The sequence below is a fragment of the Triturus cristatus genome, chromosome 1_1 (assembly GCF_964204655.1).
Source record: "Triturus cristatus chromosome 1_1, aTriCri1.1, whole genome shotgun sequence".
Classification (NCBI taxonomy): domain Eukaryota; kingdom Metazoa; phylum Chordata; class Amphibia; order Caudata; family Salamandridae; genus Triturus; species Triturus cristatus.
The window spans coordinates 1,242,132,220-1,242,204,308 of record NC_140579.1 but is presented as its reverse complement, the minus strand read 5'-3'; the positions used below and the strand labels follow the sequence as shown (position 1 = coordinate 1,242,204,308).

The window sequence follows — 72,089 nt, the reverse complement described above, 5'->3', positions numbered from 1 at the left end:
TGTCCTCCTCCTCACTTGCCTCGTTACCAAGCCCTTCATCTTCCAACAGGTGGATGTTCCTGCTCATCCGGATCCAGGATGAGTGGCACAGCTTTCTACACTGCCATGTTGTGCAGCAAGCAGCACACGATGAAGATTTTGCAGACCTTGACCGGTGCATATGGGAGGGATCCGCCTGTCTTATGAATGCACCGGAATCGGCTCTTCAGGAGGCCAAACGTCCTCTCAATCACTCACCTGGTCTGCCCATGGGTGTTGTTGTAACGGTGATCTGCAGCTGTTCTGGGGTTGCGGAGAGGCGTCATCTGCCATGGCATGTTGGGATAGCCAGAGTCCCCTACATGGAAACATCATGTACAGAAGTGGGTCAGGAGATGCTGTAAGATACAAAGATACCTCTAAATACAGGACAAACAGAGTATACCCACCAACAAGACATGCTCGTTCGTTGTGCAGCCGCAGCATCATTTCTGGCACCCTGCTACGCCTCACGATGTAGGCATCGTGTGCTGACCCTGGAAAACGTGCACAGACATGGGAAATCAGCATGTTAGCAAGACACACCACAAGGGCATTAATGGAGTGTTGAGGTTTTCGGTTTAGGCTACCTCCTGTGCCTGTGGTGGCACCAAAGCCACATGTGTCCCATCAATGGACCCAATTACATGGGGCATCCCTCCCAGGGCATAGAACTCACCCTTGACACCCGTCAACTGCTCACGAGTCGGAAAATGGATGAATTCATCCAGGTGCTCCAACATGGCTTCTAAAACATCATGCAGGACACGGCTGAACATGGTCTGGGACATGCCACCCACATCAGCTATGGTGAATTGAAAAGTACCGGTGGCAAAAAAATGTAGGGCTGCCATCACCTTCATCTTGGGGGTCAGCGCAGTAGGATAACTGTGTCGCGGTTGGAGGTGTGGTGCCAGCCTGATTGTCAGGTCCTCAATTAACTGTTGGGTGAATCTGTAACGGCGTATGCAGTCACGTTCCCTCATGGTACCCAAGTCTGGCATTGGTCGGGGGAGAGGCGGTGCCCTGCAGAAATTTGGAAGGAATAACGAAGAGTGAGTACATCACAACACCAATATCAATAAACTGAGCACATGTTCAACTGCTAATACACATCTGCGAAATACAGAGTCTGGTCTGTGCAATACATCCAGGACACGTATGCCAGCCAGATGAGACTCCTACGAAGAGCCAGCTACAACCGTTGATTGTCAAGTTCTATATTACATGCCCTGAAACAAGCTGTGGGCCAGTGTAAGTGAACAGCCAGAGACATCACAGGAGTGACATACATCCACATATCTGCATTTGAAGGATGTCATCTCATACAGACAGCTGGCGGCAAGCTAGACGCACAGGGCACATGTCATTAAAAATTAGCAGCTCACACACATAGCGATGAAGGGGTACACGTGAAAAGAGAAAACACAGACATGGAGACGACGCAGATATGTCCTCATGTCAAAAGAACATGTTCGAAGCATCCAGACACACGCAACGTGTGAATCCACATGTGGCATGTTGTGCATATATGTGTGCCATGGCCATCTACGCACAGACACATGTTGGATGCAGCAACAGCAGATGCAGTTGACGGAACACCAACAGCAAGCTCATGGGAACACATGACACACATGACATAGTCACATCGGGCCACGCTGGTAGTGAGATGTCAGGTGTCAGTTTCCCTGTCCCTGGCATCAGGGGACAGTTGCGGGTGTTGGTGACTGTGCCATACCAGTGATACAGTGCTTGACACGTTTGTACTACATGCACACATGTGCAAAATGTGAAGGGGAAGTGTGCCACATAGTGCCCCATCACACATGCCATCTGTCCAGAAGTCATCACACATCTATTGTGCAAAAACATGAGGAGAAAAGTGCCATATCACTGCCTGACACACATAGGCCCTGCACAAGAAGGACTGCACTGACAATGACTTGATGTTCAGCCTTGTGCGAGTGTGAGACCTCCATTCCTGTCCTGTGCACCTCCTATCACCAGTGGAAGATGTGAAACGCACCGTACACACGCTCTGAGGGCGCGTGTATGGTACGTATCACTATATTGGTGTTGGCGTAGGAGTACGCGTGTGTGTAAGGACCGTACATACGTACGTGTACGACCAGTGTGTACACGGACGTGTACTACGGTAGTACACGTCCGTGTACACACTGGTCGTACACAGACGTGTATGACCAGTGTGTACACGCATGTGTACTACCATAGTACACGTACGTGTACACACTGGTCGTACACGTATGTGTACGACCAGTGTGTACACATACGTGTACGACCAGTGTGTACACGGACAAGTACTACAGAAGTACACGTACGTGTACACACTGGTCATACACATACGTGTACGAATACACGGACGTGTACTATGGTAGTACACGTACGTGTACACACTGGTCGTACACATATGTGTACGACCAGTGTGTACATGTACGTGTACTACCGTAGTACTTGTCCGTGTACACACTGGTCGTACCCGTACGTGTACACAATCGTCGTACACGTATGTGTACACACTGGTCGTACACGTACGTCTACGACCAGTGTGTACACGTACGTGTACTATGGTAGTACACATGCGTGTACACACTGGTCATACACGTCTGTGTACGACCAGTGTGTACACGGACGTGTCAAACGCACTGTGCAACTGGTGCCGTAGGGGTACGTGTCAAACGCACCGTACCTCTGTGTGGATTGTCAAATTACATAGGGGACACATGAGGGACAAGTATAATTGCCTAAATGCATGCTGGTTGTCATGGAGAGCGAGTTTCCAGTTCAAATTTTTTCATCAGGTGGCCAGCAAAAGTCGGTTGGAGACAATATACAAAGTGGTTGTTGACTTGACATGATGCTCAAATTTTTAACCATGCAAAGGCACTCACTGGTGTATGTTTAAAAGGATTGGAGGAAACGTAGGATGCTAATGAGTCTGACCAATCACTCTGTACTCCTGTAAATGAAACAGCCCAGCAAGGCAGATATAAAGCAGCCAGAACCCATGAGAGGGCACTTGCCTGCACAACACGTCATTGGACACCACTGCTGCTGTCATTGCTTCCTCTGTCACCATGTCCAGGTCTGTGGAGAGGGCCCAGCCATTCACCCAGGAGGAGAATGAGGCGTTGCTGGACGTCATCCTCCCACAGTACCCCAGCCTGTATGGGGGAGCAGGTGAGTGCTGACTCCACTAGCTTTGACTGTGCCCCTTTTTTGTGACTGTCACTTCTGGCATTGTGTCCAGGTGTGACAGACATGCAATGTTGTTTAGAGTGGGTCCCGGGGGGGGAATGCCTTATGTCTCCCATGCAGAGCATGATGTAGTTCATGTCTGCACCCCTCACTTGCATTGTGCTTACTGTGACAATCACTGCATGGTGCATGGCACATTCAGCCTGGCTAATCCTCTTGGGCACTTTAGTTCTATAGTCCTGATGTGATTCTGTGGTCCCCCCGGTGTGACAGGTGACTGTACCCACAGATGTGTGTGAGTTGAGTGTAGCTGTGGTGAGAGTGTCCAAATGATGTGTACGCCCCCTGGACATTGATGTGCGTGAATGTTCCCTGTCATGTGGGTGAGTGTCTATGTGGAGTGTTGCACCACAGCTGCATGGAGGAGGCATATGCTCTACCCATCTGATGTGAGAAGGAAGCCGTGCTGTGTGTCTGACGTGCTGAGCTAGCCCCACACTTGTGACACCCCCCAGTCAAGTGGCACATGTGCAGAGTTAGGTTTGTATCCGCTGTTGCCAATGGCCGGTGATTGATCTGTGCCTGTGTGTGTCTGTCTACTCTGCTGAGGTTGCGTCAGTGGCCTGGGGCATGTGACTGCTTTGAGGTGCTGTCCATCATCCTTGTGTTGCTTGTGATGCACAGTGTGAGCCATGATCAGTGAGTGTGTCGCACCCCTCATGCCACCTGTGTACTTTCAATGCCATGTAGTGCATTTGGGCTTCCCCAGAGGCTAATGTCCCTATGACAAAGGTGCTATCAGTTGGCTGCATACTATGCCCTGTTCAAAAAAGCAAAGATGTTCAAATGTGTGTCTCTGTGACATAGAGCAGGTGTAGTGATGTTGTCTCACTTTGTCATCCTCACAGGTAACCGCCTACGAGAAGGGGAGAATTTGGAAGCGGGCCGTCAGGGCCGTGATGTCGGTGGAGGGTCGGTGTCGGCGCCTACCCCAAGTGAGGAAACGCTGGCAGGACATCCGGTGCTGGACCAGGAGGATCGCCCGGGTCCTGCTGGGGGACTCACCTCCACGCCCCCACGGCGGGCGTCGACGACTGACCCACCAAATGAAGCGTGTCCTGGCGGTGGTCTTCCCTGACATGGATAGGCGGTTACAGGAGAGACAGCAGCAAGGAGGGGGTAGGTACATGTGTGTTTGTTGTGTGTCACCAGCTTTTGGAAGTGCTCAGTCGCCTGGATACACTGCCAGGGTTTATATGTGCAGTGCATATCCTGTTCCCCCAAGTCAACCGGTGCTGTTCTTCCTCCCTTACCCTCCTTGACATGTGTTCCCTGGTCTGTGTGTAATCACTCTTGCACATGGTCATCTAGGCTGCCAGTTAATCCAAGTGCACAATGCTTGCTGCATCATGTGTGGGGGTGGTCTGTGACGTGTTGGTACCTTGCCTGTACCCTGTCCTGTTCAGTCATTTGGGGGTCCATAATTGTTGGCACTGATGCTGAGTCTCAACATAGGAGTGTGAGGCTTAAAATGAACAGACTTGCAGCATGCATGACCGATGTTGTGGCCTCAGACATGATGTGCATGAGTGGGAGATATGCATAGTGCCGGGACGGTTGCTCCTGTTGCAGTCAGTTCATTCGAGGACCATGGAGCAGTGTGCCCACTACAGTCCCCTGAGACACCTTTTCCTAGGAATCAGGTGTGTCATCCAACACTGTGGACATTCTCGGTGGGTTCAGCATAGGTTGGCCTCTTTGGCATTGTTCCCTGGCATCATTTGTATTTACGTAAAGTGTGCTACATGTGTCCACTGTACAGGGTGACCCCATTTGGCTTGTGCATACTCACACTGGCCAGTGCCTGTGTGTCTATGTACAACTATCTGATGATGGTTGTTTGTCACTAATATGTGTGGTCAGCCTCACGAGGTGATGTTGAGTACATTTAGGAGTTCTTGATGCACATTTTAGTAAACCCAGATTAAGAGGTGTAAGTACTTGCTCTGTCTCAATCACATTGTCTTAGGTATGGGGGGTTTGTGCGGGCAAGGCCTAGATGTCCAAACCTTATGTCTCCTTGCCAGGTCTGACCTGTGTGTGATAATTGTCTGGACAGACACTCAACATGCAGTGACCCAGTCATGTTGTGCAGGGTTTAATGTTTGTGCTTTGCAGCATGTGTCAAAAGATAAAAGACATGGTTCCTGCTCATCCATTTTTGGCACCGGTGTGTGGTCCAGATGCTACGTAGTTTGGTCTGTTTGTGCTGACATCTGTGTGGACAATCTTGGTTCCCATGAGGGTGTTTCCTCAGTGCAGGCGCTCCTTGTTCCGAAACAATTGCTGGGCCATTAGCTAATGCATTGTCCTGGGTTTGGACATGTGTGCCACTCCACATTACAGGTAGTGGGTCAGATGTGTTGCCAAATGTGTCATGATGTTACAGATGGCCATGTGACAGGTGGCATGATTCAAGTTGTTAGTCAAGCAGTGTTGAACGTTGGCACTCACTACACTTGTCAACATGTCTCAATAGTTGATATGCATGCCTTTGATGTTTTGTGGTGAATGACAATAATGTGCCTGCATGACAGATGTCTCCCAAGGAAGTGCACAAGACACCACCTTTACACTTTTCTTGGACACGCTGGCACATTAAAAACGAAGGCACCGTTTCGAAAAATATTTGTTTACAGATTATACATATACATGTTCCCACTGTGTGGTTGCATTTGGGTAAGTCCTTGGTTGTTGATGATACCAACTTACGAGTGTCAAGTCATCCAGGCCACCATGGTGCCATGTATATGTACTTACTGATACCCCATTTCTTCTTTACTGTGGCTTATTTGATTTGGGCTGCCAGCTCATACAATGACTGTATAAATGTAGTTTTCTATGCACCTCCTTGTGTGACTTCTGTTATACAGGCACATGTGTGTTCTGATCAAAAAGTGGCACATTCACACATTCCAAACACGTTGATTGTGTAAAGTGTTGTGATTCCCAAGGGTTCACAATGTATTTATTTTGGCTTTCCTAATTACTCACAGGTCTCCGAGTGTGGGGACACCTTCAGCATTGGCGTCAGTTATTTGCCCTTGGGTGCACCAATACTGTTTCTTTCACAGTGAACAAGAGGTGGCATGCCTTCATAGTCTGGCTGTGCTCAACAATTCCCAGACACCATATCCTCTGTCTAATTGGATATCGAGTTATTAGCTGTTGTGTCCGGATTTTCATTGTTTCCAAGGGGCATGATGGGTCAACCAACTGGGGAGTGCAGGGCTTACATATGTGCGGAGTACTGTATATGTTACTCATGATGCTTTTCATGATATGCACTGTGACCTATTTTGTTTGGACTCATGTGTCATATGTATACAGGTGTCTGATTATTTCCTGTCTCTTCACCTTGCTCACAGCAACGTCGGGGGACACCGAGGGAGACACCTGAACGGACGTGGAGGAGGGATCCAGCACCGGTGCCACCAGTGCTGGCGAGTCTGGCGCAGCAAGTGGCACGGCGGGCGAGGGGAGTCAGGCAGAGGACCTGTCTAGTACCAACACCGACTACGACGCTGACGGGTCCGAGGCTGAACTCCCAGAGGGGGCGGAGGCTGCTCCAACAGCTGGCAGCAGCACTACATCTATCACCGCCCCCTCCATTCCCATCACCGCCCTCCCAGTTGCTCCGGTCCCTTCTGTCCGTGTAGGGCAACAACATGTCTCCTTCGTGCCAGGCACCGCACCCCCTGCCCCTGTCTCCCCTGCTGCCCTCACGGCCGAGTCTGTGGACATTCAGCGGCAGTTGCAGGTTGGCCAGACATCGCTGCTGAGTGTCCTCCATGGCCACACCAGGCTGCTGACACAGATGGTGTCGTACATGGAGGGCATGTCATCAGCGATGTCTGACCAACGGGTGTTGCTGAGGTCCATGGACTCGTCACTGACGGCAGCAGTGAGTCTCCTGCAGCGCTTCATCCCCCTCCTACCCCTGCACCATCCACACTTCCCACTCCCATGCCTGTCCCAAGCACACCCAGACGTTCCCAGGCACGCACCCCACCAGACACAGGCAGCACACCAACATGGAAGGGCAAGCGCACACCTCCTGTCACGCACACTCAGGGGGAAGAAGGCACACCCACTGGGTCTGGGGCACCCAGGCAGACACGCAGCCACAGTCGGAGTCCGCATTCCTCACTCCCCAGTCCCTCCAATGTCACTCCCCTCGGCTCCCCTGCCCCACAATCTGAGAAGGACACCTACTTGGCTATGCTGGGCCTCAGCCCCACTGGTTCACCAGCCCACAAACGGGCAAGGCACTCCACGGGTAGGGGAGTTGAGCCCCCCCCCCAGTCCACCACCTCCCCCAGTAGCGCTGCATCCCATCCCTCCGACCCCCCCCCTCCATGGGGCCTGTGGTTTCTTCGGGTGCAGGGGAGACGCTGGCCGAGCTTGCGGACGTGTGCAGTGCCCTGCTAATCACCACCTTTGGCGCTGCCCCACCCCCTGTGGTGGAGTCGTCCGTCCCTGCACCCACAACACCTACCCTTCCCCCTCCTGTCCCTGCGGTGCCTGGTCCTTCCCCACATGATGCCCCCCCCCCCCAGTGGATGAACATGAAGTTTCAAATGTGCAGGCAAGCTAGGGGAGACGCGTGGCCATGTGCCCCCCCCCCCCCCAGGACTTCGCATCTGGACTGGCCTATGGCCTTTGTAAATAGTGTCCTTTTATACGTTTTAATTTAATGCTGAATAAAGCATTTTGTTTTTCCTTTGCACACTATTGCTTTTCTGGTATTGATGTTGGTGCTGATGCTCCCTGAGTTGGGGTGGTGATAATGTGTTAGGTGTCTGGGAAATGTTGTAGTGTGCTGCTCATGGGGTGGACCCTGGTATCTGCGTGCCATCACAAGGTCTCTGCAAATAATCTTTGGTCATGTATGCTCTTTGTGTTTGGAGACATTGTCCCAACGAGTGTTCCTCCCTCTGTGGCACCTGACCTCTTCCCTGCAGGGAGTTGCACAACTGTTGTGCTGACCTGTGTCTACATTTCCTTGGTAGGTGGCGGATCCCTTCAACTATGGCCATGCCTGCTGAGCAATGTCTCCACCTGCATCATCTGTGCCATCCTTGGTAGTCACTGTACTTGTGTATAGAGTATGTTGCCATGCCTTCATGTAGAAATGGTCCCTTTTACGCACTATGCATGTGTGTACTCCCAGCCTAGCACACATATGTTACTTATTCTGCAGGGGATTTGGGCACCTGACTGACAATTGTGGGCATTGTATCTGTGGGAACTCCAGCCTATTCCTTCCATGGGAGACAACAACTTGGTGGCTGTCCCAGCACCTGTACATTCCTATCAGTCCTGGAATGTGCGTTACAGTGTGTGTTCCCTTTGGCTCTCTTAGTTTAGTAGGCTTTAACATGACTATACAGTCTTGTGGCATGATCTCAGTGTGTGTATTGTGCTGCATCTGCCAGGGGTGGGTATGCATGTGTCATTTGTCATCACACACACATGTGGTGTGTCATGCAGTGGGGGAAGGACATCCATCCTCATGGGAGTGGGACACTGCTGTCAGTGATGTGTTGTTATGGCACTCTCAACATAGTCGCACATTGTGGATGCATTCATACACCCATGGAGTTGTGGTCATCTGAGGATGATGTACACACCCCATGTCTCTGTCCACTGCTGGGAGTGATAGGCACCCACCCCTCATATGTCTGGGCACTGCTGGGAGTGATATGCACCCACCCCTCATATGTCTCTGTCCACTGCAGGTATTCCTCTGCACCCACCCCCATGTCTCTGTCCACTGCTAGGAGTGATAGGCACCCACCCCTCATATGTCTGGGCACTGCTGGGAGTGATATGCACCCACCCCTCATATGTCTGTCCACTGCTGGGAGTGATATGCACACACCCCTCATATGTCTGGGCACTGCTGGGAGTGATAGGCACCCACCCCTCATATGTCTGGGCACTGCTGAGAGTGATAGGCACCCACCCCTCATGTCTCTGTCCACTGCAGGTATTCCTCTGCACCCACCCCCATGTCTCTGTCCACTGCTGGGAGTGATATGCACCCACCCCTCATATGTCTGGGCACTGCTGGGAGTGATAGGGAACCACCCCTCACATATCTCTGTCCACTGCTGGGAGTGATATGCACCCACCCCTCATATGTCTGGGCACTGCTGGGAGTGATATGCACCCACCCCTCATATGTCTGGGCACTGCTGAGAGTGATAGGCACCCACCCCATATATGTCTGGGTACTGCTGGGAGTGATAGGCACCCACCCCTCATATGTCTGGGCACTGCTGGGAGTGATAGGCACCCACCCCTCGTACGTCTGGGCACTGCTGGGAGTGATAGGCACCCACCCCTCACATATCTCTGTCCACTGCTGGGAGTGATAGGCACCCACCCCTCATGTGTCTCTGTCCACTGCAGGTATTCCTCTGCACCCACCCCCATGTCTCTGTCCACTTCTAGGAGTGATATGCACCCACCCCTCATATGTCTGGGCACTGCTGGGAGTGATAGGTACCCATCCCTCACATATCTCTGTCCACTGCTGGGAGTGATATGCACCCACCCTTCATATGTCTGGGCACTGCTGGGAGTGATAGGCACCCACCCCTCACATATCTCTGTCCACTGCTGGGAGTGATATGCACCAACCCCTCATATGTCTGGGCACTGCTGGGAGTGATAGGCACCCACCTCTCATATGTCTGTCCACTGCTGGGAGTGATAGGCAACCACCCCTCATATGTCTGGGCACTGCTGGGAGTGATATGCACCCACCCCTCATATGTCTCTGTCCACTGCAGGTATTCCTCTACACCCACCCCCATGTCTCTATCCACTGCTGGGAGTGATAGGCACCCACCCCTCATATGTCTGGGCACTGCTGGGAGTGATATGCACCCACCCCTCATATGTCTGTCCACTGCTGGGAGTGATATGCACCCACCCCTCATATGTCTGGGCACTGCTGGGAGTGATAGGCACCCACCCCTCATATGTCTGGGCACTGCTGGGAGTGATAGGCACCCACCCCTCATATGTCTGGGCACTGCTGGGAGTGATATGCACCCACCCCTCACATATCTCTGTCCACTGCTGGGAGTGATATGCACCCACCCCTCATATGTCTGGGCACTGCTGGGAGTGATATGCACCCACCCCTCATATGTCTGGGCACTGCTGGGAGTGAAAGGCACCCACCCCTCATATGTCTGGGCACTGCTGGGAGTGATAGGCACCCACCCCTCACATATCTCTGTCCTCTGCTGGGAGTGATATGCACCCACCCCTCATATGTCTGGGCACTGCTGGGAGTGATAGGCACCCACCCCTCATATGTCTCTGTCCACTGCAGGTATTCCTCTGCACCCACCCCCATGTCTCTGTCCACTGCTGGGAGTGATAGGCACCCACCCCTCATATGTCTGGGCACTGCTGGGAGTGATAGGCACCCACCCCTCATATGTCAGTCCAGTGCTGGGAGTGATAGGCACCCACCCCTCATATGTCTGGGCACTGCTGGGAGTAATATGCACCCACCCCTCATATGTCTCTGTCCACTGCAGGTATTCCTCTGCACCCACCCCCATGTCTCTGTCCACTGCTGGGAGTGATAGGCACCACCCTTCATATGTCTGGGCACTGCTGGGAGTGATATGCACCCACCCCTCATATGTCTGTCCACTGCTGGGAGTGATATGCACCCACCCCTCAAATGTCTGGGCCCTGCTGGGAGTGATAGGCACCCACCCCTCATATGTCTGGGCACTGCTGGGAGTGATAGGCACCCACCCCTCATATGTCCGGGCACTGCTGGGAGTGATATGCACCCACCCCTCACATATCTCTGTCCACTGCTGGGAGTGATATGCACCCACCCCTCATATGTCTGGGCACTGCTGGGAGTGATATGCACCCACCCCTCATATGTCTGGGCACTGCTGGGAGTGAAAGGCACCCACCCCTCATATGTCTGGGCACTGCTGGGAGTGATAGGCACCCACCCCTCACATATCTCTGTCCACTGCTGGGAGTGATATGCACCCACCCCTCATATGTCTGGGCACTGCTGGGAGTGATAGGCACCCACCCCTCATATGACTCTGTCCACTGCAGGTATTCCTCTGCACCCACCCCCATGTCTCTGTCCACTGCTGGGAGTGATATGCACCCACCCCTCATATGTCTGGGCACTGCTGGGAGTGATAGGCACCCACCCCTCATATGTCTCTGTCCACTGCAGGTATTCCTCTGCACCCACCCCCATGTCTCTGTCCACTGCTGGGAGTGATAGGCACCCACCCCTCATATGTCTGGGCACTGCTGGGAGCGATAGGCACCCACCCCTCATATGTCAGTCCAGTGCTGGGAGTGATAGGCATCCACCCCTCATATGTCTGGGCACTGCTGGGAGTAATATGCACCCACCCCTCATATGTCTCTGTCCACTGCAGGTATTCCTCTGCACCCACCCCCATGTCTCTGTCCACTGCTGGGAGTGATATGCACCCACCCCTCATATGTCTGTCCACTTGTGGAAGTGATATGCACCCACCCCTCAAATGTCTGGGCACTGCTGGGAGTGATAGGCACCCACCCCTCATATGTCTGGGCACTGCTGGGAGTGATAGGCACCCGCACCTTATACGTCTCTGTCCACTGCAGGTATTCCTCTGCACCCACCCCCATGTCTCTGTCCACTGATGTGAATCCCAGGCAGACACCCACCCACCCGCCTGCACCCTTGGTGCAGTACACTGCTCTCCTGAGCATACACACCCCCAATATACTGGTTAGATGCTGCACCAGGCCCTATGACAACATTTGTGGCGTGTGTACGCCTTGTATCACTGATGTACTGGTGCCCTAGGGGTACGCGTGATGCGGTCCGTACCCACGCTCTGAGAGCGTGTGTACGGTCCCTACCCCTACATCACCACAACTATGGTGGTACGGCCCATACCCACGCTCTGAGGGCGTGTGTACGACCCGTACCACTATTGTTGGGGTGACGTAGGGGTACGGGCCATACCCAAGCTCTGAGGGCGTGTGTACGGGCCGTACCACCATTGTTGGTGTAACGTAGGGGTGTGGCCCGTGCCCACGCTCTGAGGGCGTGGGAACGGGTCATACCACGCGTACCCCTACGTCACCCCAACAATGGTGGTACGGGCCGTACCCACGCCCCCAGAGCGTGGGTACGGGCCGTACCACCATTGTTGGGGTGACGTAGGGGTACGCGTGGTACGACCCGTACCCACGCTCTGAGGGCGTGGGTACGGCCCATACCACCATTGTTGTGGTGACGGGACGCGTTCACATCCACTTCCGTTGTGGCGGGATGCAGGCCTAGTTGGACACGCCCCCCGAAGTGACCAGACCCTGGAGGTACTGTATGTACATGATATATGTGGTATAATTTGGGTAGGGGTTAAGTTGCATGCCCCTCGCCCCCCCCTTTGACCATGGGTGTTGTTCTGACCTTCTGCAGCGTCTGCGGCGGTTTCTGTGCACCAGGTCATAGGCTAGGAGGGCCGGGATTACACGTAGGATGGGGTCCATGGCTGTCCGTTGCGTACAGGTGCTCCTTCTTCACGTCGTCACCAATTTGCCGGGAGATTTTGGCTACCGTAAAATATTAGCCGAGCGGAGTGACGTAGGCACGAATCGTACTTGCTGGTCCGTAAAACGCTGCCTGACTCCGTCCGGACGTCACGTACGCGATGTCCCGGATCGGAATTGTGGGTATTTTTGAGCCGCACGTAGTTTTGTACGAATCGTACGGAAATGGTATTTCTGTACGAATCGTACTTGCTGATTTGTAAGGAGGATTTCCCGGGTACGAGTCGTAGGGAGAAAACGCTCCGTACGACCATTCGTACCCGGGTTTTAACGGATCGGAATCGGCACCTAAGTGGTAAAAGAATTCTTTTTGCAAAAGATTCTATGTTTATTTTCTTGATTAGTGGATAAACAAAACCTTTTATTTTACTGACATACTCACATTTTTAAAAAATTTACATTCCTGTATAAAAGTAGTTAAAATATACATTGATATGCAGCTGCACAATTTTTTTGCAATTATGAAATATAATATTAATAGTAATTTTTTGCTGAAAATGAAATTGTTAGTTACATAATGTTTTTGTACTTTGAATTTCAGAAAGAGTTATTGGTATTAGAGAAAGGCTGAAAGTGTGAACCAAGATGTGTTTGTGTTAATTAGATAAAATGAGTATAGTTAGTAGAAATTTAGTTATAGAAATAGATTTTAGAGATGTGAAATAGGGTTTAGTTGGTGAAATAGTTAATAGATTTTGTTAGACCTGTCAGCCCTTTGGGTGGTCCCTCCTCATCATTATTTATTTTGTCCCACTTTTGCCTCAAACCCTATTATAATTTTTCCTTTTTGGGAACCACCAGACTTTTTAGTGTTGATGCAGGGTCAGGGAGCCATTTTCCCTACCCCTGGAACTTCTGTCTGAGGGCCTGAGACACAAAATGGTGGCCACCCATTGTCACCTGTGACATCATCAGAACCCACTGGAGATTTCTAGAACCTTCCGTAACATTCTGGAACCCTGTGACAGGGAGAGGCAGTTTAGAATGTTGGGAGGCCATCTCAGAGTGGCAGTTGGCATCTGACTAGAGAGGAGAGAGGACCAGTTCAGAAGGAGGTCGGAGTAAGGCAGCAGGGGTGGAAACCAGTGCTTGGAGTGGGGTCCAGAAACCCACCCTTGATGCTAGTCCCTAGTGACCAAGCCCAGCCTAGAGCCTGTGTGGGACCAGGACCAGAAAAACCATCTTAAGGACCTAAATATTGTGAAGAGGCCTTAAAGAAGAAGACCAGCAAGCTCCTGACCTGTTTAGCGGTGTCCTCCTGGAGCCCTGACGTCGAGAAGCCTGGAGACCTGAGGCCTGAGGTGGAGAAGCGGCACTGACAGAAAGCAGACGTCGTACCCGGAGCCGTCAGAAGTCGATAGAGGGCGCCGACGGAGGTCGTGGAGCGGCACCGGAGGTCGAGTAAGGAGTCACCTGAGGTCGAGGTGAAGCGCGCCGGAGGTCGGGAGTGGAGATCGCACTCCGGAGTCACCGGAGATCGAGGTGAAGCGCGCCAGAGGTCGGGAGTGGAGATCGCACTCCGGAGACGCCGGAATCTGAGGTGAAGCGCGCCGGAGGTCGGGAGTGGAGATCGCACTCCGGAGACGCCGGAATCTGAGGTGAAGCGCGCCGGAGGTCGGGAGTGGAGGTCGCACTCCGGAGACACCCGGAAGCGGGGAGACCGTGACCCTGCGACGCCGGAAGGCGACATCGAGCCGAGGCCGCCCAGCGACATCGATCCGAAGCCGCCCAGCGACATCGAGCCGGAGTAGCCCAGCGACATCGGGCCGAGGCCGCCCAGCGACACCGAACCGAGGCCGCCCAGCGACATCGAACCGGAGCCGCCCAGCGACGTCGACCCGGCGCCGAGCGGAGCCGATCATCGTGAAAAGGGCAGTAAGTGGTAGAGGGGGCGTCTGAGGCCCCGTGGAGCCCTAAAAGACCATTCTAGGGGCTAGAGGGGTGTTAGAACCAGCCTGGGAGTGCCAGGGGTGAACTGAGACTGGTGCAGTGACCTCTGTGAGGGGTTGTGTATTTTGGGAGAGCCAGATCCTTAGGTTACCCCTATTCTACCTCAGTTCAGGCCCAGCCTTGACCAACCTAGGTGGGACACCCCCCATGGCATCCAAATGACCACAAGCTGTACTTGGGCGAAGTAAAACCAAACTACCTCGGGAAAGGGTTGTGAACTGTAATTGTCATTGATGGTGTTATTTAAGTTATTGAGGGTGCTTTATTTATTGTCTTCCACTAATTTATTCCTGCACTGTATTTATTGCCTGACTGTATTTATTTGCCATCTGTATTTATTGCACCTATATTTATTCCGTGTTTATTTATGACCTGATCCTATTTATTGAAACCCCACTGTGGTATTATTTATTTGACTTGCTATTTTCAAGAAAAGTCTTATGGTATTGTATGTATGTTCTGAAACCTGCAACTAAGAGAAAATAGGATAAAGACAAACTACTTTCTTTCATAATTTTTACGGTGTAGTGTCGTTTTTGGAACGGATAAACGCATGGTTATTGTGAGGGTGTGGCGTACGCTTAACACGGTGCCTGACCCCCGACCGCTCGAGCCAAGCTACCACGGTGCTGGGAACCTGGTGACTGCTAACCCGGTTGCCCGGTTTCCAACATAAAATTGGTGTTCAGTGGTGGGATTGAGCTGTGCTTGCGTCCACTCGACAATAACTGTGGGTAGTCCATAGGCCTGCACCGGGAGTTTTCTCCAAGCGGACTTCCTAATTTTTTTTTTTGTAAACAAATTTTTATTTGTCAAATACACATGTCGCGAAGCTCTGTAGCCCAGAGACTTCCATCGTATCAAGAAACAACATATCAGCTCTGACAAGTTTCTCATAGTGGACTTCCTAATTTTGAGTTTTGTTTTTTCCAAATTTACTTCTGGTGGTGGGAGGAGGTATTACAAAAGGTACCCCCCTGCATAGCTTCTGTAAGCAACTGTCTTCTATCCTGAGTGGGCAAAATGGAGTTTGTGTTGGAGGATCTGGAAACTTACACGGTGACCCAACTCAGAGAGTTTTGTCAGAGAGAGGGGGTGTTTTGTCCCCAAGGTGCAAAGAAGGGTGAGCTCCAGACCAGCTTAAGGGCTTGGTGGGAGGCACGACGAGAAAGTAAGGTTGAGAACGAGGATAGGGATGGAGAGCCTGACAACGAGGGGGCTGGTTTGTACCAACCTGAGGTGGGGAACCTAGTGGAGGGGCCCAGAACACTTTCAAGGAAGGGCAGCAGTGTCTCTAGTGGCGGCTTATCAGAAGTAGAATTAACTGACCGGAGGGAGAAAAGACAGCTCACATGGAAGTTGGCGGAGCTGGAGAAAGAGAAGGAGGAACGGAGGATGGCTCACGAGTTGAGGCTCAAGGAGATAGATCTCCAGATCCTACGAGTCGGGGCACAAACTGTTCCTAATGGTGGCAGCAAAGACAAAGAAATCACCAGGGAACCCAAACCCTATCTGCCAAAAGACTTAGTAGCTAGCTATAGTGCAGGGGATGATATCGCCAAGTGGCTAGCGGCCTATGAGGTCTCTTTAAGAGCCCATGGGGTTCCAGAGAAATATTGGGGAGGGGGGTTGTATAAATACATGCCTCCAGCTGGCAGGGATACATAATTGGCCCTGGAGCAGGATGAGCAGACCCACTACCCCACCATGAAAGTGGCGCTTGTAAGAAAGTTTGGACTAACACCCGAGAAGTACAGACAGAAGTTCCGGGGTAGCCACAAACTGGGCACACAGAATTGGGTGGATTTCCTGGACGATGCAAAGAAGGCATTAGAGGGTTGGATACAAGGCAGTGAGGTGAGGGACTACGAGGGGTTGTTTGATTTGATGTTGAAGGAACACCTGCTCGAAAAATGTTTCCCTGAACTGCGTCAACACCTGGTGGATAGTAAGCTGACCAATCCCCGGAAGCTTGCTGAGGAGGCGGACATTTGGGCTAGTACCCGGGTGTACACAAGGGGGACTGGAGGGGATACTCAAAAGGCCGGACAGGGCGCCCCCCAGAAGAAAGAGGGAGGGGAAAAGAAAGCAGAGTTCTCTAAAGGCCCCCAAAATAATTTTCAAGGGAAAGGAACAGGAGTCACCCCTAGGGCTAACCCACCCAGAAACCCTAATCCTGGCCAGAGTCAGCAGCCAAGGGTTGTCCATTGCTACGAGTGCGGTGGTGTCGGACACTATAAGGGAGATGTGAAGTGCCCGAAAAGACCACCCCCTCCCATTGGAGGAAAGGCCCCCGGAGTAGCTAGTGTAGTGCTTGGGGAGGAGATGCCTTTAGATAAGGGAAGGGAGTGGGCGGGTGTCACTTTAGTGTCCCTGGGAGAACGGGAGATGGTTCCTAAGATCCAGGTGCCCGCAAATACCACAAAGTATGGGCAATGGGTCACCATCAATGGCCAAAGAGGGGAGGCTCTGAGAGACACAGGAGCCAGTATGACTATGGTACGTAGCCAACTGGTGTCTCCAGAGCAGGTGATTCCCCATGTACTCCACCCTGCCGCGATGGCTGACGGCAGAATGGGCCACTATCCGGTGGCCGAGGTTCCATTTGAATGGGAAGGGGTTGCAGGGTCACTTCGAGTTGCCGTAAGCCCTGCCGTGCCAATCGATTGTCTGCTGGGGAATGACATGGAGCATAATGCTTGGAAGGAGGTGGAATACCGGACTCATGCTGAGATGCTGGGTACACCTGACTGGGCCTGTGTCAGCACCAGGTCTGCGACTACCCGGAGGGGGAGTTCGTTTAGGCGGGAGCCTGGAACAAAGGCACCGCCGGCTGCCAATCAAGGGAAGAACCGAGGACACGAGGAGCCTGCCTCGGCATCCGCGCCCCGTGTGACGGATAGGCCACCGGAGGTGGTGGACCAGGAGTCCGCGGAGGGGGATGTTACCGAACTGGAGAACCTACCCATCCCGGCCGAGTGGCAAGTGGAGGGAGGGCCGACCAGGGAGGAATTCTGCAAGGGCCAGAAGGAGTGTCCTACCCTTGAGGGACTGAGGCGACAGGCCGAAGCCCAGGCAGCAGGGAACGTTGAGGGGAACTACAATATTTACTGGGAGGATGGCCTCCTCTACAGTGAACCCAAGGCACCCATGCACGGATCGTCACGGGCCTTGGTTGTCCCTCAACGTTACCGAGCCTTCCTTCTGGAATTGGCTCATGAAATCCCCTTGGCAGGACACCTGGGGCAAGACAAGACCTTTGCCCGGCTTGTCCCACACTTTTATTGGCCTCAAATGAAAGTGTCGTCCGACACCTACTGCCGGACGTGCGTGTCTTGTCAAGCCAGTGGGAAAACAGGGGTGAAGCTGAAAGCTCCCCTGGAACCACTTCCTGTCGTTAGCACCCCCTTTGAAAGGGTGGGCATCGACATTGTGGGTCCGTTAGATCCGCCTACTACAGCTGGTCACAGGTTTATCCTGGTTCTGGTGGATCATGCCACACGGTACCCAGAGGCTATACCTCTGAGGACCATTACTGCACCTGTTGTGGCTAGGGCCCTGATGGGAATCTTTACCCGAGTGGGTTTTCCCAAGGAAGTTGTGTCCGACAGGGGGACAAACTTCATGTCAGCATGTATGCGGGCGATGTGGAAGGAGTGTGGAGTGACCTACCGGTTCACCACTCCTTACCACCCCCAGACCAATGGTCTGGTGGAGACGTTCAATAAAACCTTGAAAGGCATGATCAGAAGTCTGCCTGAAAGCCTGCGGAGGAAATGGGACGTCCTCCTACCCTGTCTATTGTTTTCTTACAGGGAAGTGCCACAGAAGGGAGTGGGCTTCAGCCCCTTCGAGCTTTTGTATGGGCACCCTGTGCGTGGACCTCTCAGCCTGGTGAGAGACGGATGGGAAAGAACTCCCAGAAAGCTTCCCCAGGACGTGGTGAGCTACATGCTGGCCTTCCGGAGCCAAATGGCTAAGTTGTGGAAGCAAGCTTCTGATAACTTGGAAGCCAGCCAAGCAGTGATGAAGGCGTGGTATGACCACAATGCTCACCCGGTGGAGTTGGAGCCTGGCCAGAAGGTGTGGGTGATCGAACCAGGAGAGCTTAGCGCCCTCCAGGATCGCTGGTCAGGACCCTTTGAGGTGTTGGAGAAGAAGGGTAAGGCTACCTACTTGGTGGATCTGAAGACCCCTCGTCAGCCCCTACGGGTGCTGCATGCCAACCGCCTCAAACCCCACCATGAGAGGCCCGAAGTCATATTGTTAATGGTGACTGATGGAGCAGAGGACGTGGAAAGCGAGCCTCTCCCTGACTTATTTGCGTCTCAAGAAAAGGATGGGTCGGTGGAGGGAGTGATTCTCTCCCCATCCCTAACTCCTGAACAGCAGGAGGACTGCCGCCAGGTCCTGGGGCAGTACTCTTCGTTGTTCTCCCTTGTTCCGGGTAGGACTCACCTGTGCATCCATGACGTGGACACAGGAGACAGCCCACCTGTGAAGTCAAAGATCTACCGGATGACAGACAAGGTGAAGGCCAGCATTCACAGTGAAGTCACTAAGATGCTGGAGCTAGGAGTGATTGAACCTTCCAGCAGCCCCTGGTCCAGTCCGGTGGTACTAGTACCAAAAGCTGTACCACCGGGTGCCCAACCGGAACTGAGGTTCTGTGTGGACTACCGGGGACTGAACTCAGTAACCAAGACTGATGCTCATCCGATCCCAAGGGCGGATGAATTGATTGACCGGCTGGGAGCTGCCCAATATTTGAGTACCTTTGACCTTACTTCCGGGTACTGGCAGATCTCTCTGACTGATGGAGCTAAGGAAAGGTCAGCCTTCTCCACGCCCAAGGGCCACTACCAGTTCTGCGTGATGCCCTTTGGGCTCAAGAACGCACCTGCCACGTTTCAGCGTCTGGTGAACCAGATCCTCGCCGGAATGGAGAGTTTCTCTGCTGCTTATCTGGACGACATTGCCGTCTTCAGTAACAGCTGGGAGGATCACTTGCATCACCTGCAAACTGTTCTCCAGGCCCTGAAACACGCTGGTTTAACGATCAAGGCCAGTAAATGCCAGATCGGGCAGGGGTCGGTAGTGTACCTTGGACACTTGGTGGGTAGGGGAGCGGTGCAACCCCTCCAGGCGAAAATCGAGGCTATCATGGCCTGGGAACCCCCCAAGACTCAGACTGAGGTCCGAGCTTTTCTGGGCCTCACAGGATATTACCGCCGCTTCGTGAAGGGGTATGGGACCATTGTGGCGCCTCTCACGGAGCTTACGTCCAAGAAACAACCTCGACGGGTAGTCTGGACGGAGGCTTGCCAGCAGGCCTTTGTGAAACTGAAGCACGCCATGTGCGAGGCCCCGGTCTTAAGGGCCCCAGACTTTTCCAAGGAGTTCATTGTCCAGACGGATGCATCGGAACATGGCATTGGGGCAGTGTTATCGCAACTCAATGAAGAGGGTCTGGATCAACCCGTGGTCTTCCTATCCCGGAGACTACTTCCCAGGGAACAGAAGTGGAGTGCAATAGAGCGTGAAGCCTTTGCAGTGGTATGGGCTCTGAAGAAGTTGCGGCCATACCTGTTTGGCTCGCACTTCCTAGTTCAGACCGACCACAGACCCCTTCGGTGGCTGATGCAGATGAAGGGGGAGAATCCCAAGTTGCTAAGGTGGTCTATCTCCCTACAGGGAATGGACTTTCAGGTGGAACATCGGCCTGGAGTGGACCACGTCAATGCAGACGGTCTCTCAAGGTATTTCCGCCTTAGTGATGAGAACTCCCAAGGGGTTGGGTAGCTCTCCCCACTTTCAGCTGGGGGGGACGCGTGTTAGACCTGTCAGCCCTTTGGGTGGTCCCTCCTCATCATTATTTATTTTGTCCCACTTTTGCCTCAAACCCTATTATAATTTTTCCTTTTTGGGAACCACCAGACTTTTTAGTGTTGATGCAGGGTCAGGGAGCCATTTTCCCTACCCCTGGAACTTCTGTCTGAGGGCCTGAGACACAAAATGGTGGCCACCCATTGTCGCCTGTGACATCATCAGAACCCACTGGAGATTTCTAGAACCTTCCGTAACATTCTGGAACCCTGTGACAGGGAGAGGCAGTTTAGAATGTTGGGAGGCCATCTCAGAGTGGCAGTTGGCATCTGACTAGAGAGGAGAGAGGACCAGTTCAGAAGGAGGTCGGAGTAAGGCAGCAGGGGTGGAAACCAGTGCTTGGAGTGGGGTCCAGAAACCCACCCTTGATGCTAGTCCCTAGTGACCAAGCCCAGCCTAGAGCCTGTGTGGGACCAGGACCAGAAAAACCATCTTAAGGACCTAAATATTGTGAAGAGGCCTTAAAGAAGAAGACCAGCAAGCTCCTGACCTGTTTAGCGGTGTCCTCCTGGAGCCCTGACGTCGAGAAGCCTGGAGACCTGAGGCCTGAGGTGGAGAAGTGGCGCTGACAGAAAGCAGACGTCGTACCCGGAGCCGTCAGAGGTCGATAGAGGGCGCCGACGGAGGTCGTGGAGAGGCACCGGAGGTCGAGTAAGGAGTCACCTGAGGTCGAGGTGAAGCACGCCGGAGGTCGGGAGTGGAGATCGCACTCCGGAGTCACCGGAGATCGAGGTGAAGCGCGCCGGAGGTCGGGAGTGGAGATCGCACTCCGGAGACGCCGGAATCTGAGGTGAAGCGCGCCAGAGGTCGGGAGTGGAGATCGCACTCCGGAGACGCCGGAATCTGAGGTGAAGCGCGCCGGAGGTCGGGAGTGGAGGTCGCACTCCGGAGACACCCGGAAGCGGGGAGACCGTGACCCTGTGACGCCGGAAGGCGACATCGAGCCGAGGCCGCCCAGCGACATCGATCCGAAGCCGCCCAGCGACACCGAACCGGAGCCGCCCAGCGACATCGAGCCGGAGCAGCCCAGCGACATCGGGCCGAGGCCGCCCAGCGACACCGAACCGAGGCCGCCCAGCGACATCGAACCGGAGCCGCCCAGCGACGTCGACCCGGCGCCGAGCGGAGCCGATTATCGTGAAAAGGGCAGTAAGTGGTAGAGGGGGCGTCTGAGGCCCCGTGGAGCCCTAAAAGACAATTTTAGGGGCTAGAGGGGTGTTAGAACCAGCCTGGGAGTGCCAGGGGTGAACTGAGACTGGTGCAGTGACCTCTGTGAGGGGTTGTGTATTTTGGGAGAGCCAGATCCTTAGGTTAGCCCTATTCTACCTCAGTTCAGGCCCAGCCTTGACCAACCTAGGTGGGACACCCCCCATGTCATCCAAATGACCACAAGCTGTACTTGGGCGAAGTAAAACCAAACTACCTCGGGAAAGGGTTGTGAACTGTAATTGTCATTGATGGTGTTATTTAAGTTATTGAGGGTGCTTTATTTATTGTCTTCCACTAATTTATTCCTGCACTGTATTTATTGCCTGACTGTATTTATTTGCCATCTGTATTTATTGCACCTATATTTATTCCGTGTTTATTTATGACCTGATCCTATTTATTGAAACCCCACTGTGGTATTATTTATTTGACCTGCTATTTTCAAGAAAAGTCTTATGGTATTGTATGTATGTTCTGAAACCTGCAACTAAGAGAAAATAAGATAAAGACAAACTACTTTCTTTCATAATTTTTACGGTGTAGTGTCGTTTTTGGAACGGATGAACGCATGGTTATTGTGAGGGTGTGGCGTACGCTTAACACGGTGCCTGACCCCCGACCGCTCGAGCCAATCTACCACAGTGCTGGGAACCTGGTGACTGCTAACCCGGTTGCCCGGTTTCCAACAGATTTGTATTAGTATTTAAGAGAGGTGTGTGAAAAAGTTAAAGAATTGTTGTAAGAAATAAGAGGGGTGTTGAAAGAAGGAATAGTGTTGTGAAAATTAAGATGAGAGTTGTTGATAACTGTTATTGAAGTTTAGAGAAAATTAAGAGAGAACAATGGATATAAGATAAGTTTTGAATGAATTAAGAGAGGTGTAGAAAGTTATGAAAACGTATATGATTTTGGAAGATAGGTGTATATAGAAGCAATAGTGGTGTAGAAAAAGCATTGAGGATTAAAGGAAGAGGTAAAAGAATAGTTTTAAATTGATGTTTTGAGTGATAGAAAGATGTAAGAGTGTTGTATACAGATAGAAGGGAGGGATACAAGGAAGTAATTGTTTATTTTAAAAGATAATTAGTAGAATATACAAATGAAGAGTATTGTTGAAGTAGGTTTTTTCTTCTACCCCTTGTGAAAGTTTGCCTTACAATGTCAGAAATGATTTTTTTTTGTTGCATATATGACATGTCAATTTTTTCTACTGTTCAAAAATTTCTTGTACAATGTCTTTAATCATTCCATTGCTATAAATTATTTCAAATGTTACAGGCAAATGCTTCATTAATTCATCCTCCAAGTTTTTCACCTCTGGATTTATTATGAACCATTCTATTAGTGTTTGATTGAGAATATCCATTTATTGAAAGTTTTCATTTCCTCCTACTTGCGTTGTTAGTGTACTTTTTTCTGTTGAAGTATTTTCAATTCCATATATTTGAATAGTAATTTTTTCCGGGGTTGGTTCGATATTCTGTGGAGAAAATATATGTTAAAGTTAGTCTTTAAATAAACATAATGATAAAAAAAAAATGGGGCTAATTTTTTTTATCTAATTTACCTCAAGTATGCTGTGCCGTGTTGTATTTAATATTTTCTCCTTATTAAATTCATGGACAGTCACATGAGTAATTTGAATATACTCTCCAAGTTTTATTGAAGTCTGTTGCATCTTTTATTGTTATTGATTTAAGTTCAGTTTCATTGCCTCCAATAAAGACTTTTTTAATATCTTCTTCCTGTAAAAATAAAAAACATTTAGGAAAATGTTGTATGCTGTAGAAAATAATGTTTATAGTTTGCATTACATTAAGATGTTTACATACAGGATCGTACATTTTTTTTAACATCAATAATAAATGCTTTCAAAACACATAAGCTAAACATATTGTTATTTATAATACTAATAGCTTAAGTTTTGTACTAGCAATACATTTTTTTAGAGCATTGGTGATGCAATAGCTTTTTTTGTGCTGTGATAAGCTATTAGTGGCAATATTTAGCTGAAATACTGAACTAATGACATGGAATATTTGGCTATATATATATATTTATACACATATATATTGTTAAAAGTATCTATGTTTATATGTGTATATATATATATATATTGATATATATTTACTTGTTTGTTGATATATATTTATATGTGAATATATCTAAAATTGGTTTGCAAATTGTAATGCAATCGGTTTAGCATTTGTGGTATTTTTATCCATTTGCATTGTTACTACCACTTAATTTTATGTATCTATATTGCATTTTATATTATAGTTACACATTACGGTAGAATAAATATTGAATATATAGGCTTTGTTGTCTTACCTCAGTTGTGGTCCCACAAACAGTCATAAGTGTTTTAAGGGTGGATTCTTTTGCTGCCTTTATAGGTGATGCTGGTGGAGCTGGTGGTTGCAGTAGAGATTGTGCTTCTTGTATAATTGTTTCTGGGATTTTGAATGGAGGTATCCTTGTAATTCTTGTTTGTTTTGTAGTTAGAATAATTTTGTTTCTCACAATGAAATTGCGTATTAAAATTCCATTGTTCTCCTTTGTCAAAGGTAGATATTCTTCATTGTAGCAAGTAGCTTTAATTAATCCATTGGTGTCAGCTAATGCCAAATGATAAAGTACTTTGTTTTCTTCTTTGGCTGTTTTATAATATGTTTTTCCAGTACATTTGATAATTAGAGCCTTTAATCCTTTTTGATAAGGTTTTTGTTCTTCAGATGTTTTCTCAGTGATATCACATCTGCAATGGAAAAAAATGTTAATAATTCAAATATTGTCTTAAAGTGCTATCCATAAAGCTTTGTGATCACTGTAGTAGCATTCTAATGTTCCATAGTTGCATATTTGTTGATTAGTATAAATGTGATCTAATATTGTTTGGTAGTTAGTAGTAAAGGTATTATTTGATTACACTGAAACTTTGTGTACATATATTCTTGTAGTAATTGCGTTTGTGTATTTGTAGTACTTAAGTCAATATTAAAGTCTCCCATAATAATATACTTAGAATTGGGATAGAAGTTAATAATGTTTGTAATTAATATTAATAAGGTTTGTATTGGAATATGCGGTGGTTTATATAATATTATAACTAAGTAGTTTATTGTCAATATATCTACTGTGAAATATAGAACATCAATTGTATTTCATATAGGTAATATGAAAAGGTTTTTTTTGTAGTATAGTGCAATTCCATGTTTTGTTTGTTGCCTGTGAAATTTGTCAAAGACTATATGATGGTATTGTGGTAATGCATAATTATTGTCAGGTGTATTATGAGTTGTATTAATTTCTGTTAGACAAATAATGTCTGCATTCATGATGTTTGTATCTGCTGTTATTGATTTGAAATGCATTTGTAGTGAGCGTATATTATGTGCAATAATATTTAAATTATTGCTGTATGTGTTTAATTGTGGCACTGATATTTGCAAAGGCCTTTCTGTACGTAAACTTTACATTTCTTCCTTGACTTTGAGATGTATGAATATTTTGGTCTCATCGAAATTTTGAATGTATATGTTGGAAATTGATTTTGCTCTACTTAAAGCTACATAATGCAAATGGTGTCTTTTGCTATTGTTAAAGTGTATATAAATGGGCTCAATAGTTTCTCCTTGTGTTCTATGTATTGTTCGTGCTGATGCTTGTCGCAATGGGAATTGTTTCCGTATGATAGTTATACATTTTTGGGTGTATTGAAATTGCCTTGTGATTGGATGTATGGGTGTCCAATTAGCTCTAATTGGAGTGTGTTATAAGTGTTTGCTTTCTCTCCTTGTGTTTTTTCCTATTGTTTCATTATCAAAAGCTATCCAAACTATACATGGGGTGTTATTAATAGTTTCAACTAATTCAACTATTCCAGTTGCTCCATTAGTTAAACCATCATTAAAATCAATATTGCAAGTTAGATCATAGCGTAATTTTTAAGCTATGTATAGTGTGTGTGCAAATCCCATGGTTTTTGTTGGATCTGTAGGGATGTTTTTTAATATTGTTTGCTTTACTAATTCTGTAAGTTCTGAGACTACAGTATCAATGGCTACTGTTGTGAACACTGGATATTGTTGTATATGTTCTACTAAAACTTGATTATTATTGTTATTTACTTCTTTGTTTATGGCCATAATATATGGAATAGTTTTGATAATAGTTTGATCTGGTTCTATTTGGCGTTGTTGAATTTGTAAAATGTCTGTTTGTGTATGATTGCCTTCTCTTAACCTGTTTAGTAATTCTGCAAATGGTAAGTCATCTAATTGCCTCATAATCTTTGTGAGTTCATACATTTTAAAATGTGTTTGCCATAAGTTAGTACTTAATGGCCCATATGAATATTTTGAGTATTTTGAGTTTTCAAATATATATGTATCAAAGCCTGGTTTTAATTGATAAAAGTCTCCAATAGCTAAAATAGAGACTCCTCCAAATGGTAAATTTGAGGCTTTTATTTCTTGCAATCTATTATGTATGAAATTGAACATATTTGTTCCAACCATAGAAATTTCATCAATTATTAGTATTTTTAAATGCATCATCTGACTTTGTAGACTAGTCCTGTTTTCATGACTTAGTGGCTTATAAGTAAAACTTTGTGAAACAGGAATTTTGAATGTGCTATGTAGTGTTTTACCATTTATATTATGTGCTGCTTTACCAGTTGTTGCTGCAAGTAATATATAAATGTTGTCTGGACTTTCACCTGCCTTCGTATTGTAATACTGTAAAAATGTTGGATAAAGTGTTTTAACAAGAAAGCTTTTCCCAACTCCTGCGCCACCAGTACAAAATGTATAACATGATGTTTCTGTAGTTTTCACCAGATTTAAATGATGGTAAACAAAGTTTAGTTGCTCAGCTGTTAAATTTTGCATAATATTATAATATTTTTCATTTGGTAAGGTAAAATTAATTAATGTTTCTTCTTCAGTATTAGCTCTAATACCTAAGTCTAATGATAAGTCATATAATAGTTGTTGTTCCGCACATTGGTTACTATTTATTTCTGTATTATATGATAGAGTGTTGCTATTGTTAGTAGATATTGACAATATTAGAGGTATTAATGCTGTCTCATTATTAGCATTATCTAAGTGATTAAATATTTCATTTTGTTTATTATATTTGGCATGGTGTTTATCAACAATGTCTTTAACTTGCATATACCTTTCTAAGTATGTGTTGTTTAACATTATTTTGCTTTCTTCTCTCCATGGGTAGTATAGCATTAATAGCTCCCTATAATAATTTTCAGTCATTGTTTTTGTTAAATCTACAGTATCCTATAATCTTTTTGTTTCTGCATTTAATTAATGTTTCTGTTTGTATATTGTCTTTTACAGGGTTTAATGTTTCAATTTCAATTTCTTCCTCATCTGAGCTATGAAAATTGGTTTCTGCAAGTAAATTTTCATTGTCATTGAGATTTTTCGCATTTGAAGTTTTTGACTTATGATTATACATTGAAGCATAATCTGCTAATGTGCATTGTTCGATTGCTTGAGGGCGTCTGCTGTATTTAACTATAATATTGTCGTATTGTATGTTAGTTGAGGTATCTGGTAATGAATGTATTGTATCTAAGTCACGCATTAAATACGCTCTTTTTTCAGGCGTATTAGTATTAATAAAAACAAATGACCTTGAACTTTTGCGCAAGGGAATTTGAAGAATAAGGTAAGCTGCATCTTGAGCACTTATTTCAGTACAGTTTAAAAATGTGTTGCCTATATGCTTTAGTTGTTCTTTGATATTGGTATTGTAATGCACCTCTTTAGCGGCTTGTGCTATTATTTTGCTAATTCCTCTTTGTGATTTACTAATATGAAATTATGTAGACTGCACATGCATAAGCATCTAATACGAACTGTAAATCTATGTTTGCTCTCCAAGATTGTAATAGAATAGAATTATAATTATTAATATAACATTCAGCTGGTGTTCTTTTTAAAAATATAGTATTTTTCTGCAGCATTGATCTTATACATATAATATATTGCTGTGTATTTAAATTAATTAATTGTAAAAACTGCTGATATTCTAGTGTATTGAAATCTTGTGTATGCATAGTGTCATGAATTATTTTAATATGGTCCTTTATCTGTTGATCTGGTGTTTCTAGTACTAAAGGTTCAAGGATCATAGTTTGTGGCATTGGATATCTAGGATATTGATATTTGCATGTTCTTTGGTTTTTTAGGCGGCAATTCTTTGTGTGACCATGCTTTTGTAGTGACATTAAATGTTGTAGTTCTGGTTGTTCGGATTTAGCGCATGTAATGTATTTATCAATAAAGTTAATGACTTCTTCTAGGTTATTTTTCCCATATTGTGGAGCATTTTTAATCCATAATAAAGCATGTATATGTGGTGAACCTCTTTGTTGAAATTCTACTCTGTAAAAAAAGTCTACTAAAGGCCAATTGGGTTACTGGCATGCAGCAAAACGCAATTAAATAATTTCCGAACTTAAAAGTCAAATTGTCTTGCGGATGTAATTGGATCTTCCTGTATTAATTTACACTTTGTTTCAAAAGGCATATTTTCAAACTCTTCTTGTGTGCATTCATTACGTTTTTGTATTCTTAACAGTATATTTATCAAATAGCACCATTTAGTTTCTGCTGCAGATAAAGTTAAAAAAAAGGTTGGTATTCCTAGTTGTCGTATCATTGCAAAAAGATCCTTTTTGCAATGTTCCCAATATGGTGGTGAACTACGAATAGTCTTTAGTATTTTATACCCTTCATTATATTGTAATATGTTTTCTAAATTGTATTTTATGTCTTTTGCAGTAATAGATTTTCCATCTGTAAAATGTTTGTGAAGCGATATGTAAATTTTCCCTTGTATTTGCTTTATGAGTAATTTCTTTAGCTTAAAGAAAATATTAGTGATCGATTTTGCTACTCTTCTGTCACAACTCCTTAATTCCCATTGACTTATTGTACTGTAATGTACGGGTAAGTGTCTATCTTTGTTATTAGGTCTTCGTTGACCACAGAATATTGTTGGAAAAGCTAAAAATTCTGAATCTTTGCCTTCATATAAACCTCTTGGTGTATTATGTTCTGCAGGTGCTAAACTTAATATATCAATACTATCAGTGGTAATAGTTTCGTTTCTCAACATAGTATCTAAATTCCCTGCTGCTATATTTTCCAAATTATCTGATGAGTCATTACTTTCTGAAGTCTCATTGCAATTACTTATTCTTGTGGCATATACTTCCAATTTGGATCAACAGTAATTCCATACTCTTGGAACATGGTGCAATTTATTGCTAACCATAATGCTGCTAGTTTAACTCTATTTGGTCTAACGTTTTCAAAATGAGTAAAAGATTTATAAGCAAACTTTCTTTTTAATTTAATAGGGATAGTCATATCATCAGTAATTTGCCTTGGCAATATTGTCACTGTTGTCATAACATCTGCTGGTACATTAACTACAGCACCTGATAATGATTTATGAAACCCACGTGGCAATGTTCTAATTTGTAGGAAGGGAATTCTTGGCGAAACTAATCTTTCTTCTAAATTATGTAAATGTAATTGTATGGGAATGTTAGGAAACTGCATCCCATTTAAAAATGAACATGGTGGTATTTTCTTTCTGTTAATGTGTGAATAGCATGTATTGCATATGTATGGAGTTGAGTTAGGAGTTATATTACATTGTATAAACGTGGCATTAGTGCAAATGTTGCTAATTTTATGAATTGACTGTTTATGCCACAATTGATTACAAATAGTACAAATGTATTCTGGACCACAAGATATTTCTTTATGGAAGTTTGTAATCAATTTATTTATATTGTGAGTGTCAATTTGCATATTTGATTGATGGATTTCTGTTTCATAATCTTCGCTATTCTGTATATGTAATCTTTTTGTGTCTGTTATTATTTCAAATGCTGAACTAATTTTTTTTCTTTTTAATGAAATTGCTAGTGTGTGATTTTCTGAATTTGAAACCGCTACTGTTTGCATATTTAGTTGTGTCATAGAAATAGGTGTTGTTGTTGATTTTTCACTAGTAATTATAGGAAAGTTAATGTTGGAAGGTATTGTATTTTCTGTTTGTCTACTTTGAACTGCCGTATCGCTAATTGTTTCTATATATGTGTTTGCATCTTCTGTAAATAATCTATTTGGAGAACTAATATGTGCAGTTGATGTAACAATATGTGTACTTTTATCTGTATATGTTTGTGTGTTATGTGTAAATAATTTACTTGGCTTACTTTGTTGATATTGTTTCTTGTTTTTTAGTTTTGCAGCTTGAAGTGTTTGTTTTTTAATTGTATTTATAACAATAGAATTTAATTAAAATGTTACTGAATTTTCATTTGGTACTTTAATACTATTGGCAAGATCATAAATATATTGCACTAATCCTTCAAAGGTTATGATTTGAATAGTAATACATGTCCCATTTGGATGAGGCATTCCTTTGTTATCTCGACTATGGGAATCAAAAACAAAAAAAATATGTTCACTTTTGAAAATGGAAATACTATATGCATTCATGCATTATTATGCCTGAATGTAAATGTATTGTTACATTTAATGCACTTTTAAAATCAGGATATAAAAGATCAAATTGGCGAAGTATGTCACCATAATAAGATGTCCCAAATTTAAACGAATATATTGTGTTATTGTGTTGTATATATTTAGGCAATTCTTCTGAATGCATATACATTTGCTTAGTAAGTGCATGTATTTCAGTATATAAATTATCTCCTAGATCCATAATGTAGTGTAAATCATTGCGATTCCAAGTGTGTGCAGGTTTATAGTAGTGATGTAAAATAGCAAATATACTATTTGGTAGGCACTGTTTACCTCTTGAAAGAATATTAAAAACATTATGACCCTGATGATAATCTGCTTGTACTATTTTATTCATTTTTAATAGTAATTTCAGGAACGTTATGAGTATTAAAATTAGTAGTAACTAGAAGTGTTTGTTTTTGATGTGTTTAGAACCTGAAGCTGAAAAAGTATTTTTTTTTTCTAATCAACTTATTAGTGGGTTAATGTTTAAAATAATTATTTTCCTCCTATTTGTGTGTTGTTGTAAAATATAATACTTTATGCAAAATCACTAAAGAAAAATTGAATAAAAATGTACTTGTATTAGTAAGAATGTGTATGGATTAATTGAAAATGTATATATAAGTTAATTAATTGAAATCTAATAATGTTGCAATGAAAGTATTTCGTATAGGACTAATAACTAAATGTATTTGACTTACCGTCAGGGAAGGCATGGCTTGGCAGTTCGGGCTGGACTGTTCCCATGAGGCACAGGGTCAGACTGATTTGCATATGGCCATGTCTGAACTGGGATGGCAGAGTGGGCTAAAGAAAGGTGATGGATCAAACCCAGATCTGTTGACTGGGTGTGAGTGTTTGATTGGTTCTGATGCTCCGTCCATCACCACCCCCTTTTGTACAGCTTTGTTCGCCATAAGTTGGCAGGGTATGCTCAGACGTGAGTCCCTTGCTCACTTTGCCACTGGATTCAAGCAAGCCTGGCTGAAGACGGCTGAAATGCCAGAAACCGGCCCTAGGAAGCTTGTTTCCGGTCCAGGGAAGGCATGGCTTGGCAGTTCGGGCTGGACTGTTCCCATGAGGCACAGGGTCAGACTGATTTGCATATGGCCATGTCTGAACTGGGATGGCAGAGTGGGCTAAAGAACGGCGATGGATCAAACCCAGATCTGTTGACTGGGTGTGAGTGTTTGATTGGTTCTGATGCTCTGTCCATCACCACCCCCTTTTGTACCGCTCTGTTCGCCATAAGTTGGCAGGGTATGCTCAGACGTGAGTCCCTTGCTCACTTTGCCACTGGATTCAAGCAAGCCTGGCTGAAGACGGCTGAAATGCCAGAAACCGGTCCTAGGAAGCTTGTTTCTGGTCCAGGGAAGGCATGGCTTGGCAGTTCGGGCTGGACTGTTCCCATGAGGCACAGGGTCAGACTGATTTGCATATGGCCATGTCTGAACTGGGATGGCAGAGTGGGCTAAAGAACGGTGATGGATCAAACCCAGATCTGTTGACTAGGTGTGAGTGTTTGATTGGTTCTGATGCTCCGTCCATCACCACCCCCTTTTGTACCGCTTTGTTCGCCATAAGTTGGCAGGGTATGCTCAGACGTGAGTCCCTTGCTCACTTTGCCACTGGATTCAAGCAAGCCTGGCTGAAGACGGCTGAAATGCCAGAAACCGGTCCTAGGAAACTTGTTTCCGGTCCAGGGAAGGCATGGCTTGGCAGTTCGAGCTGGACTGTTCCCATGAGGCACAGGGTCAGACTGATTTGCATTTGGCCATGTCTGAACTGGAATGGCAGAGTGGGCTAAAGAACGGTGATGGATCAAACCCAGATCTGTTGACTGGGTGTGAGTGTTTGATTGGTTCTGATGCTCCGTCCATCACCACCCCCTTTTGTACCGCTTTGTTCGCCATAAGTTGGCAGGGTATGCTCAGACGTGAGTACCTTGCTCACTTTGCCACTGGATTCAAGCAAGCCTGGCTGAAGACTGCTGAAATGCCAGAAACCGGTCCTAGGAAGCTTGTTTCCGGTCCAGGGAAGGCATGGCTTGGCAGTTCGGGCTGGACTGTTCCAATGAGGCACAGGGTCAGACTGCTTTGCATATGGCCATGTCTGAACTGGGATGGCAGAGTGGGCTAAAGAACGGTGATGGATCAAACCCAGATCTGTTGACTGGGTGTGAGTATTTGATTGGTTCTGATGCTCCGTCCATCACCACCCCCTTTTGTACCGCTTTGTTCGCCATAAGTTGGCAGGGTATGCTCAGACGTGAGTCCCTTGCTCACTTTGCCACTGGATTCAAGCAAGCCTGGCTGAAGACGGCTGAAATGCCAGAAACCGGTCCTAGGAAGCTTGTTTCCGGTCCAGGGAAGGCATGGCTTGGCAGTTCGGGCTGGACTGTTCCCATGAGGCACAGGGTCAGACTGATTTGCATATGGCCATGTCTGAACTGGGATGGCAGAGTGGGCTAAAGAACGGTGATGGATCAAACCCAGATCTGTTGACTGGGTGTGAGTGTTTGATTGGTTCTGATGCTCCGTCCATCACCACCACCTTTTGTACCGCTTTGTTCGCCAGAAGTTGGCAGGGTATGCTCAGACGTGAGTCCCTTGCTCACTTTGCCACTGGATTCAAGCAAGCCTGACTGAAGACGGCTGAAATACCAGAAACCGGTCCTAGGAAGCTTGTTTCCGGTCCAGGGAAGGCATGGCTTGGCAGTTCGGGCTGGACTGTTCCCATGAGGCACAGGGTCAGACTGATTTGCATATGGCCATGTCTGAACTGGGATGGCAGAGTGGGCTAAAGAACGGTGATGGATCAAACCCAGATCTGTTGACTGGGTGTGAGTGTTTGATTGGTTCTGATGCTCCGTCCATCACCACCCCCTATTGTACCGCTTTGTTCGCCATAAGTTGGCAGGGTATGCTCAGACGTGAGTCCCTTGCTCGCTTTGCCACTGGATTCAAGCAAGCCTGGCTGAAGACGGCTGAAATGCCAGAAACCGGTCCTAGGAAGCTTGTTTCCGGTCCAGGGAAGGCATGGCTTGGCAGTTTGGGCTGGACTGTTCCCATGAGGCACAGGGTCAGACTGATTTGCATATGGCCATGTCTGAACTGGGATGGCAGAGTGGGCTAAAGAACGGTGATGGATCAAACCCAGATCTGTTGACTGGGTGTGAGTGTTTGATTGGTTCTGATGATCCGTCCATCACCACCCCCTTTTGTACCGCTTTGTTCGCCATAAGTTGGCAGGGTATGCTCAGACGTGAGTCCCTTGCTCACTTTGCCACTGGATTCAAGCAAGCCTGGCTGAAGACGGCTGAAATGCCAGAAACCGGCCCTAGGAAGCTTGTTTCCGGTCCAGGGAAGGCATGGCTTGGCAGTTCGGGCTGGACTGTTCCCATGAGGCACAGGGTCAGACTGCTTTGCATATGGCCATGTCTGAACTGAGTGTTTGATTGGTTCTGATGCTCCGTCCATCACCACCCCCTTTTGTACCGCTTTGTTTGCCATAAGTTGGCAGGGTATGCTCAGACGTGAGTCCCTTGCTCACTTTGCCACTGGATTCAAGCAAGCCTGGCTGAAGACGGCTGAAATGCCAGAAACCGGTCCTAGGAAGCTTGTTTCCGGTCCAGGGAAGGCATGGCTTGGCAGTTCGGGCTGGACTGTTCCCATGAGGCACAGGGTCAGACTGATTTGCATATGGCCATGTCTGAACTGGGATGGCAGAGTGGGCTAAAGAACGGTGATGGATCAAACCCAGATCTGTTGACTGGGTGTGAGTGTTTGATTGGTTCTGATGCTCCGTCCATCACCACCCCCTTTTGTACCACTTTGTTCGCCATAAGTTGGCAGGGTATGCTCAGACGTGAGTCCCTTGCTCACTTTGCCACTGGATTCAAGCAAGCCTGGCTGAAGACGGCTGAAATGCCAGAAACCGGTCCTAGGAAGCTTGTTTCCGGTCCAGGGAAGGCATGGCTTGGCAGTTCGGGCTGGACTGTTCCCATGAGGCACAGGGTCAGACTGATTTGCATATGGCCATGTCTAAACTGGGATGGCAGAGTGGGCTAAAGAACGGTGATGGATCAAACCCAGATCTGTTGACTGGGTGTGAGTGTTTGATTGGTTCTGATGCTCCGTCCATCACCACCCCCTTTTGTACCGCTGTGTAACAATATAGTAAGCTGAACTAAATGAATGTATTCCAGTAATATTTTAACAACAACTGGAAAATATTTTTTTTCTTTATGCTAGTAGCGATATAATTATGACTAAATAATTACTAGGTAAGCTACGAACCTAAAATAGAAGATACATACTAACAAAGTCAGCTGTATGTATGTTTAAAATCACCAATAAAATATACCCTTTAGCAAAATTTCCTTTAGTATAAAAAGGTGTTAAGGTTATTAGCTACAGCCTTATACAGAAACAACATGTATAATATAAAATAAAATGACCAAGGACTTCTTTAAAATAAAAACGAAGCGCTGGATGGCAGTAGAAGTGTTGCAATAAACACTGCAAGTATGGATCGAGGAGACTGAAATACTGGAGGAAAAAAATCTAACAGAATTCCAAAATCAAAGCGCTTTATGCAATAGGAATTCTGTATGAAACATTGCAATAGAAAATAATGAAGCGAAGAGAAGAAACAGGTGGATGTGTATAAATAAAGGAATATTGAGTTTCATGGTTGCAGCTGACAGTAGGTGTGACGGTATAATCACAGTATTTAATCGTTACATTAATGCAAAGTTAAGTACGGACCCAGTAGGCTACATAAAATACTCGCTGCTGACATGAAGTGTGATGATATAGTTACAGCACCTAATTGTTACATGAACTTATCCTGCTATTGTTACGCAGTCGGTAGATGGCATGCTAATATTTGGGAATTGATAAAGCTAGTGTTTACAACTATATAACAATGTGAAGCGCTAAGCTTATGTACAGTAGGAGCATAGGTAAAAATAAGATCATTTTGTGCAAGCGCACATACAATTTTAATAATGAGCGAATTTCACGGTTGCTGCTGACATCAAGTGTGCGCATATAATTATGGCACTTAATGTAGATATGAACTCACTCTGCTATATTAATGCAGTTGTGACATGGCAGGCGATCCAATATGAATTGCTAATGCCAGAGGTTACAACTATTAAGCAACCGAAATCGTTAAAGCATGTACACTATAACATGACCATGGGGTAAAATAAGACAGTTTGCTTTGTGCCGATAAACGTGCAATTGTAAAAGATCAGCGGGAAAATGCTGATGACTATTGTTTGGCGGGCCCCTAGGGCTTTTTGTATTTGGGTGTTAGTGCATGTGTTGCATTATGGCTGCATATGCTTTAAGCTGAGATGCACCGTTTTCTTGTAGTTGCATAGTATACACGTAAAAGGTGCAACGGTTTCCTGTACTTGCGCATGCACAAGGTGCGTGCATCTGCTTAACTAGTGTTAATAAATTGCAAAGAGTTATGAACAAAAAACATCCCCCCCAAAACATTTTCCAGCACTGTAAAACATTATTACCATTATTAGCTACATCCGGATAAAGAAATGGTCTTTAGCTTAAAAATATGTGTAACTGTATTATGATAAGAGCACCAGCACCAATAATATTACAAATTATGTACTTAAAACTAATTTGTAACAAAGCCAGTTGCTGTATGCTATGTGTATGGCAGTAGTACAACGTAAGGTAATGAAATAGTTAATTGTGCCTATTTATTCTCCAATTATATTTTTGGAGGAGCGCATCTTTTGCAAAAGATAGTGGGGCTCATTTATGAGCCCCTGCGTCACTTTTGCGCCACCGGTGCGTCACTTTTTGTGACGCAACAGTGGCGTAAAACATGCGCCATGATGCGCCATATTTACAAAGTGATGCATCTACCTAGATGCGTCACTTTGTAAACCCCTGCGCTACATTATACCTGCGTCAGGTATAATGTATGCAGGGTGGGCGTTCCCACGTAAGTAAGCATCGTAGAAGTGACGCAGTGAAATCTACGAGATTTCACTGCGCCACTTCTAGGGTGCAAATGCGTCAATATCTTGCGCCTGCCTCACAGCAGGCATAAGACTGACGCAGGCCCTTTCACATGGGGCTTGCCCCATGTGAAAGGACACATTGCTGGAGTTGTGTCACTTTTGTGACACACTCCAGTAATGCGTCACTTTTGCGCCTACAGATACGTCAGAAATACTGACGTATTTGTGACTCCTTGCGACATGATGCGTCATACTGTAAATATGACGCATCATTTGAGTCGCAGGGAAGGCGCAGTGCAAAGTGACGCATCACTGTTTTCACGCAGTGATGCGTCACTTTTCATAAATGAGGCCCAGTAAGTTTAGCAATGGTGTTGCGAGGCTATTTTGAGCGCTAAAACGACATAACCGTATCGGCAGTAGCGACTAGCTGTGGGAGTGCTGCTGGATGGTGGTGTCGACCATAGGAGGGGTAGGGTGGGAGGTAGTAAACAAGTGAATACGGTGAAAGACAGGAAAGTAAACATATAAATAATAAAGCAAATTCCCTTGCACGTAAAGCATCGAATTTGACGATGCAGTGTGCTCAACGAATTTCGTTTTTTTGTTTTATATATTGACTTCCCTGTATTTACCCATATTCAGTTCTTTACTTACCTCTACCCTGTCCCTCCTCCGCCCCACATCGCCGTACGGCAGTACTCCTGCTACCGACCGCTAGTGCTGGTGTTTATGGACTGTTGTGAGATTGAAAATGCAAATAACTATTGTTTACCAAGCCCCTGTACATTTTGTGTTTCGATGTTAGTATACTTGCTGCACTATTGTTGTATAGGTTATAGTGTGGAAAGACTCTACATGATACTTGTGAAACGTGCACAGGCGTGCTCTACTTGCGGTTGTGGAACTTGCGCGCACCCTGTTAGCTAGTGCCTGCAACTTGCATATAGCAGTTAAATTCAATGAAAAGTGGATAACTGTAAGAGTCCAACAAATACTGTGAAATAAAATAAATTAATTAGTGTTTGAAAAGAAATTGCTGGCCCATGTACAATGTAACCGTCCCATTTTCAATTGTGGTTTTGAAAAATAATGCAAATATATTTACGCTGTTTGTATAGTTACTGCTAAATAAAATATCACTGAAAATATAAAGCTGCATCTCCATAAGAACCTTGGCACCATAATAGTTATAAATTCAGCACTAGAATTTAGATGTATAATAATAACTTAGTGCACTGTATTTAGGTATACATTTTTTAGGCAAACCTTATGTTAAGAAACAGATAGAATAGGATCTGCTAAAAAAACTTGTAAGGATTGACGTTTAATTAAAGCAACAAAAGCTAAACAGTACACAACTAAAAACATACCTATATCAAGTTGCCTTCTGATTAAAAGCCTCAGTATGAGTTTTGTTGAAAAGGAACCAGTCCAAAAATGCCAGTTTTCTCAAATACAGTTTATCTGAAAAGGTGGAGCAAATTGTATTTTAAAATTTGTACATATGTAATACTGATTTTTTCTTTTTTACAGAAACAACATAATAAGAGCACATACGTTTGGTACTAATATCGCAAGTAACGAAAAATAGCTAAATGGTATTTCTGAGAACACATTTTTGAATTTAAGTAAAGGTAATAAGGCAAGTTGTATGTCTGTTTAAATAAAGTAACAAAATACACCATTTAAAAATAGTTCTTCAATATAAAAAGGTGCTATGATTATTAACTACAGCTGCATAAAGAAACAGCATTTAATTAAGAAAAACATTGTGTGTAAAATTGCGGTCTAATAAAGCGAATTCCGTTGCATGCACGGCATAACATTTTGTGATGCAGTGCGAAAAACGAAATTCGTTGTATTTATTTATATATTGACTTGCTTGTATTTACCCGTATTCTGTACTTGACTTTCCTCTATCCAGTTCTTCCCCCGCCCCAGTTCACTGTACGGCATCCCTCCTGCTACCGATCACTACTGCTGGTGTGTATGGGCTGTTGTGATATTGGAAATACTAATAACTATTGTTTTCCGGGCCCTGTGCATTTTGTGTTTTGATGTTAGTTTGCTTGCTACACTATTGTTGTATAGGTTCTAATGTAAAGTATAAAAAATGCCTATTCTGTAAATGTGAAGCTCACTAGCATTTTAGTGCATATTTGTGGACACTGTTTTAAAACATTTAAACACCACAATGAGGGAGGATTTAAAAACCATAAAGATGAGCCCATATAGTGTAGAAAGACTGTACATTATACATGTAAAACGTGCACAGGTGTGTTCTATTTGCATTTGTGCAAGGTGCGCGCACCCTGTTAGATAGTGCCTGCAACCTGCATATAGCCCTTAAATGTTGTGAATAGACGATAATGGGAAGAGTTCCTCAAATACTTTGAAAGAAAATGTTGTGTTGGTAAAGAAATCGCTGTCCTATGTACAATGTAAGAGTCCCATTCCAAGTGCGGCTTTGAAAAATATAGCGTAAATATTTATACTGTTTGTATAGTGAGTGGTCAATAAACTTTCCCTGAAAATAGAAAGCTGTGTCTTCATAAGAACCCCGTTACCACAATAGTTATACAGTTAGCACTAGAAAAAGAGATGTATAATAATAAGGCAGCGTACTGTATTTAGATAACATATATTGTGCATCACAATTGATAAGAAACAGATCGAATAGGGTCTGTCAAAAAAAATTGGAAGTATTGACGTTTAATAACAGCAACAAAAAGCAAACAGGGCACAACTAAAAACATACCGATAGCAATTTGCGGCTTGATTTAAAGCCTCAGTATGACTTTTGTTGCAAACGAAGCAGTCGGAAAATGCCAGTTTTGTGAAATACAGTGTATCTGAAAGAATGGAGAAAATTGTGCTTTAGAATTCGTACATATGTAATACTGTTTCTTTCATTTATACAGAAACAACATAATAAGAGCAAATACGTTTGGTACTAATATTGCAACTAACGAAAAATAGCTAAATCGTATTTCTGGGAACAAATTCCAAACTTTAAGCAAGGCTAACAAGGCAAGTTGTATGTATGTTTAAATACACTAACAAAATACACAATTAAAATGTATTTTTTTAAGCTATGGTGTTACGGTTATAAGCTACAGCTGCACATGGCTACACATGGCTTGCCGTTTCTTGAGAATTCATAAAGACAGAGGGTGCAACTATAAAACAACATGCAGCGCTGAGCCCATGTAACACGAACATTGTTTCAATTAAAAAGATGTATTTGTATACAGAATGACGTGCAATTGTAAAACCTCAGCTCACCCTGCTATCCTTACACACTTGGAACATAAGTTGCCATTTATTGAGAATTAATAAGGGCAGAAGTTACAACTAAAAAAACAGCCTGCTGCACTGAGCCCATATACACTATTACACGAGCATAGTTTCAAATGCAAATGTTTTGTTTTATGCACGAGGGCGTGCATGTCTAAAAAATGAGCAAGTTTCACGCTCGCTGCTAACATCAGCTGCGATAGTATAGTTACAGCACGTAATTGTAACATGAACTCATCCTGCTATCTTTACGTACTTAGAACATGGCATGAGATTGGAGAGGGATTGATAAAGCTAGAGCTTGCAAGAATAAAACACCCGAAAACAGTGAGCCCATGTGGTTACAACAAAACAGCACCAAAGGATAAACTGATGTTCCTTATAACACGAGCACAGGTGTAAATAAGAAACGTTTGTTTTGTGCAAATGTATACCATTTTACACATCAACACATTTCACGCTCGCTGCTGATATCAAGTGTGATCATATATTTACGGGACTTAATTCACACATCAAATCATCCTGCTATCCTTACGAAGTCAAAGTCAGTACATGGCGTGCCATTTGTCATATATTCATAAAAGCACAAGGGACAACTATAAAACAGCCTGAAGCTCTGCACCCATGTAAACTATAATTCAAGGGTTTTCTACCCACATCATACTACGCGCACGCAGCCACTTCGCAGTGTCCTTCAATTGGGAATAATGTGTGAAAAAGGTAAAAAAATAGGAAGACAGAAAGTCTGGTATGGTGTGAAGTGTCAGCTTGTTTGCGACAGCTGAGAAACGAAACCAGGCCAAGATAATTAAGTGCTTTAAGATCGGCAGTATAGATTGTAATCTCTTCGTTCCCAGCCTCAAAGAGATGCAAATGAAGACACAGAGTGATGCGAAAGGTCTTTTCCATTCCAATGCCGCGAAGTAAAGACAGCTAAAGTCTTTCGGCAAAATAAATCAAAATGCGCTAAATAGCAATGCAACTCTTCCGGAAAAATAAATGAAAATAAGCTAAATAGCAGAAACGGACCATTGTACATTAAAAGTACGGACCCAAATCACTCCATTCCAATGCCTCAAAGTAAACACAGCTAAACTCTTTCGGCAAAATAAATCAAAACGCGCGAAATAGCAGTGCAACTATTTCAGCAAAATAAAACCAAACACGCTAAATAGAAGTGCAACTAACACATCAAACACTGAACATACAGACCAAAGAAACACCTCATATAGCTATAAATAAAAACAAAAAACGAACCGAAATATATCCCCACCCAAAAACACTAGATAGCAGAAAGCAATAGCCACGAAAAGAAACAAAAGAGTTCCAACTGAAACACTGCATGCCACGTAAAGCATGTTTACTGTAGTTAGGCGGTGCTGCATGGGCGTTCTTGAAAAAATAAAGGCTGATCTACAAAGCGCATTAGCCTGTCAGAAACCAACACAATAAAACAGACAAGCTAAGGAACCAATTACTGACAAAGAGCTGCAGTAGGCGGAGATTCTACACATTTACAGATTACTTAATGCCTTGTAGAGGCAGCGCATGCGCGCTGCCTATGCGAGACCTAAAAAAGGGGGGAAGGACCCAATCGCTGCCATCACTCACCGCGCCAGCCGGACGCAGGATCTGTGCAATGCGCCGGTTATGTTGGTGTGCCGAGGTCGATGGCCAGGGGGACCTGGCCTGCGCAGTCTTCTTTTAGGCCACACTCCAAAGCCTCACACCCTCTAAGCAGACGGTCATGCCCATACCCGGTCTGCAGGCCTGTTTGAAATGGTTTCTTTGATTTTCGACACATGAACCAGGCACGCCAGACCGCCGCGGCTTCTGTCCAGCCTAGCGCATTACACTGGTGTCGTTTGGGTGTCATCAGGTCCGGTTCAGGAGAGTTTGTCGGGGTCCTCCAGCGGAGCTTCAGAGCCGTACGGCTATCTTGGACAGCAGCCTGACCATGCCCCCTTTTTCTCACAAACGTCACATAATGCTCCTGAATACTGTGATTAGTACTTGTAGCTGTTGCATCCTCACAACTTTGACAGCATCTGATTGCCATCGCTGCAGGATTCTAGAGTGTGGACCCCAGGAGCAGAGAGCAGGTAGTAGCTGAAGGAGAAGTACTTCAGGGATTGTTCTACAGAACATAATAAACCTGTTTAATTATTCTTCATGAGCCCTGGTGATTTAAAAGTGGCGATAAGGATGGTCTGCTTTGACCAGTGAAACAACTCCTGGGTCGCTTTGGCAGTGGATGGCAGATTCCTGAGTTGTCCTGAGCTGTTCTGGTGTGTGCTGCGCACCTTCCACTGGGACATGTGCCTGTGTTTTGGTGCATTTTTTGACATTTTAGAAAACAATGTGCGAGTGCAAAAAAAAACTGAGTGGAACATAACAAGTGCTGCCACTTGCCTTTTTCAAAGGTGACGCGCGCTGTCCACCGGTGGTCTCGTGGACTACGGCATTCCTGTGGACTGATCAGCTGTCAGGAACATTACCATTGTGACGGGCTCCGTCACATGCAGTGTAGCTACTGCGTGTCTCCAAGTAGGATTGTGGAGGACGCGAGCGGTTGACATTGTGGTGAAGGTATTGGGGGCTCAGGTGACACTGTACTGAACACTGATTGGTTGTCGCAGCATTTTTGTGGTGAGGCATTGGCACGCATCGGTTGCCAGGTGACATGGTACATCCATACAGATAGGTAGGCCATAAAGAGTTGGGTATGTACAGGAAGAGTCAGCAAGCTGCTGATGGTTGGGAAGTTGCGGTGCCGAGGTGCACCAAGACAAGGGAGCGTTGTGGAAGGTCTGTGGTGAGCACGGGTACTTGGACACGGGTAATTGGCAACTGTGTCTGCTTCTGTGTCTGCAACTATGTCTGCCTTGTTCCATGCATGTGTACATTGAGGGAACCATTGCACAATGTGAAGAGAACTTGTAAGGCACACATGACAACAGTAGCTACTTTTGTTATTTTAGTTTGTCATGTTCTCAGGCTACATACACTGAGAATAATTTTAGGTTCTGTGAAGGGAAGCTACAGTATTGAAGGACTTTGCTGTGTGTTTATGCCATGATTTGATTTATCCTGCTTTTTATTGGGTGTTAGAACAAATTGTACCTGGTGCAGAGCTGTATTCTGACTAACCTTGCATTTGTGACAGAACATAATACTTCTTGGTAGAACAATTTGCAAATAGCTTATAAATATTTATATATACACACAGGTACAGGTGCCACATCAGTAATAGCCCCACACAAATGTTTTCAAAATCCAGAGATTCCTGCCATGATGTAGGAAGTTTGGCGCAAATCTTTTGAAACATAAGTAGAAGAAATAGGAGGTGAAACGTTTGTAGCAGCTGGCAAAGTTGCATTGTTGAAACACAATTTGGGGTTTGAAAGTATAAAAGTGTTATAAACATTACCAAGACCTATACATGCTACTTCCACCAATCAGGAGGTATAAGGTGAGGAGGAAGGGTCAGAGATGGAGGAGACAGTCATTGAGGAATATACTGAAGTCTTGAAAGCAATGGAAGACAATTATGGAAAGAAAACTAGCATAGTAGTGGAAAGGCATATGTTATTTTCTAGGGCTCAGCTACCGGGGCAAACGGTGGAGCATCATGTAGCCGTGTTGAGAACTTTAGCTGCCACATGTAGGTTCAAAGACTTACATAAGCATGTGTTAGTTCTAACATAAAATGAATTTGCACATACATTTATAGAGAATAATGCACATCATGTCTGGTTAATTTTGTAATGTAATACATGACTTTTGACATGTGTTTAGATTGTAAATATGTTTTTTTTTTGTTTTTGTGTATATTTTAGCCCTTAAGAAGTCCCAAGAGGGACGAAATGTGTCAGCTATCAAATGTGTGCTGTGAGTTTAAGGAATTTCCACTGAATAAAAGAATAAAAAGAGCATATTTTTCCAACAAAGACGCCTAACAACGTGTTTCATTTGGGCGATACCACCTTTTTCTGACGTGTGACGGACTATGGACACTGATATCCATTTTTAAAGCTTGTACTTGTTTAGATGAGTGCAGAGCCATTTGTGTGTACATCATGTAGCCGTGTTGAGAACTTCTTTAGCTGCCACATGTAGGTTCAAGGACTTACATGAGGAAATTATACGAAGACCAGTTCATCAACAGAATGAATAACAGCAAAATTCAGGAAAGGTCATTGTAGCTAAAGGACCAGTCTTTGCAAAAGACCATTAATATTGCAAGGCGGGTAGAGAATACATCCAGGAATGTTGAGGAGCTCAATGGAGAACAACGAAAGTATAACAATTATCTTAACAAGGTAAATGTGATACACAAGGTTAGGAAGGGTGTTGAGGATTCGGTGATGAATCATAATTAAGTTCCTGTTGGTAAGGTACCAGCAGGTAAGAATAAACGTACATGTTTCAGGTGTGGGAGCTTTAGGCATACCGAAGAAAGATGCCCTGCTGCGAAGGCCAAGTGCTTCAAGTGCACAAATTAGGCAATTTCTCAAAGATGTGTTAGTCTGGTAATCGCAAAACTTGGAAACAGTCTGTTAATATTGCGAGAGAGTACAAGGGAGAGTGCTTTGAGGAAGAGGAAGATAATGGTGTTGAGGTACTGGTAATTTGTGAAAGCGCTGTTAATTAAATAAAAGAGGGATATTATCCACTGAAATGCACCTTGAAGATAAAGGAGATTAATGTATCAGTGTTGGCAGACTCATGTTACCCATACACCATAATCAATAGAGGGGTGTGGGAGAGTGTAGGTGTGCTCAAGCAGTTGCCGCCAGACATTGAGCCTTAAGAGTATTGTGGGGTAAAATTGCTACTGTTAGGATTTTTCAATTGCCAATTGTCTTATCAAGATAGGAGTGCAAGTGGGAAGCTGACTTGATGGAAAGGGATAGAGGGAGAAAAATGCATTGGGCATCATACTTGATCCCAATTATCTCGATCAGGTGCTATTGACTGAGGATGTAGAAAGATTGAAGTGAAATGTGAAATATCCTGAGTTATTTTACAGTAAACTTGGATGCCTGAATACATTTGAACACCCCATTGTGTTAAAGGCGGGAAGCACTCTGGTAGTACACAAGGTGAGAAATGTTCAGTTCACCTTACACGCACAGTGTTAGACCTGTCAGCCCTTTGGGTGGTCCTTCCTCATCATTATTTATTTTGTCCCACTTTTGCCTCAAATCCTGTTAGTATTTTTCCTTTTTGGGAACCACCAGACTTTTTAGTATTGATGCAGATTCAGGGAGCCATTTTATCTACCCCTGGAACTTCTGTCTGAGGGCCTGAAACACAAAATGGTGGCCACCCATTGTCACCTGTGACATCACTGGAACCTACCAGCACCTTCCAGAACATTCCAGAACCCTGTGACAGTGTGAGGCAGGTTTAGAATGTTGGGAAGGCATCTCCAGGTTGGCAGTTGGAGTTGGCAGTTGGCACCTGACTGGTGAAGAGAGAGGAGCACAGAACTGAAGGAGGAAGGAGTGAGGCAACAGGGGTGGAAACTTGTGCCTGGAGTGGGGTCCAGAAACCCACCCTTGATACTAGTCCCTGCTGACTGAGCCCAGCCTGGAGCCCTGTGTGGGAGAAAGCAAGAAAAACCATCTTAAGGACCTGGACAGCCGGAACAGGCCTTAAAAGTAAAGAACAGCAAGTTCCTGACCTGGTTACTGGTAACTTCCTGAAGTCCGACGTCGAGAAGCCTGGAGACCGAGGTGGAGAAGCGGCGCTGACTGGAAAGCAGACGTCGTACCCGGAGCCGCCAGAGGTCGAGAGAGGGCGCCGACGGAGGTCGTGGAGACACCAGAGGTCGAGGAGGAAGTCACCTGAGGTAGAGTGTGCGGCGTCGACGGGGGAGTGAAGTCCGCCCTCCGGAGTCGCCGGAGACCGAGGTGAAGCGTGCCGGAGGTCGGGAGTGGAGATCGCACTCCGGAGTCGCCGGAACCTGAAGAGAATCGTGCCGGAGGTCGGGAGTGGAGGTCGCACTCCGGAGTCGCCGGAACCTGAGGAAAGGAGCACCGGAGGTCGGGAGTGGAGATCGCACTCCGGAGCCGCCGGAAGTCGACATCGAGCCAAGGCCGCCCGACGTCATCGAACCGGAGCCGCCCGAAGTCGACATCGAGCCAAGACCGCCCGACGTCATCGAACCGAGGCCGCCGACATCGAACCGGAACCGCCTCCCGGCGTCGACAAGAACAGTCATCGAACCGAGGCCGCCGACATCGAACCGGAACCGCCTCACGGCGTCGACACGACTCCAGAGGCGTCGGAACTTCATAAAAAGGGCAGTAAGTGGAATAGAGGGCGCCTAAGGCCCTGTGAAGCCCTAAGAGACCATCCTAGAGGCTAGAGAGGTGCTGGAACCAGCTTGATAGTGCCAGGGGTGAGCTGAGACTAATACAGAGGGGTTGTGTAGTGTGGGAGAGCCAGATCTCTAGATTCCCCCTTGATCTACCTCAGTTTAGGCCTCAGCCTTGTCCAAGCCAGGTAGTACCCCCCTCAGGTCATCCAAAACTCTACAAGCTGGGATTGGGCCAAATCATCCCATAGTACCTCAGGAATGTGAACTGATTTTCAAGTGTCACTGTTGGCTTTTATTATTTATTGAGAGCACTGTATTTATTGTATTCATCCTATTTATTGCCTCACAGTATTTATTGCCTCACAGTATTTATTGTTTCACAGTATTTATTGTCGCACAGTATTTATTGTCTCGCAGTATTTATTGCCTCGGAATATTTAATTGCCTTTTATGTAATGCACTTATATTTATGCCTTGATTATTTATGATCTACCTTATTTATTGAATCGTTGAGGTATTATTTATTTGACTTACCCTTCCACAGGAAAAGCCTTGTGTACTGTGATTGTATTATTATTTATTTAATCAGCAACTAAGAGAAAAGAAGATAAAGAGATATATTTTCAGTATAATTTTTAAGGTGTAGTGTCGTTTTTGGAACGGATGCACGCATGGTTATTGTGTGGGTATGACGTATGCTTAGCACGGTGCCTGATCCCTGACCACTCGAGCCAAGCTACCACAGTGTATGTCTGGGAGAACACCACCACCCTTCCGGTGTGGGGGTGTTTTTCTAACACACAGCTTAAGGAAGAACTGTACAGATTATGTCAAGATAAGGTTATAGAACCTAATGAGGCATCAGAATGGCTCAGTCTCATTGTTTTAGCATGCAAGTCCAATGGCAATTTGCCCATTTATGTAGACTTAAAAGACCTGAACCGGAACATCTGGGTTGGCCGCCATCGTTTGCCATGTATAAGCGAGATGATAGGCAGCATTAAAAATGCCAAATACTTCTCATCAATCCATTTGTCTTACGCATTTCACCAGGTTTAGCTACATTCCAATTCCATGCACATGACTTCATTTATGAAAACAGAGGGAGCGTTCCAATTCGTACGCATGCCAGTCAGGTTGGCATCCACTTCCGATGTCTTTCAAAGACTCATGAGTATTATTTTGAAAGGTATCTGGAATCTGAGTGTTCCGGGATGACATTTTAGTCTGGGGTGTAGATGTGAACAGTCATGATGAGGTTTTGAATGAGGTTCTCGGGAAATTGCAAGAGGAAGCAAATAACTGTGAGCGCATATATGTTCAAATTTGTTGTGATGCAAGTTGATTACCTGGGGTACACGTTGTCAGGGAATGTGGTTAAACCCAAAAAGAAGCTCCTTGAGGCTATTAAATGTGCCCCATCACCGGTTGACAAGGAGCAATTACTCTCTTTCTTAGGGTTGGCTAAATACTACTCTAAGTTTGTTCAAAATGCTGAACAAACTTAGAGTAGTATTCAGCCAACCCTAAGAAAGAGAGAACACAGTCTGCGGGTTTTGATGAAAAAAGTGCACAGTTCTGTGGACTAATGAATGTCAGCAGGCTTTTGAAGGCATTAAAGGGGATATTGTGAAGGCAGTGTCTCTCAAACCTTTTGATCCACGTGTTAAGATCATGGTGGTGGTGAATGCAAGTGCCTATGGGCTAGGTGCTGTGTTGATACAGAAGAAAGATGGATTTGAGAGTATTTTAGCATTTGCTTCGTGTACACTCAAGGTTGGGGAGACCACTTATTCTGTCATTGAGAAAGAAGCGTTGGCGTGCTGGTGGGGCATCAACTACTTCAAAACATATGTGTGGGGGACAAATGTTGAATTCAGAACCAACCATAGACCTCTCCTTGACATTTTCATCACTAAGGATGCCGGTAGAGCAACACCTAGAATTGCAAAATGGCTATACTGTTTGAAAGAACATGATTTCCAACTGAAGTATGTTCCTGGGTATGGGAACATAAATGTGGACTGTCTGTCTCATTTACTATTGTAGAGTCAGGAATAGAGTGACGAAAATGAGGACAGGGAAGAATGGTTGGTGGCCAGTGTGGATGAATAGTGTGGTGGGGCCATAAGTGAGGAAAAGTGGAGCGAGCGACTTTGGAAGATGCATGATGAAACAAATGATAACATGTTTCTCCAGTAACACAGGGCACAAAATGGATGTGAGAAGGCAATATGCAGATTATAGGATGGTTTTGTCAGAATTGTCTGTTGTGGGTAGAATTGTCAGGAGAGTGGATAGGTTGATGGTGCCTTTTAGGTTGCGTGCCAGATTGCTGGGGTTGTTGCACGAAGGACACAGTGGAATGAATGGAATGAAGAGGAGAGCTAGGTGCGACTTTTGGTGTCCAGACATGGACAAGGAGTTTGAGAGATGTGTGCGGAATTGTGTGGTGTGCATGTGTAGTGACAAATCATATAAGTCAGAGGAATCTCCTATATTACCAACCATAATGCTAGACAAGCCGAGGCAAAGGGTGGCGATGGACATTTGTGGACCATTCAATGCCTGAACAAATGCGCCATTGTCCTGTGGATTATTTCACTAAATGGCCTGAGATAGCATTCATGAGAGAGATGAAGGCATTCAATATTGTAGATTTCTACGAAGATGTATTATGTAGAGAGGGATATCCTGAGTGTCTGAAAACAGATAATGGGCCATGATTCATTGCATTTGAAAGATACATGGAGAAAATGGAGGTGTCAAATCATACCACTGTAGTTTATAATCCTAGGGAAAATGGTCTAGTTGAGAGGTTGAGAGGTTCAACCATGTGTTAAGGAATGTCTGCAACTGGCTGATGAGTGTGGTGAAGAGTGCAAAAATGCAGTCAAGGAAATGTTGTGGAGTTACCGGAACACACCCCACATGGCTACGAAGGAGACCCCGCTTAGTCTTCATAAAGGATGACAAGCAGGTACCAAGGTGACACCTGCCTGGATGGACAAGAAAGAGTTGGTACACAGAGTTCAGAATTACCAGGAAAACTATGCGCACATTGAGAAGTTAAAAAGCAGCACACTCAAGTTTGCTATTGGTGACTGGGTGAGGGCTTCCCTTGTTGGGAGGCAAAGGGCAGGTTTGTCCAAATAGTCCAAGCTCAGCAAGTCAAAAAGGTAGTTGGCAATAATGTGTGAGTGGATGATGGTAAAAGGTGGAACAGCCGGAGAGTGACTTTATGCAATGAGTTGGAACAAAACATTTGGTTGAAGGGAAATGCTCCAATGGTTTCCACTGTCGATCCTGTTACTAAGCAGGGATTTAGTAAGACGGAACATATTAGATCTAAACCCGTTTGGCAAAAGGATTGCGTGCATGCCTGATGGCATGTGATGTTCAATGTCTGACAAGGCCATTTGCCTGGTGACATGTTTTATGCAACACGATGTATGTTGTTGAGTTTAATTTTTCTTGGTCGTGGATGTGTTGCAGTTTTCTATCGTGCACTAGGGTTTCATGTGCCTTGGAAACTGATTTCCGTCTGTATCATGCTTATCCACATATTGTATTCTCTATGTAGTGTTAGGTTCTTGTGTATTATTTTATTATTAGGGAAGGGAGATATGTTGTATTCTAGCAACTTTGCCAGCGTCTGGTTGCCATCTCAATTGGATTCTAGAGTGTTGATTAGAGGGGCAGAGAGCAGGCTGCTGCTGAAGGAGAAGGACTTCAGGGGTTGTTGTACAGGACATAATAAACCTGTTTCACCATTCTTCATGCATCCTGGTGGATTTAAAGTCATTTTCAAACCTCTCTGAATGGGTGTTTTCATCTACAAAACAATGAGACCTTTGTAATTCTTTTAAGTTGTAAAAAAGTCAAAATGAAATCAGCCTCTAAGTTACCAGAACAGCGTAGTTAAATAGATCTTTTGAGAAAAAGGCACCTGTAAGCACTTGTAAGAAAATGTGAGGAAAATCTGTACAAGCACATGGGCATAAGAAAAGTGGAAAGGTCCATGAACTGTGGGGAGGCCAAGCATTAAGAACTACTCAAGGCTATCCTTTTGGAAAATACACTGCACATCCTTATTGTACATGGAATCCAAAGTATTTTTTTCAGGTGAGCTCTTTAGATTGACCTATATATTTATGGTTCAAATGTTTTTATTCAATTTCATCCTGCACATGCAATCGCCTACAACCAACAGGCTGATGAGGAGCTGATCATTCTATAAATAGAACTTTCATGCAAATCAAGCCACCCTCTGCGAACTCCAGGGCAACAACCAAGCAAAGGTTGATCACAAGGTCAGCTTTGCTAAAGTGCTACTATTAGGACCAGTATCCATATTGTTCCAGCAAAACTGGCGTAACTTCTACCCGCTATATTCCAAAATCTTACTTGATACAAGACGCAATACTTGAGGTTTCGAGGGCAAGCAGTTTCCTGCATTTACATACAAGAATTCTTGAGAGTAAGTCCCACCTCCTCTCCTATGATTTAGGCTTGTTGTCACAGAGTAGATGATCTTCTCAATGGTTAGTGTGACCCATAATTTATTGAGCCAAGCCTGCAACATGGGTGAAACATTTTTGCTCCATAGTGCCAAAATTACTTAGTTCCCTGCCCCGAATTCCAGAGCAAGCTACTTCCCTTCCAAAAATGTATATGATATGGCAAGGGTAAAAGGTCATCCCAGGAGAACCACACTTGAATCTATTGGCACTTGGATGGAAAACTGTGAGAAACTGGGTTGTTGGTTGACTGGTTATGTGCCCAGGTCAAGCAGGTACCACAGTTCTTGTCAGGGTGAGGCACAAGCCAACCCTAAATTAACCTTTTCTCAACCCTCTGGTACAGAGCAGTCAGGCTTAACTAAGAGACACTGTGTGATGTATTTGTGCAACACTTCAGACAGTAATAAAGTGAAAAATGTTAGATAAATAAAGGTAGTTTTTGATAAATAAAACTAGACCAAAATGACAAATATCCAATCAATAAAACTGGAGATATGACATTTTAAAGATTTTAGTGAAAATAGCGCAAAAAGCACAAAATGCCAATGTGGAACTGGTCGCGCTGGACCGGGACAAAGTCACATGTTCAAGCTATCACGATGAGGCACGGAACGGCTACAGTTGAACAACATGCATTAAAACCTGGATTGCCAAATGTTGTGAGGATCTGCGTCGAAGATGTGTCTCACAGCCGAAGTGATGTATCATTCCAAGATGCAGCGAGGCTGCACTGTGAGGTCCTGTGTTGTAGTCGAGGATCCCGTCACCAGAACTTGCAAAGTCTGGTGTAAGGGATGTGGCAGGTAGTGGGGGCGATGCGTCAGTTCCAAGGAGCTGCGAGGCTGCAGTGCATAGTCCGGCATTATAATCAAGGTTGCAGTTGATGAGGGATACATGGTACAAAAAAAATGGAGGTACCCTAATTTATCAAACAGGGACAGGGTCAATAGTTCGGGAAACTACACAAAGTCCCAGAGAAAAGAGAACTATAGCTCAAGCTTTCTAGAACAGTCTCAACTCAAAAGCTGTGTGACACAGTAAGTTATCATTTTTACAATATCAATAGAAATCAATTGTAGTAAGTCAAACATATATAGAGAACTAATCACAAAAATAATTCAATAAGTTAAAATTTATTCAAATTAGTGCACATTCGGAATTAAAAACATAGCATATAAAAATAAATTTTAATAGGAAAACATCTCATTTAAAATTATACATATATTATACAATACAACGTGAAGAAAACATCAAGTCGACGCAGCATTTCGGTGAGAAGTAGATCGTTCACCTTCCTCAGGACAGTTTTCTAAATGAAAGAGACATCATATTGTTATGGTCATTACTCTATATCATTGACTCACAGTATACTCAACTACGTTGATAACAATGTGCTATCTTACTCGATAGACTATAAGAACATTTGTCACCACTCAACTTTGTAAAAAAGATATACTAAGTAATGACTTCATAAGTATTTAATATATAAGCTATATCCATAGTGTTACTGAAGATCTACATTGGTAATTGGATAACATACCTAGAACATTCTTAGGTCTTAAGCGAAATTCAATCGATTACGACCTATGGACAGATAAGGGGTCGAGGGAGGGGGAGAGGGAATTTTGCCCCACAGAATCAATTTCAACATCGTCCCTATTCAAGGAGTCAGAAGAAGTGGGACTGAAAGATAAGGCCCCCATTATTAATCTTTCCAGTAGAACTCTATCACAGGTGGAGTGTAATGTTTTGGAAAAAGGGTTAGGATACGCCATTACCTCCCCGATAGATACAATCTAGAGAGGGATCTACAAAGCTTTTTTAGAAAAATTAGACTGAATGCCTTCTTTGAAGGCAAGGAAAGGTTACAAATAGTTAACAAATCAGGCCTAAAACCAAGATCTACTTGGACACCCCAAATCAATCTTGTGAATAAAGACATAAAAATCTTTGAACGGATAGTAAAAAAAAATATTGAAGATTTACTTGATAAGAAAATATGGGTCAACAATAACCTTAATAGTGAAGAACGTTCAGCACTTAAAAAATTAGAACAATGCCAAAGCCTTACCATTAAACCAGCCGATAAAGGCGGTAGCATTGTAGTGATGGAAACTGAGGACTACAATGGTAGAATATACAATCTTCTAAATAATAATCAGCACTACTTAAGATCTAGTAGAGAACAATGGATTGTACTTGCGGAAAACATTAAAAGGTTATTGAATTTTGCAAAAGAGGATGGCATTATGTGCTCTGATGAATTTAATTTTATGTGGAATACTAGTCCAATGGTACACAAAAATATAACAGATCCACCCATGAGAACTATTGTCTCGAGAATAAACTCATTAACTGAGCCTCTTAGCAATATGTTGATATATTCCTACAACCACTGGTTATACAACAAAGAGCATATGTCAAAGATGCCACTGCCATGATTCAAAAGACTGAACATTTAGACTATAATCCAGCGAATCAGTGCCTAGTTACATTAGATATTGAGGCACTGTATACTAATATTCCGCAAGATAACATTATAAAAATGATAGAGGATCTTTTTAGAGTTGAGGATGAAGACTTGTCACCACACTCAACGTTCATTGTTGAATGTTTTAGTCTAATCTTAAAAAACAATATTTTTCTGTTTAAAAGTGACTTTTATAGACAGATTAAAGGTACCAGCATGGGAGCAACCTGTGCTCCTAGTCTGGCTTGCCTATATATGACACAATTTGAAGAAAGACATATATTTAATGAATTGGACGCCCTTCTTTGAAAATATTACGAATTGGTCACGATACATCGACGATGTATTTTTTATATGGACTAGATCAGAAGAAATGCTAATTGAGTTCATACAATGGATTAACCTTGGTGACCCCAACCTTAAAAACAAAGAAGAATGTGAATTCCTAGATATTAAGATTAAACATGTTAATGGGTCTTTGAATGTGGAGTTATTTACTAAACCCACTGACCGGAACACCATGCTTCATTACAACGGCAACCACCCTACTTGCCAAAAGGATAACATTCCTTTTGGGCAATTTTTATGTCTTAGACGAAATTGTACAAGCATGAAGGACTATGATAAACATGCTGAGTGTCTAACTGAAAAGTTTCTAAATAGAGGCTACCCTAAAAAGTTAATAAAACATGCTTACAAAAGAGCTAAATATTTTAATAGGGATTCTATTTTTGCTAATAAACCCAAATTAAGTCCGGAAAACCCTCCTTTAATTTTTGTTACCAACTACAGTAACATCAGTAACAAAATTAAAAATATTGTAAATAAGAACTGGCATCTAATCACGAACAACAAAAAGGAGAAGTTACCCAAACCTATGTTCTCTTTTAGGCGAAACCGTACTATTAGAAATTGCTTAGTACACACCTATAAAGACATCCATGATAATGATCAGCTTCTAATACCGAATGCTCCATTACCCACAGGCACTTTTGCCTGTAGTGGTTGCAATAATTGTAAGAACATCATGAAAGGACCAACAATATCTCTCAATTGTGTGACTCATAAACTTAAGTTTCAGTAATTGTCGCTCTAAAAATCTGATTTATTTAATTATTTGCCCATGTTGTTTAGGATACGTGGGGGAGACTTCAAGAGAGATAAGAACAAGAATTAATGAACACAAATCAGCAATTAGAACAAATAACAAAACTGCTCCACTAGTGGAACATTGGCTGAAAGAACAACATAAAATCGATGATCTCAGGTGGTGTGGGATTGAGAGTATCCACATGAGTATGAGATGAGGTGATGTAACCATTAAATGAAAAAAGTGAGAACAATTCTATATGTCCCGCTTCAACACCTTTAGAAAGGATTGAACAGTAAAGAGGATTAGGAGAAATTACTTTGATTGCTCAAAATGTCTTTGTCTCCCACATAAAATGAATAAAGAACTTTACATATACAAACCCCCTCTAGTGAGGTAGAGGAGTTCGTAGAGTTGTATAAATACAGAAGTATTGACCCCACAGGTCCCATGTAATAAGGTTAGATATTACTTTGGTCATTTGGCAATGCTCATTGTTTGTATTTCAATGAACATTATTATTGATTTTTGAAATACAGGTTTTAGCAACAAAACTAGATACTGTGTGTTAATTTACCATATGGCAATCTTAATTGACTGTGTTTACGGTTAACATTAGAATCGCTCTATATAAAAATTAAGAATAGAAATTCTCTTGTGAATTCTAATTGTACATTTGGGGTTAATAGTTGGTATGTATATTGACATATACTTTTTGGCGGTCAAAAAAGAGGCTATTGCTGCCTTAGGGAAATAATCAACTAGTACCCTTTCAAAAATGGCCGCCACTCGGTATTTTTTTCACCAAAAAGATAAGCAAGGACATTTTTCTTCATTCTAAAATCTTGGTCCAAGGGACCAAGTGAGGGACGAACTATTGAGAGTCAGGATTCTCAAACATATACAAGCATTAATATTTCATACTTCTAACGGACACTTTATGTTAATTTTTGACAAGCGAGTTCCCTTTCCAACATGGCCGCCATTTTCTTTATCACTGCTTTACCGTTTCGTTCACAAAGACAAATCTAATTAATTTTATTTTATTATTTTGATTCGAGACACTATGTCCGAATACATTTTTTTATTACTAGCATTTCCTAGTGGAATCCTAACTATGTCTGGCGTTCCATTAACAGCATTAATTGTTAAATACATCACGTGACTCGTTTCGTTCACGGATATAAAAGCGGTTCCGGGAGAGACACTAACTTGTATCTTAACCCGGAACTCGTTTGTTGGTTGCAGGGAGGCCGGATTGCCGTGTGCAGGTAAGCAACATCCTGTAGGAGCGATTATAGGGCTTCTAGTACATAAATACTTTAAGTTGGTAGGGAAGGATTAATAGAAATTATTTTCCCCAGATCATTATATTCTTGACATTAAGTTTATTGCAACAAAGACTTTCTATAAAGTTACTGATTTTAGCATCCCTGTCAGCCAAAACAATATGGTTCAAATAATATTTCTCTCTGACAGTAATAAGTAATCTACTTTGAAATATGTGTTATCGAGTTTAGATACAATCTCTCGAGGACTTATGGGAGGTATTAGTTCCTCCTTGCGCAATCATCTTTGGAGGTTAAATATAATAAGTAATTAGCAGCAGAGGTTTTACTTAAATACTACGCAAACTCCATAGCTTACTTGCTTGGTCCCTAGTTGTGTATTAACCTCAAGATGAATCCTAAAACATAGATTCAGTAACACCTGTGAACATGAGTAACAAATGATAGTACAGTAGGTTCATTATGGACCACAAAGTTTCTTAAACTGATGGATATTCCTATAATATTATATTTTCATCATAGGTTTTTAATTCCTGGGAAGCGCAGAAATCAAAGCGACTATATCAGGTATCAATCTAAAAACAATCTAAAAATAAATAATTGAAAACAATAATAATTTACCTAGTGGATGAAATTGTCCCGTTCATATTATGGATGGTTATTCTATTAATCTTTGTCCCCTAGCCCAGGTACCCTACGAATTTTAATTAAGAGGGTGAATATCTATAGGTGAATTTTACAGCACCTACCTTACAGCCTACCAGTGGGTGTGTATACTTACCTGCTTCCTTTGGTAAGCCTTCTCCATTACCTTTGGGCTTAATGTTCTGAATAAAAGAACTGGTGTAATTATCAATAACAGTGACTCTTTATCATTTGTCAAATAGAGACTTTTAAATTTTAATCGGTGGCACCAACAAACACATTTAAATTCATTGGCCAATATCTGAAGGTACATATATAAAAATGATTCCTCCATAGTGTTGTTTTTTAACAAATAAAGGCTTATTGCTGAGTGGACCATTCTAATTCCCTCAAATTTGACAAGCTTGATGTCTTGTGGACATTTTTAATCGATTGAATCTCGCTAACGACCTAAGAATGTTCTAGGTATGTTATCCAATTACCAATGTAGATCTTCAGTAACACTATGGATATAGCTTATATACAAAATACTTATGAAGTCATTACTTAGTATATCTTTTTTTTAAAGTTGAGTGGTGACAAATGTTCTTATAGTCTATCGCGTAAGATAGCACATTGTTATAAACGTAGATGAGTATACTGTGAGTCAATGATATAGAGTAACGACCATAACAATATGATGTCTCTGTCATTTAGAAAACTGCCCTGAGGAAGGTGAACGATCTACTTCTCACCGAAATGCTGCGTCGACTTGATGTTTTCTTCACATTGTATTGTATAATATATGTATAATTTTAAATGAGATGTTTTCTTATTAATGTATATGCTATTTTTAATTCCGAATGTGCACTAATTTGAATACATTTTAACTTATTGAATTATTTTTGTGATTAGTTCTCTATATATGTTTGACTCACTACGATTGATTTCTATTGTATATTGTAAAAATTATAAATTACTGTGTCACACAATGTTTGAGTTGAGCCTGTTCTAGAAAGTTTGAGCTATAGTTCTTTTTTCTCTGGGACTTTGTGTTGTTTCCCGAACTCCTGAGGGATATATGGGCCTGTGCCGAGGACGCGTCACGCAGCAGAAGTTCTGATGGGTAGTGATGCGGGTCTTTGCGATGGGTCCAATCCAGTGGAACAGCTGCCATGGTTCGGTTCTGCTCGAGATTGTGCCATGAATCAGAGGAGAAGCGTCAGTTCTGTTGGATTCACAGAGGCTGGCAGAGCACCCCAAGCCACTTCCAAGGGTCTAGATCTGGGGACGCACCACTTGATAGTGTAGATTCACAAATGGCAGACTCAAAGTGCAAGTGTAAGGTTGTTGGAAGCCTCTTGTATCCCTGAGGCTTCAGATCAGAAGGCCAGCCAACTAGCCCTTCTACTCAATCAGGGTTCTGTGTTCAAGAACTGCAGGTCCAGTCCTTCTCATTCAGGCAGGAGTACCACAGGCAGCAGGCCAGTACAACAGGGCAGCGGTCCTTCAGAGCAGCAGTCCAGCAGAGAGGCAGTCCTTTCAGCAGCACAGCAGTCCTTCTTCCTGACAAGGTATCCACAGGTCCAGAAGTGTACTGAAGAGTTGATGTCTGTGGTCCAGAATGTATACCCAGTTGTGCCTTTGAAGTGGGAAGAAGAAGCTTCTAGAGGCATGCCTTTGAAGTGCACAGGTGCCCTGCCTTCCTGGCTTCAGACTAACTACAGGGGATATGCAGCCCTTTGCGTGGAGGCAGGACACAGCCTATTCAGTGTAAGTGAGGCTGGGCCCAGATCATCCATCCCATCCTGCCAGTGAAGGCCTATCCAGTCACACCTAAGCTTCCCAATGTTCCCATAAGTTAGGACTTTTCATTATAATTCCAGACACCAAAAATGACCTAGTTGGGAACTTAGAGTTATGAAATGTAATAAGGAAATTCAAATGTCATCCTATGGGAAAGGTATGCCTTGCAGTAGTGAAAGGTAATTGTAAGAGTAGTTCACAACTAAGACATGTAAAACCTAAAAGTACATGTCCTACTTCCTATTTAAATATTGAAGAGTAGTTTGAAGGTACAGAAGATCATACCCATCAAATTGATGTTATTACTTTTTTTATTGTATTTAGTACATTTACAGAGAATATCTTTTTTTCTGAGGGAATTCCACACAATAGTACATAGAGTAGGCTTTGGAGCTGGCCTTAGATCACGATAGGGTGCTTAGTTGTCCATTTAAATTTTCTGCTCATGATTTAATAGTTTTTCTATCCCTATTCTTGTGACTGTCCTACTCCATGAACTGCTCTTTCCTACCTTCTGATTGGAAGAGTCATTCATCTGCTGCTGTCATCATTGAACTATCTTTTGTCTTTTATTTGTAATTTAGCACTCCATGAAAGTGCAAGTATTGCTCCTTCCTCTTGTTGTCAGATTTCATATTTGATCTCTTTCCTTCTTTCTCCTACCCCTTTTCCACCTTTCCTGCAACAGCAGGCACTGTTGAAGTGCAGTGTTGTGCTCTCTATTGCCCATCATCCATGTCTGCCTCTTTCTGTCTCTCTCTCCTCTACTTTTCTCCCCCTCCCTGTCCCATCCTCTGCCTTTCTATCTCTTCTCCTGTGCACCCTCCTGTTGCTGACTGATAACACCCCATTGTGCTTTACCAATGCCAAATGTTTTGAAAATTGTTCCAGCATTGGTAAACCCAATAGCACTGCAAGCTATTTCGAATGTCTATTTGCCATAGTTTCAAGATGTCCACGTCATTTCATTAAGCTATGTGGCATGGCGCAACATGGCAGACATCTTGTAAGTGTACAAGACTTTATTTTCTTTATTACTCCACATAGGCACCTTGTTGTGTTACTCAACATTGACACAACTATAGAAAATACCTATTCAAGATGACTGCCACTGGCTTGGGTCAACTTTGAAAATCAATAGCTGTGATTGAAAAACATTATCAAAGTGAGACCTGTTATATTTGCCAATGCACGTTTCTAATGCCATTTTCAGTTTATTACAAGTCAATCTATCTTTTAATGGTGATCAATTTTTGGGTGGGTCAGTAATACTAAACTATGACAATATTTTTGCACATCGCTATATTATTTCAGTGTTCAGGTACTATACCAAGTATCAAGGAGGTAATCCAATGATTTCCTTCAAATTACATCACATACACTTTGGCAGGTGTGTATTGCCTTTTTACGGCTGTAACACTTCACCTAGCATAGGTCCCCTCCCTACATTCACAGACCATCAGGGGTCCTTCCTGAGGATTGTTGCATTATTGGAAACTTATTGCCCTTCCTTGAGTTGCCACTTTTGCAAGGTGTAAATGCCATCCCAGAACCTGTCATTTTCTGAGGGGGTCAGCACCTCTTGCTGAGACTGCCAATTTGTAGGGCCCCTACACCTTTCCCTGTGTCCACCATGTATTATGCAATAGTTGAGTGACAAGTGGTGAGGCTTGTTGATGCTGCGCACAATTCACAAAATGATTAACATCATCATTTTATACATTCTTGAATCAAAATTCAAGCTATTTATTAACCATATATCAAAAGCCATTTTTGCCATAAACTGAAATTTTTCAATAAAACAATCTTACAATTTAAATCATTTATGAGCTTCTAACATGAATACGTCTCATGTATAATAACCATCATTGTTTAACAGAAATGTTTTTTTTCACAAAATACACAAATATTTTCACTGTGCCCGATGCATTTCGGGACCTAACACGGTCCCTTCCTCAGGGTCAAATCTGTAAATGCAGAAAAATGTAAACCAATTAGAACTGTATATAAACACAGATCTCCCTTGGAGCCCTATTTACAACATTAGTATGCATGAGTATTAGTGTCTTATGTTGGTGTTAATATATTGCTTAGTGTCTATGACCTATATATTCACCCAGTGGTAGGTGTGTGTATTCAAAAAACAACATACCTTTGTGTGCGTTGATAGGAACAGTAATCATGGAATGTCACCTGTATGCTACACCAGGAAAACAATATCATTGTGTCAGATATGATGCACCATCAATAATATTCAAATTAACCCAACTCCTACCACATTCTCTAACCTCATAAGTATGTTCAAGGTGTTTATTCTCTGTAATCAAAAAACGACAACTGCCATGAGTACCAGAAACCGTCGCTAACCAAGTCTAAAGTAATATCAAAATAATGTCACGCCGGTGTTAAATAACGTGCTTCTTACCGCTAAGTGATAGAAATATCGCCGCACATGAAGAAAACTTGTAGTACAAGCTGTAAACGGTCTCAAACCGTGCCTATGTTTATAAGCAAGTAAAACGCGCGAACATAGACATAGTAATCGAAAGCGGACTGCATGTAGTATGTACCTGTCGACGGGCGCCATCTTAAAATGGCTAAAAGGTATTCGAGTGAAAAAACCGAGCTGGTGTTAAAGATAGACATGCAGAAAAACAATCTGCTTCAAACAACATGAGACGCCTTAATAAAATGTAGACTAGAATACCGCAGGCGGTCGTGCTAAGCAAATGTATGCTACAAACATATCAATAACTGAAAATCAAACACCTGTATCCTAGATCAGCCTTTGTTGGGCATGCCTTGCTACTGCCGAGTTTATGAGTTTAGTCAGAACATGTTTTATAGCTGGCCATTCTCCTAACCTTGAAACATATTAGTGTGGGATTGCTCAGTAGTGCAACAATGTGTGAATATAGCCAGTGCTGCCTATGAATCTATATAATGCTCTACCTACATCAAAGCAATAGCTCAGAACGCCGATACGCTGACACGAGGACTCTGCCAGTCAGTCATGATGCCAGACTCAGGACATGTGGCTGATTGTGACGACTTTTAACTTATAATATTAACATTGGAAGATACGGGTATTTAACAGATGAATGGATACGCTTTAGGATTTTAGGAACACAAAGGAATCTTTTGGACGTTTTTCAGTATCTTGATTCTTGATGCTCATGAATTTTTGTTAGCTTGCCCTGATGAAGTCCATGGCTTACAGCCACTTGGAAGAAACAACGTGTTGGCATGGTCTGTGGCTTGAAGTCATTTTGTTAAGAAGATGGATATCATGGAAAGATACCTTGCAAACTTGGAATAAAAACAAGAAGAAAATACCCAGGATTGATATTTGGACTTTATTTGTTGCTTCTACTTGTATGCTATTTGCTCGGGCTACCAACTGTTTACATCAAAGCAATAATTATGCTTTTTTGTTAAATTGCTTCATGCACCTAAATTAACAAAATTCCTGGTTTGATGGCCATGATATGTATCAATAAGTTGTTTATGCAGATGCATCATAGGCTTAGGAATATGCTGTGACCTGAATTGAGACCAGTTGAATTATGGAACACCTTTTCAAAGATCAGCTTTAAGTGACAGAAGATGTTTGAGGATGTACGGTTGAGATACAAGCACCAGCTGGAGAGAGTCTACAAGACCCCTAACTGTGTGGGGTTTAGACCTGAACCTTCACAGGAGTTCGGATATTAGAGACTGGATTAGCCATTGTGTATGTTTTTAAGTACCATTTCTGAAATTACTGTCCCACATACCTTTGTGGTGACACGTCCCTCATAATAAAAGGCCCTGCACAGATACACAGGAAGTGCTTAGTTTGTAGCATGCCCAAAGCTCTGCTGAGATGCCCGCAACCAACACCAGTGCCGAACACCAAGGTTGCATAGTCTGGAATCCATCTCATGCCGCTTTAATCCACTACCAGAACTGTTGCCCCTTTATTTAACTCTTGCAGGCTCCTGCTTTCTACCTTTGTGATGGCTGTTTCTGTGTTTCTGTTTCTCCTTCATTCCACTTTGTGTGTTTTTCAATTTAACAGGAAATGTCCGATGAGTGAAAATAAGTGCTGGTCCCCCAAAAATTCGTGCCGGTGGGCCTCACTGACAACCACTGGCTCAAATTAAGCGCTGTTTACAGGTCAGTCTTGGGCTATGACTATCACGCTAACCGCAAAAACTTCTCTTGCGGAAGACTTGGTTCGAGCAGAAATTTCTTGCAGGGATTGTGCAACTTGACATGTTCCACAGTTGCTTGCGCGGGACTAGCAACGCACACCTATGACTTTAGAAACCGGAATCCATAAACCTTAGAGCTGGTGGTATACAAGACTTTTATATGAGAGGGCATACCTAGGATACATCTTCATAGCTAGGTGTAATTTCCATAATTCTCATAAGAATTAAATGTATTACACCTGGAAAATATGTGCACATTTATCAACTCCTTGCTCTGTATCAACAGTATTTGGTTGCTGGTGGATTCTGCTTTAAAATACAACCGCCAAATCCAATAAATAAAAAAATTGAACTTAGTGGTCTAGACTGGTCTCTTGAGAGGAGTCTAAAGAGCCTGCCTGTGCGTTATAAAAACGCAGCGGCCATTTCTTGAAAACCACATGTAGATTTATGTCAACACACCAGCCTTGTGGGCTTGAGCCATCACTACTTTTGGAAATGGTCGTGTATCCTAAAATTATGTCCTTCATCCATGTATTGAGTGTAGTGAATGTTTATTAAGCTTTTTCATTCTGTTTGCAACAATTAGACTTCCCATCTTCATCACCAACTGTCAGAAATCACGGCCAAAATCCCTGCTGGTTGGGGGCATTCTGCAACGGTTGGGCAAAAGTCTAAAAATTATAATGCGTCTAGAGTTTTAGACACTTTGATTTGAAATGTGTAGAAAGGTAGTACTGCATCCACGTCCTGCAGATGGACAGTGTAGTATAGCATTCACATTGGTGGGATCAGCTCTTTTAGTCTCACTCTATACCACTTTGGAGGTTAGACAGGGCAGGGGAAATGTGTTGATGCAGAAATGTCTCCTTTTAAATGTATCAGGAATTTGAATGGGAATGGTCTATTTGAACATGTCACTATAAACCGTGTGATAGGTGATCAGATTAGAATGACCTGTTGTTATTTTGGGATATGTAGGGTTAAAAACTATAACACTGTTGATTAATTTCGGTCTCTGTGGTGGTGCAAGCGCTTAAACAGTTAAGCATGTAACTAAAAATTTATTAAATAGTACTTTTAATGTGTAAACTTTCTGAACTGTTTTCATCTGCAAATCTATAACACTTGTTTGAAAAGTCTGTTACGTTTAACGATATGATCAGAAGGGCTATAGCATGGAGCTATCAGCAACTTCATCATGTACTGGTATTTGCCTAAGGGAATAGAGATGCAAAGACTGGGGTACTGTTGAAGATTTCATTGATGAAAGAGGAGCAGCAATATGAAATGGCTCACATATTGGTTTAAATGGATGTTGTGGCTCTTCCGTTAACTTTCTAAAGTCAACGCTTTATATGGGCGCGATTCACTAGCTTCATTTTGCAGTAATTTTAGGAGTGCTTCAGTATTTCTACTCACATGCTACAATATGCAGGTCACAAACCTATGGGCAGAGTCCTTTGCTTCTCCTATCTTTTCTGTGTGGAGATCTGTCACACACCAATAGGGGCGAATGTCAATTTAATTATTGTTATATTTAAATTGCATACACAAACACACACACATATATGACCCACAGGAATCGGTGCAGAACCGCCCAGCCTCCAGCACTGGTGCCCAGAGGCAGTACTGATACCCATGAAAATGTCCAAAGAGTCACTCCACCAAACTCCTGAAGAAAGAAAACGCTGGCAGTCAAAGGTTTATAATGTCACTGTGCTTAATCCTCCATTCGCAAAATGTGTTTCCGCGTATCTGCCTTCGTCAGTTTAACATGCACAGCTCCTGGAAAAGCTAATATACATCAGCCTCATAGCAAGACAAGGAAGACTCTTCCCATATTACAGCATACAAATCAAAAATCCCTAAACATTTAGCAATTCAACAACAAATGATATATAATGAGAAAGGAATGCATATAAATGATATCTTAATAAATATTTCATACTTATTATACCTGCAAGTGCCCCCCCCCCCATTTCATTATCATAGATGAAATAATCAGTCTAACTCAGCCTGGTTTCATAGATACGAATTGGTGCATTACTTGCAAAATTCATAAACAATTGATTTGAAATCATGAAATCGTTATAACAGCAGTGCAATTGTCTAGCACTATTCTGGAGAAAAAAAGAACACTTTCAATCACAATCAATACCATCAATGTCTTCTAAACAGTTATTCATATGGGTAAACTCATAATTACAATATGACAATAGTACCATACTCCTTTTTGATATGACCCATTGACCCGTAATGATCATTATTGAGAAATAGGAACATATACAAATAAAAATAGATAACTTAATTTCCGGAATGTTTGCTGCAATCTACTCATCGTGAAGTCATCATGCCCCGTGGACTGTATCCTATTATCTTAAATTGAGCATCACCACAACCAAGGCCCTGGTGTTTATAAATACCTCCATGGGGTTCGTACGATTGTACTTCAATTCTACCACTGTCATCATAAGATAATGTATCAGACTAATCTCTCAATAGAAAAAGGGTGACTTTTTTTTACTAATGCTCATAGGGCACAGTAATTATTGAAATATTACGCAATCACAAAAGTTCAGAAAAGGGGATGTTTAGATCTATGTTCCCTGTCTGAAAATGTGTTGTTAAAAGTTGGTCTCAAACTTAGCTACTTTGTTTTATTCTGAGCTGCCTCACTGCCCTAGGAGAGGAGCTGCTGTGTTTCAAGACTGGTATTGCTGATAGTCAGTCTTTAAAAGACAAGGGGACATTGCTGGTTTCTGCAGACCTTGTGGGAAGAAGCTGTGGGTCTGCCAGTAACTATCTGCCTGATAAGAGGGGAGAGGAGACAGCCTTGTCCCACAAGAGTCTGCCTGCTTTTTGGGGAGAGCTCAGCTGCTGAGCCATGGATGAGGAGTGGCCTAATGGAGCAGAAGAAACACAGCAAAAAAACAAAGGGAGGAGTGAACAGGGTAGAGAGTAGAATCGTCCTCCTCAAGATACCTTAATTCAACAAGAAGATTCTACCACTTTACAATATATCGATTCTTTTTAGGAAAGTAATAGTGATGGTGATCAGGAAATGTGTTACACCCAAGAGTTCGTTATGGGAAAAACTATGGGGCAGATTTACAAGCCCCTTGCGCCTGTTTTACGCCGCCGTTGCGTCACTTTTGTGACGCAGCGGCGGCGCAAAACCAGCGCCATGCTGCGGGGTATTTACAACGTGACACATCTGGGAGATGCGTCACGTTGTAAAGCCCTGTGCCGGAAGCAGGCATTCTGGCGCAGGGGGGGGGGCGTTCCGGCGCAGGGACGCCTCCTAAAAGTGGCTGAGTGAAATCTACAAGATTTCACTCAGTCACTTTTAAGGCCATGCTGCGTCAAAACCCTGCGCCTGCTTGAAGCAGGCGTAAGGATTGACGCAGCATGTTAGGGATAGGGCACCCCTGAGCCTTGCTGGAGCTGCGTCGCGCTTGCGACGCAACTCCAGCAATGCGCCGCCTTTCCGACAGGGGATGCGTCACGCATCTGCCCATCCGAGTGCCACGGTGCGCCGCATTATAAATGCGGCGCATCAGTGGTGGCACACGGGTGGGCAGATGCGTTGCAACTCTTCTGGCGCATCTCTGCTGATTAGCAGAGATGCGCCAGAAGTCATAAATCTGCCCCTATGTGCTTTTAAAATACCCCTCACACACTAAGAATCCCTCAGTGTCATGCTTCATCATGAGGGTCTTCCCGTCCCTCTACGGGGTGGGGCGTGCTGCGACCTACGAAGACGCGGGAGCACTCAGTTTAGTGAAGAAAATATGTGTAGTGCGGAGGTAGGAGTGGTAGGGTCAGGAAAGATAGTGGTGTAAATTAAAAGTTGCCTGGCTAGTAGAAAAAATAAACTTTATTCGCTTCTCTAGCTGGAATCATTAAAAATGGGGAGACGTAGAGGGTATACTATAATTAGTTGCCTCCTACTTGGTCAACATGTTTCAAAAGCCATCCCCTTGGCTTTCTTCTGCAGGACCATGCGTGATCCCTACTTCACTCAAACTTATACTGTGTGTAATTGGAGTGCCGAACTGATATGCAGCCACAATTTATGCTTAATTAAGCATGCAAAAAAAAATACCCATTCGGCATTATTGTGCACTATTTTTTTATGAACTTATTGCCTCATGAGCTGTCACGGAAGGGGAAGGCGCCTGTAGTCAAACAATCATCAAGGCTGCACACTCTTTGGTAAATACCATCTCGTGGCTCCGTGGAATGGCATCTACATGTTCGGAGCTTCTATTTGTATTCACAGCATCTTAGAAGCCCGCTCAAAAGGGTTGAAACACTAGAATGTTACATTTCAAAGATGGCCGCCGATATCGGGCTGCTCGTTATACGAGAAATTTCACACTCCCTGTTTAAGCGTTGACTCTCGTAACTTTTGGGACTTGTGAAAATTACGAATTTAACTGTGATAATTTGTATAAAGGAAGAAGGGGGAAGAGACCTTGTGAAAAGAGAGATGATGCACTTTGTACAATTTTAAGTTCACTTCGATTGGCTGCTCGTTCTGCGAGAAATTTTCCACTTCCTGTTTCTGTGTTCACTCTTGTAACTCTCGGTACGTGTTTAGAGTACAGAGTTAAACAGTGATATTTTGTAAAATAAGAAACCTTATATAAAAAGAGACACTTGTGCTATTCTGAGTCCATTTCGATATGCATGTGGATATATTGAAACAACTAGATAGCTGCCATACACAAAAATGGCTGTCAGCAATGAGCTATTTTTGTTATAGGAAATGGCACACTTCCAGTATGATCATGATCTAGTGCGTGCACATTGTTTGTTGAGGAAAGTGTCCCAGTCAAACAAATGCTTTTTATAAAAAGAGACATTTTACATCAGAGTAATTTATTCTGTTTTCTACATAGCTTCCCTGATCGGTTTAGATAATCCACTTCCTGTGCCAGTAGACAAGTGCTGTGTTCTTAATTGATGGTACATACATAAGTAAGATGTGTTTACTGGTGAACTGTTTTGGTTTCTCATGAATATTTAAACAAATTTTGAAAGAATTTGGAAATGGAGGCATTAACTGTTTGTAAGGTGTTGCCAGCTATATAATTTATTTATCTGATCTAGGTGGTATGTTCAGAACGCTTTTAGATATTTCTCAGAAAACCATACAGTCCTATGGGGAATTACAGTTGGCCCCAGGGAATTTCATCGTTAAGTCGCACTGCTGGAGGTCACGGATACAATAAGGATGACATTGGACAGGGGGACCCCAGTGATTTTGGTCCTTCTTGATCTGTCAGCAGCCTTTGACACCATCTCTCACAGGATCCTGTTGGACAGACTGCGAGTGATTGGTGTCAGAGGCTTGGCTCTTAAATGGATACAGAGCTATCTATCAGAGCGCACTCAGAGCGTTCGGTTGGGTACCTTTGTGTCACAAACCTCACTGGTGGACAGGGGAGTTCCGCAGGTATATATCCTGAGTCCTACCCTGTTTAATGTGTATGTGGCTCCTTTGGTGGAAATTATCAGAAGCTGTGGGTTTGAGACCATCTCGTATGCCGACACGCAGCTGATTGTCCCCATTGGGGATGACATTGTATCCACTCAATCAAAATGTAAAAGCTGCATTTCTAGTATTGTAAAGTGGATGAGGAAGAACTTCCTACAGCTCAACTCATCTAAAACAGAGATACTGCTGTTCGGGAAGGCCGAGGAGATCTGGTCCCCCGACTGGTGGCCTCCAGAGTTGGGAGAGGCGCCTGCCCCCAAAAAATGGCATCAGGATCGATAATAAGTTATCAATGGAGGAGCACGTGAAGACATAGTCAGGGACTTGCTTTGGAACGTTGAGGATGCTAAGAAAGATCTTTCCCTGGATTCCACTCTCGGCTAGAACCACCTTTATCCAGTCACTCTTGGTTAGTTGACTGGCCTATGACAACTCCCTGCTTGTCGGAATAAGGGAAGACCTACTATCCAGACTACAGGTGGTGCAGAATACTGCAGCTCGCCTTGCTCTTAATAAACCGGCCCGCACCCCTTCTGCGCCCCTTTTGAGCCAACTTCATTGGCTTCCGATTAGGAAACGAGCTATCTTTAAGATGCTATGTGTGGTCTTCAAGGCTTTACATGGGAAATGGCCCTGCCTACCTCAATAAGAAGTTTACTTTATATAATCCAACGCGGCAATTAAGATCTAGCAACCGTAACTTTCTGTGCCTTCACAGAATAAATAGAGCAAAAATGGGGGGCTGTGCCTTTTCGTATCTGGCCCCCCAGTTACTGGAACACTCTACCAGAGAAGATCCGGTCTTGTACTGAGATATCCTGTTTTGAGAAATTATTGAAGACGTGGCTGTTCTAGGAGACTTTGACTATGAGTACTCATTTCTTTAAGCGCCGAGAGATCCTTGTGGGGATGATTTGTTTGCGCTATTTAAATGAGTAAATAAAAAATAAAATAAAAAAGTCCAGTGTCATACGTCTTTAAGCGGAACACCCACCGCTGTTCCTTCTCAAAAAGATATCTTCGTTCATGACTTGTTCTATCACTGTCCATGAGATCTCTTCATGTGTGTGACCCATTTCTAAAAAATGTGAGGCCATTTTTGTAGTGTTCTTTTTGCACTTAATATTGCTCTTGTGCTCCCCTATTCTGGTCTTTACTGGGCTGGTGTCATACCTACATACTCCATTAGTCAAGGACATGTGATCAGGTACACGACATTCTTGCTGTTACAAGTGGTGAATTTTCTCTGTTCCCACTTAGTGCCGTTCCGAAATGTGATTTATCTGCTCTTTTTAGTTAGTCTGCATACTTGGCACATGCCGCAGGGGTGATGTCCTGTAAGTTGTGGGTGTAAAGATGTTTGTCTTGTGTGTTCACTTTCTCGTGGTCTTGTGGCACTACTATATCTCTGATGCTTTTTCCTCTCCTATGCGAGAAGATTGGTTTTGGGAGGTTCATTCCTCCACTGTTCAAGATACGCCAGTCTTTGTTAACAATCTTGGTTATCTGGTTGGAACTTGAGTTGAACGTGGTTATACAAATGGGACGTTTTTCATCTTGTTTTGGGAATGAAGGTTCCAACAGACTTTCTCTGCAATTGTTCCGTGCTCTCTTGTAGGCCTGATCTATTACCTTTCTGGGGTATAGCCTTTTTTCTAGTTTCTTTTTCAAATCATTTGATTGTAGTTTAAAATCGGTGATTTCTGTACAATTTCTCCTTAGGCGTAAAAATTGGCCATACGGGAGACTGTCAAGGAGATGTCTAGGATGGAAACTTTGATATAGCAGTAAGCAGTTTTTGGAAGTAGATTTAAAATGTGTTGTAGTCACAAGTTTCCCGTTTCTTGGGTATATGTTCAGGTCGAGGAAGACTAATTCCTTATCTGAAATGGTGCTGGTAAATTTCAAAAATTAATCTTGATAGTTTAGCCAATTGATGAATCGTTTAGCTGTAGTTTCATCCCCATTCCAGATGATTAGTATATCATCAATATACCGTTTCCATATTTTTATATGGTTATGGAAGGGGTTGTCAGTTTGTAAAAAATGTTGTTTCTCCATATGGTGGACATAGAGACCAGCTATGCTGGGAGCAAAGGTGCTCCCCATGCTAGTCCCATGTTTTTGGAGGTACAAGGTCTTGTTGTACTCAATAAAGTTTTCTTTCAGAGCCAGGCTGCAGCATTCCATGAAGAAATTTCGAGACGTTTGATATTCCCAGTCCGTATCGAAAAGCAATTCCTCAATGATGATTAACGTCTCATTGTGAGGAAGGCTAGTGTACAGACTCTCCACATCACAACTAATCATTAGTTTGTGCTGGGGGTCAAAAGGCATGTTTTCAAGAAGTATCAGAACATCCTTGGTATCTTTCAAATATGTTGAAGTCTTTTCTACCAGAGGGCATAGATAAGCGTCTGCAAATTTAGAGACAGGTTCTAAAATCGATCCTATTCCCAACACTATTGGGCGACCTGGTGGAGTCTTCAGATCCATATGTATCTTAGGGATTGCATACAGATACGGTGTTCTTGGTGAAACTTTCATCAGGAAATTACCTTCCTTTTTTGATATCCATCCATGTGCTAGTGCTTCTTCCACCATACTTGCTATCTGGAACTTTATTTGGTCAGTTGGGTCCTGATCTAGGACTTTTTAATTCCTTTGGTCTTGAAGGAGGCATCTGCATTCACGGTCATATTGGTCAAGTGACTGTATTACAATTGCCCCTCCCTTGTCCGCTGGTTTTATGACCAGGATGGTGTTGTTGTTGAGTTCTTTGATGGCTTCTCTTTCTTCCTTTGTGATGTTTTGAAAGACCCGATTTGCAATAGGGTATAATTCCCCCAGTTCTTTCATAACTGCTTTTTCAAAGCTGAGCAGTTCAATAAGTGAGGTTGAATCAGGGGGGTAAAGGTTGATTTGAGTTTAAGGTCCGTGTCTCCATCTTGTTTCTCCGCTTCTTTCTTATCTTTGAAAAAGACTTGCAATTTCAGTCTCTCATAAATTCTTGCATTTCTTTACACAGAAGAAATGTATGCAAATTCGCAGTCGGCACAAAACCTAACCATTTCTCTAGAATTCTGGTTTGTGCATCTGTGAAGGTGTAGTGTCAGAATCCCACAAGTCTTATCTTATGCTTGTGAGGCGATCTCGCAGAGGTGACATGAACCACCCCGCCTATCCCACCTTACCCTAGTGGATGCGTGAATACCGACCAGGATGGAGATGGGACTCGGCGTAGAAGCCGGAGACTGGAAAAAAGGGGGGACTTCCTGTACTTGTAAACCCTCAGGACATGCGGTCTGAAATGTAAAGACAGGGGAAAGCTGTTACTAAAGATGCACCCCAATCCCCCTCCTGCCCTAAGGAATACGTAACACAAAAAGGACAGTTCGGTTACCTTGTGTGTCTCGCTAAGGAAGTCATCAAAACGGTAGCCAAGACAAGCACCGTGGAGTAGTCTTGCACCTGGAAGCCCCCGTGGAAGTGCTCCAGTCTTTGGGGTCCAAAACAAATACTAGCACTCCTGTGCAAATGATTAGGAGAAAAACCAAAACCAAAAACCAGCGCTCCTGCGCAGATAATAATATTTACCAAAATAAATAACCAGCACTCCTGCACAAATAATAATGAAGAGCCAAGTGTACCTGTACACCGGTGTCCAAGAATCCGGTGAACGAGGCTTCTGCACATACTGGCAGTCTCGTATGTGCAGAACGCTGGAACAGCTGCTCTTTGTCCGAAACCAGGTCTCCAAAGTCTAGCGCGCCAGTGCGATAAGCGCTAGAGCACCGGCGACATCCGCGGAGGAACAGCTACTAGCAGGAGGGCAACGGCGTTAATCCAAAGCGCCAAACAGTGGAGGTTGCTGGCTGATAAGCGCTGCAAGCCGGAAGCGCTGTGGAAGGCGTCATCTGCTTCCGGCCGACACAGCTTGATCGCCAACCCAACTCCGCATCGCGAAGCCATGTTCATGCTCCGTGAGTGTGTGGAGCCTCGCGCGGCCGTAACCATGACATGTAGTCTATTAGATTCACCACAAGGTTCATTTCTTGCTTGTTGAAGCACCCGTCATGCTCCTTGTCGATACTCTTGGTTGCTCTTCTTCTCTCAGTGTCCAGTGCACATTGTTCCCCCTCCGATTTCTTCCTCTGTTCCTTCCTTGGCGCGACCTTAAAAAATGGGTCTGTTCATAATAGGGGAATTCCGGGGGAGGGTAGTTCCAAGGGTGGTATGCTCCTTGGGGATGTTGGTATGGGGGAGGGCCAAATGGGTGTGCTTGATACATAGGTGGGCTTTGGTAATGGCCCCAACCTCTTGGTCCGTAGTGATTCGGGCGTCTGTTGTTGCTTCTTACCCCTTGGTATCTCTGACTTTTGCCACGGCTGGAATCTGAGCTGCTCGATCCTGTTGC

At 43.8% G+C, this 72,089-nt stretch overlaps 1 long non-coding RNA gene across 1 annotated transcript; it reads right to left on the bottom strand.

Moving 5' to 3' along the window:
* Positions 1-23,299: 23,299 nt before the first annotated feature.
* Positions 23,300-60,497, bottom strand: LOC146871900 (uncharacterized). Its single transcript, XR_014959625.1, has 6 exons — positions 60,396-60,497; positions 39,302-39,395; positions 37,914-38,007; positions 24,289-24,715; positions 23,525-23,702; positions 23,300-23,437 (listed from the first exon to the last, which is right to left on the bottom strand). It is a non-coding gene; the product is annotated as an uncharacterized LOC146871900 (long non-coding RNA).
* Positions 60,498-72,089: the final 11,592 nt, after the last annotated feature.